This window comes from Dreissena polymorpha, chromosome 8 (genome assembly GCF_020536995.1).
Source record: "Dreissena polymorpha isolate Duluth1 chromosome 8, UMN_Dpol_1.0, whole genome shotgun sequence".
Taxonomy (NCBI): Eukaryota; Metazoa; Mollusca; class Bivalvia; order Myida; family Dreissenidae; genus Dreissena; species Dreissena polymorpha.
The window spans coordinates 101,486,549-101,558,637 of NC_068362.1; the positions used below are offsets into that span (position 1 = coordinate 101,486,549).

General features: G+C 33.9%; 1 protein-coding gene across 1 annotated transcript; it reads left to right on the forward strand.

Annotated features, from left to right (window-relative positions):
- The first annotated feature begins 32,751 nt into the window (after positions 1 to 32,751).
- LOC127840771 (aromatic-L-amino-acid decarboxylase-like) lies at positions 32,752 to 48,374 on the forward strand. Its single transcript, XM_052369184.1, has 12 exons — positions 32,752 to 32,952; positions 33,419 to 33,532; positions 35,597 to 35,716; positions 36,982 to 37,116; positions 37,528 to 37,671; positions 38,415 to 38,481; positions 38,934 to 39,028; positions 39,479 to 39,546; positions 46,288 to 46,378; positions 46,706 to 46,804; positions 47,723 to 47,824; positions 48,168 to 48,374. The coding sequence occupies exons 1-12, from the start codon at positions 32,752 to 32,754 to the stop codon at positions 48,372 to 48,374; spliced, it is 1,443 nt and encodes a 480-aa protein (XP_052225144.1).
- Positions 48,375 to 72,089: the final 23,715 nt, after the last annotated feature.

Sequence of the window (72,089 nt, forward strand, 5' to 3'; positions counted from 1 at the left end):
AATCCGAGATAGCCGATGTATCACGATTGGAAAATAACAAGTAAAATGAAGGTTAAAAATCACCAATATTTTATGCAGAAAATTTTAAGTAGGAAAAGAATGATAGCTATCATAATATACCTGCAATCGAATAAAACTTGGCCTTTGTGTCGCCAAGTAATCTTGGAAATTTTATCCGATGCACGCCCATTCGCGCCAGCAGTTTCACAATGCAATTGACGGATCTGCATATAGAGGGCGCCGAAACTCCATGAACGTCCCCTATCACCACATAGTGGGCTACCGAGGCCAAGAAATAAAGCGTTACTAAAACGCTCAAAAGTGGTGGGAGAGGTGACGAGCGTTTCGTCGGCCTCTCTAAGAAGGGGAACAGCACTTCCACAATGTCCATTAATGTTCTACTACGGAAGCGATACCGCCGAAAAATCTCATCGTCCGACAGGACTTTAAGCGGATTCAACCTATCTTGAAACACTCTCTCTATCCTGACAACTCTTCGCAACTGACGAATACGACGCCGTATCTCCGCCATATTTAAGCCGCAATAACCGACTTAAGCCTGCTAATTACTTGGTTTAAAATAACGTACTTAAGCTAGTAAGTTAATCCCGTAAATTTGTTCGTGAAATCGGATTAATTTAAGCGATCAACTTAAGCTCGTTTTTACCAGCTTAACTTAAATAATTTGACTTAAGAATTTTCGAGAAATCGGGGCCTGAATTGCGTAGCAGTAAAATTTAACAATATTTAAAATGTATAGTTATTTAACAATGTATTATTATGATTAAACTGGCTAATCGAAATAAACACTAGTTCCTGTTAATCCATTTCCGAAAAATGTCTCCTTTTTTGTTAATGTTAAAATATTTTCATTGAAGCAACTGATCAGTATTTTTTAGCTTTAAAATTTGACTTAAATGAATGCTCACTATGCCAAGAGATGACATGGAGGTATCGTAGCTTATGTTTACTGACCCGACACATGTGGTTTATGCAGAGACCCAAGTATAGGTCCCAGGGTTTATGACACCATGTTTTCTTTGTAATTGTCTGGACAGTATCCGATCATAACGAGATCATTGGTTTGTGATAACAAAGGTGCAATTAAACACCGGGATATAAATGCTTCTAAGAAGAGTGTCACAATTAGTGTGAACAATTAAATAAAACAATTACATTAAACAAGAGAATTTATTTAATGTGTAAGAAGGTAAGTTGTTTAGACATATAAAGGTTCAATTCAGTTACCCTATGTCGCGTACATAAAATCGACCTATTGGTTGTTTATTTTCATCCTTATTTGATTCCGTTTATAAAATTTAATTTATTCTGAAAGAATTTCAATTTCTGAGAATTTATTTAACTAAAATGGACGCGAAGCACTGCCAATTAGAGAGATTTTTGTGTAACCACATACCGAGCTCTTAGATTGTTTTCCACTACCGAGTTCGTTGTTAGTAAAAACAAATAATAATAACAACAATATAATTGGATCCAAAGATGTATTTCCTTGCATGCTAATGTTTTATTCAGACATAATTATAAAAATTATATTTGATATTATGCATGATTATCATTTAAAACGATGATAATGTAAACCTTCTCTATATGAGCTTATATGAATTGCACCTCATTTTGCCAACCAGTGAGCGGAGTCTAAACTTTGCAGATGCGTGTGACGTCACGCGTTAACTCGTCTATACACGAGGCCTATCTTAGGGAGGAGTCTGGAGATAGCCGATGTATCACGTATGTTCCTGATGAGTAATAAACCGTTTACAGTAACATGACCAAGGATTTTCATTTGCTGAACAGCTTTGAGCGTAACTAGTTACTTTCGTTGCCTATACAATAGTAAAAGTTGAGATGAAGCAACTTCTGTGCAGCAATAGGAATTATATTTGTAAGTGTTTAACATTTTAATATATTTCTACGTTGGCTTTGTTTTCATTTGTATGATTCCATTAACGTTTAGATGTGGAAAAAAAAACAGTGTCAGTTAAATAAACGGTATCTTACAATAAACATCGCGTTTGATTGATTGCATTGTATGTTACCAGCAAGGCAATTATATTATACATAATGTGAATACTCAGCGAGTTTTGGCTTGTAATGCATCACGTTTAAGACATGAACTGTTTAAGTAATACGTATACTCGTAATCATAACTACAACAATAATTTTACTAAATGCTATATATAAATCTGTTTATTAGCGATCAACTCGCAAAGTGCGTATTGTTGGTTAAAATTTACGTTTTATAACATTGTTTGTATTACCTAGAATTTTACGTATGCTCTTTGCTTTGAGTTGGAAGATAACATTTGATAATTGTAATGTGGTTAGGGTTAGCAGGGGTTTCGCTGCCGATCGCCATTGTCGCAACTTGCGACAAATTTTCATAAGTGGCGAAACAATTTCAGAGTGGGTAATTCCATTAGTGACATTATAATTGTAGTCTGTGCTAATCTTTATAGCAAGAAATCTGTTCTGGTACATTACTGAAGCATATAAAGTCATCAGATTGCGTTCACACAAGCCCTATGATCATTAATTGACATGACGCCGCCTGTCAATCAAGTTCTTATCTTAGAACTGATCTACCAATCAGCGATCGATTAATCGGGCGCGTTAGTTAGCAACAAACTGTCCGCCATTTTCTAGACAAGCTATGTATAGATTCACTTTTACTTTAGCGAGTTTCTTTTGTTTTCCACTTAAAAAAAGTAGATTGAAAATGGTTAAACGGTGTCGATGGGGACTATGTAACTCGGACAATCGATATCCTGAAAGATTAGTTGGTGACATTTAATTTGTATCGTTTCCAAAGCCGAAAAGAGATCTTGAGAAGTGTAAGAGATGTATAAATGCATGCGGTCGTTACCACGAACAACTGAGCGTCAACACTGTCAAAGACAATTATAATATATTTTTATCGGATATACTAGCAGATTTAAATAGTTTATGTTATCGATCTGATTATCACATAATATTTCACGTTTTTAAAAATTAGTTTTATCAGTTACTAGGTCATTAATATACAGACGCGAGGTTCATCTGCATTACTTAAAGAGAAATAAAACCCAGCATGAAGCCGAATTCTTGCTGTGTTTTATTACTCTGATAGTAATGCACTTTATTGCCATTATACATGTTTACATCATTAGAATGTTACACGTGATATATTATATTAATAACGGTATCTACACTAAATTTGACAAGGCGGACAGTCGCTCCTACGATGTTTTGACAGGGCGGACAGTCGCTCCTACGATGTTTTGACAGGGCAGACAGTCGCTCCTATATTATTTTGCCAACCCGTACAATCGCTCCTACATTATTTTGTCAACCCGGACAATCGCTCCTACATTATTTTGACTCCACGGCAAAACATATTAATCGCCGATCAAAGGCTTACACCTATAATTAACCAACAATTAAAATTGCCAAACTGTTTACAGTAAGCCGATTCAACATGAGCCGATCACAATTTGATTTTAATTAATTAATTAATTTACTTATTGACAAACTATGTAACAGTTTTTCGATTCTGTAAATATAAGGTAGTTATAAGGGCACTTCAGACAATGGTTTCTACATTATTTCTATCAGGGACATTCGTCCCTACATTACATTTATTGGAATAAGTGCCATTTTGCGAATGAAATTTAAAACAACGCATTTAATCAATAATCACAATGGTAGTATCAATCGATAATGACCACTTCGACACCTATGATGTACGAACCGTGCATAAAGATTACAGACTGGCGTCACATTAAAGGGGCCTTTTTACAGATTTTGGCATGTTTTGAAGTGTGTTATTTAAACTTAAACAAAGTATGCAATTAAACTATTATATCGCTTTTACAAAACATTGACTGCTCAAGAAGTTTGTACACTGGGGTAAATTTTTTAATAATTTCAGTTGAAGCCATAATGCATTGCACCCTATACTTGTTTACTCATTCGAGAGAATGTTGGAAATAAAAAGACAGTATTAAACTTTTAAATGTTCTCAAAAGGTTAAGGAGTAAACATATTCAGTCAATGATGCTGTATTTAATATTTTCATTCTTAAAAAAATAAACATACAACAAGAGCACTTTATAAAGGGTGCCACACTCGGCTACGAAAGCTTGTCAGATTTTTTTTTTTAGAGGTCACAGTGACCTTGACCTTTGACCTAGTGACCCAAAATGGGTGTGGCATGTAGAACTCATCAAGGTGCATCTACATATGCAGTTTCAAAGTTGTAGGTGGAAGCACTTTGATTTTAGAGCCAATGTTAAGGTTTAGCACGACGCCCGCGGACGGCAGACAACGAGCAGGCTATGATAATACCTCGGGTTTTCTCCGAAAACAGCCTCGCTAATAATTATGTTTTGCTAAGTTTGGATTTTTGTGAACTTAATAATGTATTTCTTTACTTTATTGTAATGCCATGGTGCAATTCATACAATTCTATTTTGTGCTGTCTGCAAGAAATGCACTTGACCGGATAATATGATTACACAGATAAAATAACTTTAAAAACCAATTTGTATCATTTACTTAACACAATAAACTTGGTTTTGAACACTTCCTATCCAATGCTATCAAACTGGAAAAACCAAATGAGCATTCACAACATTTCCAATATTTCTAAAATGGAATAGAGATTGCAGATGTCTCTCAGCTGCTAATTAACAAAAAATTATATATCTAATTTTATGGCTTTCAAATGTATCAACATATGTTGTTTGTCAGACTTAACGATGGTAATTACATTTGACTATTCCTGAAATATCACAATCAGACAAATACATCTTTGTAACATATGTTGTTATTAAACCAGACTGCACAGTTGACTCAGTTAGTATAATTTGTTAAGGCAACATCCTGTGAATATTGATGTATATATGGGTAGGTTTTGCTATTGATGATTGTCAATAATGTAAATGTGGCTCTTCTTTGTCACTACAAAATTAATGTTTTTGCATTGAGTTAAACAGGCAGATCAGAAAGTGCACATGCAAGGACTTGGTGGAGAATTTGATTACTTGTAGATGTTGCAGCCCCCCAATATATTTGTTTACAGAGCACTCTAATCACATTAAAAGAGAGCAAGTGACGCTCTAATACATCTGAGGAACATTGTTCCTTTGCCCATTGCATCTATTATTCAAAACATAACTTGAATCTGCTCAATGTACTTTAAAAAGGGTTGCATTTGTTAATTAAAACACCTAGCTCTAAGACAGTTCGAGCTTATTAAATGTTTGTGCTTTAAATCTACAGTTTATGAAAGTATCTGAATATACAAATGGCAAAGGTTTAACACATTATACTGTTGTGTAAATAACAACAGACATGCATTTTCATAGGAATTAGTTCATTTAACATCATGTGTAATTAAGGTCTGCTCTTTGTGGCATTTTATGTTTTGGTGTAATGTGTTTATTTGTTTTAGTTTTTTTAACAATAACCGTAACGTTAATTTGAGCCTCCCCCGTGGAAAAAACTAACTTAATGTAACTGTGTACAGTACGTGTCGTCCCAGATGCAGTCTGTATCTATTCTTACTGAAAAAAAATTTAAGGCGGAAAGTGTCTACCCTTATAAGCCTTTGCTGACACATTACAACACTTAAGTCACATGCATTAAACTTCATTTTCCCAAAGTAAGGCTCAAAGTAAGCTATTAATAAAGTTTCTTGTTGAGTTTTACAATTTGATACATACCATTTTGTGTTGTTTTGGAAAGCTGTTGGCTTCATTTAAAATCAATTAAATAAAACTTTGAAATATATTGATCAGGTTGAAATGTTTCATAAAACATATAGATTTGCAAAATGATGTTCCCTTGATGACTAAGTAACAGATGTTACAGTTTGTTCATGTGATAGTTTGTAATTATGATTAAAGGGGCATTATCACGTTTTGGTAAATTGACAAAATTTTAAAAAGTTGTTTCAGATTCGAACATTTTCGTTTTCGTTATGATATTTGTGAGGAAACAGTAATACTGAACATTTGCCATGCTCTAAAATTGCCAATATATGCATCTTTTGACTATTAAAAAACCTGAAAGTTATAAAGCATTGCAACGCGAAACGATTGAATAATTTGGAGAGTTCTGTTGTTGTCGTTATATTTTGTGAAACTACAAGGATTGCTTATATAAAGTATAAAAATACCTTCGTCATTGTGAGAGCTCGGATACCCGAGTGGGCTAAATGAGTTATACTTTTACTCCAGGGGTCCGTGGTTCGAATCCAGTTGGGGGTTACCTTTTTTTCTTTTTTTTAAATTTTATTCTCTATTTTTCACTGGAGCTTTTTATTTCCAATTTTTACAATTATTAATATACAGTACTTAATAAAAAACTTCAAAACATGCAAAAATCTGTGAAAAGACCCCTTTAATAGAAATCATATTTGTGTATTGTGAGCAGTTCCTTAATTACCACATCAACAAGTTTTGTTCTGAATCAGATACGTATAACACTTAATTTGTACAACCATATGAAAGTCTTGTCCAAGTGCATGCAAAAACAGCGTATGAGGACTACAATAATATGACATGTGTATGGACTTAAAAAGCAGTCCTTAATTACATGCATGTTAAATGAAACATTGCATACCTTATACATAATTTTTTTTCAAAGTAAGCCTTTATATTGATAAATGTAAACATTACATTTTAAAATCTCCAGTAAAAAATCAAAAATAAAATTTAAAAAAGGAAAAAAAAGTAGTCCGCAGCGGGTATCGAAGTTAAAAACGAATTAGCCAACTGAGCTATCCTGCCAAGGATACATAAGATGCGTATTGTATACCTTATATCTTCGTAGTTTTACCAATATAAACGACAACATTCGCTTTATGATTTTTAGGTTTTTAAATCGTCAAAAGATGCATATAATGGCTATATTAGACCATGGCAAATGTCGGGTAATATTGTTGTCTCACAAATATCATAACTTAACCGAAAATTTGCGAATCTGAAACAACTTTTCTCAATTTTGTCAATTTACCAAACCGTGAAAAGATCCCTTTAAAGTGAATTAAGATTGGTAAACAATTGGCTAGGTCATTGTTTTCACATTTGACCCATTGATTGATATTACACTGAACGATTTCTTAATTGGCATTTCTATGATTATTTTAATAGTGTGTTAAAGTGATACTGAACGATTTTTGTATGTGTTGAATTGTGATATATTGATAAAATGTTATATGTATATGCTACAAGAACACAAAATAGACAAGAACAATTATACATTGAAGACGAAATTCATAACATGCAACATGCTGGCGAATTCGAATGTACAGACATTTTCGATTTCAGAATTAAATATCTGGCTTATTTCGCATTTTTCGACACAAGTTGGAAATTTTAATTAAGTAATAAGTGTTAGCCGTTGATCGGCGTACACTACGTTTTGCCGTGGAGTCAAAATAATGTAGGAGCGACTGTCCGGGTTGACAAAATAATGTAGATGCGACTCTCCGCCCTGTCAAAACATCGTAGGAGCGACTGTCCGCCCTGTCAAAACATCGTCGGAGCGACTGTCCGCCCTGTCAAAACATCGTAGGAGCGACTGTCCGCCCTGTCAAATTTAGCGTAGGAGCGATTGTCCGTAGGAGCGATTGTCCGGATACCCACGTGTGCTTGTAGAATAATAGAGAAGATTGGTACCAACTTTGCGTAACTTAACGAAATCCCCGTTATAAATCGAGTTTTGAGTGTGTCAGAAACAAGTGAGATCGATATGTTTCTATTTTTATAGAATCGAATCGATAAATGCCACATAGTAAGATTTATTATTACTGATATAACCAATAAATGCCGAACTTGGGAGAAGTCGGTACCTGCGCCAGCGTCTGATACAGGAAGCTTTACTGAATTCCCCTTCATACAGCGCTACTTTATATATGACAATGACCAAACGTATTGTGCAGTCTTGCACTTTCAATTATTGTGATTGATAAATGTCCCATAAGCAATGTTTAATATTATTAATATCACTTTTATACGTAATAACATGTGGGATTTTGGTACACTCGGTGTCAGAAAGCGTGTAAAACTTCAACGAAATCCCAGTTTAAAGCGCCATTTCGTGTCAAAAACACGAGTGGAAATGTTTCGTTAATAACATGGGTAAATGCCGTTGAAGAAGTGTTAATTTATTGCTAATACCAACATCACACGTAATTACAGGTTCGATTTCGGTCAGCGCGCAAGCGTTTGCGAGCGTTATTCATGTACCGAAAAACCCGTTATCATTAGCTGATGTTCTCTGTAAACGAATATTTTTTGCATTCGCAGGATAACTGAATGACACAAACCCCTTATACAAGTGTCATATGGTGTCAAAAAGTCCATAAAAATAATCCGGAATATCGAGTTAATCTACATGCAGTATATAGGCAATGAAGCCATTTTGGTGTTAGCTTGTCTAGGTTTGCTACCCGCTGAGCCACGTGATTAAGTGGGCGGAGCGATCATAGATAAGGCGCCATGTCAATTGTTATCAGATCACTAATTGCCCCTTTGTTCCAGATTGAGAGTGACATCCTGTGAGAGATTATCTTTAACCTAACAGCATCTGTTTCACGCTTGGTTAGGCAAACAAACACTCTGTTGAAATAAAAAGGATAATTATTTGTGTGTAATCTTCTGAAGTCTTTTGAATGAATTTGTTGCTAACCATGATTTTTAATTCTAAGAATAAGATCTTTTTAAAATTAAGCATATTTTTACATGCATAAATGTTGTTTCCTTTTAGGTTAGAATATATACTAAATATACAATATACTAAAATATCGTGTCATGTAGGGCTTTACTCTCTAAATAAAACATAGTATTTTACTCGAAGCCATGTTTAACATTTTAGACTGGTGTTCTGGCTTTATATCTCGGAGATATTGAAAGAGGAACAATAGATGTTCACTTCCTAACCACTGACATATGATAAAGTTAGAAACTCAAGTACAAATTTGCATTGAAAACGGTTACATTCCACTACAAAATGGCCATAAAAATTATGGTGCAAAAACAGTCGATTTTGATGTGTGTCGAGCTCCTATTTGGTTTGAACATGACATATCTTTGTAAGTGCCAACATTGCAAAATTAGTGTTGCTGCTGTTTTTCTATAAAATAAAAAAATGCTTCAACTAAGGAATAGGCGCGTTTTCAGTATTATTCTACTAAAGTACTAAGGACTTATATGGCTTGATGGGAGATAAACAATATGTTAAAATCTAGCAAAAAAAATATTGTTTTTTTCGAAACCTTCAATTGGGAATTTTAATGTCCCCTTTTGGGAAAAAACAATTTTTTTTCCATTCGGAACGGGGCCGAATACCGGACCCGATTTTTTAACGGAAAAAACACTGCTTAAGTAATTGATGAATATTTTTTTTAAAGTACGTCCTAATTCCAGCCGTAACCATTTATAAAGAAAATCTCAAAATCCGTATATTAAAAAAGCCTAATGTTAAAACTTAAAAAAAATTGCCCTAGAGCATTGATATTTATTGCAACATAACAAATGGACATCTGCTATGATTGCTTTAATTCGGGCTTTGGAATTATTCAGTTACAAAGCATACTTAAACAATGGATTATATCTCTTTAACCTGACTGAATCTAAGAGCAATAGTTGAATAACAGTAGCACTAAGACAACTTGTCTATATTCATACTGGTCTTTGATTTATCCTTGGTATCTTGGACCCTTTCTGATCAAAACAATTTAAGCAGTGACAAATACGCCTTTATAAATGTTATATTGTTCAATGATAATATATAAAGTTTCAAAGGTTTGAACATAATCAGTAGACATCCGAGGGCGCAAAAAGATTTTAAGCTCCACAAAACCTCTCCTCTTTAAATCAAAAGTTTGTTAATTGAGTGAATGATCTTATCAGAAAATCCAAAATAGTTAAAGGGGCATATGAAAAGTATTTCCCCATGACAATGCATATTCTTTGTTTTCAAAATTTAATTTATCTTAAAAAGATGTTTTATTTTTCGTTTTACATACATGCCTTTGTGGGATTCAAACTTATGCCTACACAAAACCTTCTTACAGGAAATTTTAACTTCACATAAGTCCTCTTATTAATAGTGTTCATGTGTAAGGTGAAACATAATGTACATTTCATTATATATTATTACTACTACCAATTGTCCCATGCATACTAAAAGTCTCCGTGGCGACAATTTTTTATTTAGGTATTCAAATGGTTTAATGAGCGTTTATAAAATGGAGACATATACACAATTATATGTCAAGCAACCATTTAATTCATTCTTGTTTAAAGTTATTTTTTTTCCCAAAATATAATAAGGTATTAACCGTCATTCCGCTCGACGTTTAATTATGTATATTTAAAAGAAAGATCATTATAATTAGAACAATTCAAAAGCCTATTCAAGTGTTTTAAATTTTAATCACCCAAATTGTGATTGTTCATGACTGATCATTTTATAGACAAGTTTGATAACTGTTGTTAATAAATTGTATGGTGGCCGGCATATAAGATCAAACAGAGATAACAAATTGATTGATACTTGATAAGGAGCCATTACATGCTGGTTATTGCTGTCGTGAAACCAAATGCTATTGAATTGGATTATAATGTACTTCATAAATATGAAAAGCTAAAAAATTCATGCCAAAATCACTTAAGGCAAATTATTGATGTTTTATGGATATATTTTTTCAATATCATTTTAACAGATTTATATAATTGGTAGTTCTAAAATGTCTTGCAATTACTTAATTTAAATAGAATGCAAAACTAGATTTAAATTAAATCACCTATTGCAATGTATAAACTCAGATAAATGTACATAGTTTGAATCAAAAGACAATTACTATATACCCACGTGGAATAAGTGTGTATGGGGAGAATCTAAAATCACTACGTCAATGTGTCTGTCCGTTGGTCTGTAGTACTTAACATTTCCTGAAAACATTTCTTTTAACTCATAATATTTTAAATACACGTGTTTCTGTTTAATATCATACACCAGTCACAGCATTTCAGAAAGGGCGATTAAGTGTTGATCCCATGCTTATGTCTATGCAAGCTTGATAGCAAACATAGTGGGTCTGTACACTTCTTTCAAACTTTCGTATAACTGTTCCTATCTGCAAAGCTTTCGACAGCTTTTTTCTGATCCAAGGATCTTGTATCTGACAAAGTGTATGCGTATATCGTTGAATGCACCATTCCTGGCTATGGACTTGGGGTTTCTAAGGTAGGCTTTGTGGAGGTGGTGTTTCTCATCAAATAACTGCTTAATTTCCTCTCATCACACCAGCCCTTGTGTTTCTTACCCCAAGGGTGTATGTGGCTGTAGCATAAATCAGCTTTCTGAGTGATGCCCATTCCAACGCTCTTCAAGAGCATTCACATAGGACAGCTTGCAGTCTTTAACTTATCAATGTTTACGGGTTAAGGGGCCTTCTCTCTTTGTCAACGTTGTTTGGGCTGAATATGTATATTGGGCTTGGTAATGATGAGGAGGTGATCTGTCCAGCATTCGGCAACCGACATGAACTTGGTAACCCGTACACCCTGCCTGTAACTCTTTCTCAAGATAATGTTGTCAATAAGATTCCAGTGCTTTGATCGAGGGTGCTTCCCTCACGTTCGGCAACGGGTGTGGAGGGGATAGTGTTGTGGTCAGAAGCTCATCACATTTCCGGAGAAAAATAAGACCGTTGCTGTTGAAGTGGATCACCATGGTGTCCAAGGACTCCTTCCTAGTCAGTGCTTACTCTTGCGTTGAATTCAATTACAAGTTAAGCTTGTCTCAACTTAGCATTATTTGATTATTTTGGTCACTTGTGATGTTTATCATATACGGAAATGTTATTGATAACAAAATAAAGCGTATTAAGACTTATTAAAGTTACTTCTTTTAATTTAGGAAATTTAAGGAAATTATAGTTATAAAGTAATTACATAGTCAATGACATTATTTAGTTGTAAGTTTTTTTTAAATTATTGTCATTAAAAATTAGGTCAGATTAACCGAATGTTTTAAGGTCACGAAAAAAGTGGCGACAACTTTTTGGGGCCAGTAAAACCCTGACAATTTCAGTGTAAGTGGTTTTTCTTGCTTGCTTTGTTAATTATTCATTTTGCATTGCGATACATTAGTTTAAAGTGCGTTTATTACGCTACCGATATACCATATCGAATCTGAGTGTCTTTAAGCCCGTATTAAATTATGTGTCTGTATAATGTTAGATGATTGTTTTGATATCGTTCAGGAATGAATAATATGTTGAATAGGTATGTTGAGAAAGGAATGTCATAAACTATTGCAATTTTGTTTAATATGCTGATCAAAACAATTACAATCTGGCGCAAAATACGCATGCCATCATAATCCATACGAATGGCTTGTTTATGTTTGTGGATGATATTTTCATCTATACTGTAAATAAAGAATATGTTTGTAAGCCTTTTAATCGCACTATGCATAGTGTCATATTCAATTTATGTTTGTATTTCGGCAATTTTGTTTCTAAAACTGTAATATTAAAGTTAAAGGACCGATCTCTTTATTAAAATATTTTCATTAATAATCCATTAGGGTCTGTAAATCAATTAAGGATTTAGTCTACAATCGGCATAAACTGCACTCTTTCGATAACAATGTTATCCTGTAAACATGTGGAGAAATTTCACTTACGCTGCCTCGTTCGCTAAGTCCTCTGAAGCGCTTAAATTAAAGAGGTTAAAAAGTGCAATATTCAGCACTAAATCCCGCGTCGAGAATATTTCAGTTGATTACCCTGTCGCAAGAAAGTCATGTACAAGGGAACTCTTATTTCCCCTCTGCAAGCCTAATCATTCATTCCCTTAAAGGTCTGAAAAATGTACATCGTTTAACCGCTACAGGCCCCATACAGGCGCTATGGATAACTGTACTCCTTACGACGGTGTCCACTATTTTCCCGCGCGACAAAGCAAAGGCCATCGGGATAGCTTTTATCAAATACATGAGGAGCGAGGTCGCGCGGCCACTCCACCAGACTAACAAAGGGCTGATTTTCAAAATTCAGGACGACTGTCTTCACAAAGGCGAAAAATAATGTTACAACAAAAACAAATACGATTTCAAATTAAAATTAAAATCTCATTAAGCAAAAGTAAATTATTCCTTAAAAACGCGAATATAGGCAAAATAAAGCAAGCATTAAAAGCTTAGAAAAACGTAGAGTCTGTCCATGGTGGTATTAATCTCGGTCATAATAGCAATATTATTACTGTCACATTCAAAACCGAAAACGCGCAAACCAACATCATAGGATTAAACTTTAAGCCTGCGCTGAACGCCTACATAAGGTGCTCGAAATCCGGATGTTCGTAAGCGCCGTTCTAAATACGCCATTTTCGTAATAAGCCAAATCGATAAGAGCGCGAAGTCACGTGACTCGCATAATTCCTGAACGAGGCTTAACGTGAAGCCATTTCTTATAATGCCACGCCACGTCACATATAATTTTCAATATTAGGCGACGTAATGATATTATCAAGATGACATTTTCAGAATAAGTATGAATGTATGCTTTCCATGTGAAGTGTTAATACATTACATTAATGTTTTTTTATATTTAAGAACTTGCTTTTATTCAATTGTTTGCACACATTTTGACACACTTCGAATGAGCATTTTCATCAATGTTTTTCCTGCTCCAATTATAAAACGATCACAACAGTATAGCGCCATCAAACAAATATAACAATAATTGCGAAATTTATTTACTAAGCAAACTCTCAAAGCACTATACAAGCACAGATGAGGATTTCGGTGAACGAGTGCCGTAGGTGTATGACGTACACCATCTTGTGGACGTCCTGCTCTATCTCTAAAACTACCAAGTAAGGCGATGATGACGGTTAGATTTAGGTATATCATGGCCGAAAATCCAGTTACCAATGTCTCGCTTTCAATATTTCTATAAACAAATACACAATTTAACAAAACCTCACCCCATACCGTATTTACCATCTACATAGCAAACCAAAATGACGAAAGGGTACATTCTCTCAAATACGAATACCAATAGGCGATACACCCACCACGGATGCTCGTTACTCTATCTTTATAACACAAACGCTATTTATAACATAGCCAGGGCTCCGCGAAACCCGCCTTTCTCCTTCTCTCACAAACCCTTAGCAATCTCCCTACGACAATAAGGGAAATCACTCAGTCAGCAAACTTCCATACATCACTGGCAGATGCAAAGTGCACACTTGGGTCGCTCCGGTACAATAGTGCAATAATGCAACCCCTTATGCTAGTTTACATTACGCGTGAATATTAATTTAAATTAAAAAATACATATTTAATATGTAAAAACACTCACTACCTAGACGTCTGTGTTGTAATCATTTTTGGTAAGACATTGTAATTCCAAACAGTAGCAACAAGTTTGTTTATTTAATACATAAAGATGATTTTCTGTTTATTGTATAATTAAGTATTTGCTGTTACTTGTTGTTCCATGATAAATGTGTTATACGCTTGTTCACAAACAGCATTTTTTTAAAAAAGGTAATACACTTTTACGTATAAAATATTGTTTTGAACAAAGTGAATACAGTGCTGTAGTATACTCTTTTTTTCATAGATGTAGTAAATGGTTTATTATACATGAGACATTGATTTCACCGTTTTTCAAAAGATAACATCACTTTCTTAGTACATGTACGTAAATAGTCTTTTGATTTAATAAGAGTTTTTTTTGTATTTGTATTGTGTTACTATTCTTATACATGCAAATAAGTAATTGAAGTGAAGCCATTCATTACCATATGAACTAAATATAAGCCTAGAAAGACAATCACTGACATTTCAATAAGCTCTATGTTTGTTTTATGTGCTATTAAAATGTATAAATGAAAACATATGGATGAAAAAACATTTTGTTTGTTTGCGTTCAAAGTGTTACTATACAGACACAAACTACGTTTATGCACTTTAGACTGTTACTTAAGAATTGCTACATTATGGTACGCTGGCCTTCAGTTCAACATAATTATACATCGATAATCAAAATTAATTTGGCATATCACTTTTTTTAGCTCACCTAAGCACAACGTGCTAATGGTGAGCTTTTGTGATCGCTTTTTGTCCGTCGTGCGTCGTGCGCAGTCCATATTTGCTTTGTTAACTCTCTAGAGGCCACATTTATTGCACAATCTTCATGAAATTTGGTCAAACAATTGGTCTCAATTATATCTTGGATGAGTTTGAAAATGGTTACGTTTGATTGAAAAACATGGTTGATAAGGGGCGGGGCATTTTTTACTTATATGGCTATATATGGCTATAGTAAAATCTTGTTTACACTCTTAAGGCCACATTTATTGTCTGATCTTCATGAAACTCGGTCAGAAGATTCATCCTAATAATATTTTGGACGAGTTCGAAAATAATGTCGGTTGGTTGAAAAACATGGCCGCCAGGGGGAGGGGCATTTTTCCTTATATGGCTATATATGGCTTAAGTAAAACCTTGTTAACACACTAGAGGCCACATTTATTGTCTTATCTTCATGAAATTAGGTCAGGCGATTGGTCTCAATGATATCTTGGATGAGTTTTAAAATAATTATGTTTGCTTGAAAAACAAGGCTTCCAAGGTGCGGGGCATTTTTCCTTATATTGCTATAATAAAATATTGTTAACACTCCAGAGGCCACATTTACTGTCCGATCTTCATGAAACTTGGTCAGAAGATTTATCCCGATAATATCTTGGAAGAGTTAAAAAATGATGCCGATTGGTTGACAAACATGGCTGCCAGGTGGTAGGGTATTTTTCCTTATATGGCTATAGTAAGACCTTGTTAACACTCTAGATGCCACATTTATCTTCCGATCTTCATGAAACTTGGTCAGCAGATTTGTCCCAATAATATCTTCTTATCTCAGGTGAGCGACTTTGGGTCTTACAGGCCTTCTTGATTATTATTTTTAATCAGTTTATACTGGAATCAACATTTTTAGCTTGATGTAAATAGACATTTTATGAAACATCCTGTTTCCTAGGTATGACCAGTACTTGGTGTCTTTAGGGTGATCTCAAGAACACTCCCACATAAGGGATCAATACTGATACATACAGTCGCTAAGCGGACATCATATCCAATACGCCGAAGTCACCGAATCAGCTTTGAATTCCAGAGGCTAAACAAGCACACACTAATAAGATATTAGATCTTCAAGCTTGGCAGATATAAAACACCTTTTTTCATCACGAAAAAATAAGATTTAAAAATGTGTATGCATTACTTGTTATTGAAAGTCTTGCTATGTATTTTTCACAATAATTACCATTAATTTATTAGAATACATGGTAATCAAATATCTAAGCCTTTACCCGTTAATTAGGTAACACCTATTATCATATTATGTCTGAAATACAAACCATTAAAAATAGATTTAATTAACAGTTTTAATTTAATTATATGCGATTAAATTGGTTAATCGATACAAAAAAGAATCGAACATTTATAATAAATGCATTCATGTTCAAGTATTGCATAAACAACTTTCTGAACTTAAGAATATAAATATACGTAAAATAAAACAGAATTATCACACTTAACCGTTAGAAATTATTCATGTAATACTTAGATGAAAAAAATCACAGGTGAGTAGATACAAATTATGTATACTAGAATTTAAACATTTAAGCGTTAACTTGATGAAAACTGATTTCCATACGACAAAGGAAAATCAGTTGAGTTTTTTGCAAGGATGCGATGTTTAATTAAAGCGCAGTTCGAACTGTACAGTTCTCCCGGTAAAATTCCCGGACACATACATTCACGGAAACATACCCCGATCACACATGGAACCTCTCGACTTCTCCCTCTCACGATCTCGATTTACGGAATCAAACAAAACAAAGTACGAATTTACATAAGAGAGGACCTTTCATTTAAACAACAAGGAAGCTTCATTTAAATATCCAAAATATTGAAATTTACAGTTTAAGGTTAACGTCGCAATCACTCAGCTCTTAAAGTTCGATACATTATTCGAATCGCAAATATTAATTAGCAGTTTAGTAGATTAGGTGTTGATTGTTGTGGTTAGTGAACACAATTGATAGTTATTTAGGCATAATTGTAGTATTTAGTTGTAATTATATGGTAAATGATATCCGCTACAGAATACTAGTATATCTCAATTTATGTTTGACTGATTATTTTTATGCTCCCCAAAAACGTTCGATGGAACATTTAGTTGCCAGTTTGTCCTTACTTCCTTACTTCCTTCCTTCCGTCACACTTTCCGTCACACTTTTGATCCAGTTTCTCATAGCGCCTTCAATATTTTACCGATCTCTTACATATTTGGCATGTAGGTACCTTGCTTGGACCTCTACCTTTTGATGAGGTTTTAGGTCACTGTGGTCAAGGTCAAGGTCACCGAGGCTAATAATAGATTTTCTCAATGTCATACTTTGGTTAAAGTTTCTCATAGCGCCTTCATAAGGGAAGCATCCGTCGTTTTTAACTATAATTGTTTTACTACTTGTCAATTTTCGATTAACATTATAGTAAACAGGTTAAAATTACATAGTATTAAATGACGTCACTTTCATTGAGAACAAAAATCGTAGAAACTAAATAAAGTCACGTTTATTGATGCTATTGAAAAGCTGACATGCTATAAATGTATTTTTAAATTACGTTTCCTATTCTTTGTAGGCATGATGATGCCACTTATAACAAATTATACAATTTGTTGTTTCATTACATTTATATACATGCTACATTTATTACATTTCTTTTAGAGCGGGTTTTAGCACGTGCATTTTACTGCAATATTTTCTTTATTTATTCGGAATTATTTTCGAAAAGTTAAGCTCCGCCCATAATTATTGCAGAATAACCCACACGTGTTTCTTCCTTGTCTATAGAAAAAAAGTCGCGCGTATTGTTAGAATTAGACAATAACACACGGCACAGCTGTGCCGGACGTCTTTAACCTATAACTTATAACTTATGCCAGGGGTGAGTGAGCTAATATGTTATGCGAATTTAGTAAGCTTTCTTAGTGAGCTGTTAATCTTTTCTCGTACAGATATTCTAGTTTGATATTTATTGCTTGGCCTAAATTACCAGGTACAGGTAACACTGCTTTAGCATTCATGTTGTAAATGTGTCTTGGTCAAAGAGAATTACATTTACGATCGGTTTAATAATCATCTTCTATTATTTAAAATTTTTGCAACCTTGAATTTCTACCATCAGACGGTAAACTACTTGTCTGCATAGATCATAAGGCAACCAGGCTTTGTAAATTTTATACACATGTATAACGAAAACCATGTAAAGATTTAACTTTAAAGTAGTAATTGCATGTTATGTTCACCAGGTTATAAAACAAGTTGGCGATTTACCACGATAATGCATTAAACGCCGGACAGCAACCCGGGCAATTTCTCTGAGATGTTTCTAATGCACGTTTTGTTGCCAGATCACTCACTGGCAGTCGCCCTACTTCCACGTCTATTTCCCGACCGACAGCTCCTACCCGGCAATTGTGGCGGACATCCTCTCGGGATCATTTGGCGGCGTAGGATTCACCTGGGTATGTTATGTCATAGGAATATGCATTTAAACGTCAATTGTATGTAAATGTACATTTAGTAAATGGTCGACGCTAGGATGTCGCCATTGTGATTTGCGTTTCGACTGAAATCGTTGTCTTTATAGTGGTACGATTTGTTATATGTTTTAAAAACAATACCAACAGCGATCAATTGTCTCGTTGGATAGACAATTGTGTACTAAAATAACCTCCTTGACGAGAACTTGTTTAACTTAAAAATTAATAAAAAATATGATATTTCCAGTATTCTTCGGTATTAGTGAATGATTGGGTTACTGAAATAAATAATACAAACGTAGTTGAGGGATTGTTTCCTTATTTACGGAAAGATTTTTATGTTATGATCATGACATATTATAGGGCAAGCTTAACTATCATCATTTTTCAGATAATGCTTTAGTAATTTTAAGTCTTATCTAACAAATAGACAACAATACATGAACGTTATACATTTCCATTAAGCAAAAAGGGTTTCTTAAATGTATACCCAAAAATATAAGTTTGACTCTGTGTTATTTATTTCTATGTTAATGAAATCAGTCGAACTATCCGAAATTATATGTAGACTTTTATTCATATCATTTATCACTATTTGTTTGGAGATGACAAGTATGCAATTGTAAATAAACTCCAAGGAAATATTTTAAGTATTACGAAACGGTGTTCTGCAAATAGTATGCCTGTAAACCCTTAACAAACTATATACATGCTAAAAGATATTAAGAAGTGAAACTCCAGCTGCTGGAGCAGTATTGAATTTTCATTAAAAACAATCAGTTGGTCCTTTATTTAAGGCAAGTGCCCGATTGCCCAAACAGTACAAAACAGCACAATACAGCACAATACAAACCAACATAAACACAAAATATGAATGAAGCACATCAATAAACTTAAATATATTAATGATCTGTGTGCAATTATTAGTGTTTACAAAAAGTGAATATAACATCACACAATAATTAGGACTTCTGTAGATCAGCATTTGTCTCTGCATACACAACTAACACATGCTTGCAAGGCTATAAATTTCAAACTATCTCTTTATACACACATTCATTGTTTTCTTATTTGTGATATTAACTATTTCACTATACTTTATAAATAATGGAATCCTTTCATAAGAGTTGCCATAAAGGGCACTTAAGCAGGAACACACACACACTTGACAAAAAAAAATAGATTTGGTAAAATAATGCTGCATAAAACTACAACTTCAAGGAATGAGGTATTTAGTCATATGATATGATTAACTTTTGAAAGGCGAGTAAAATAAATTACATTGTAGTTCATATTGAGCATATAAAATATTGAATGACATTAACCATGAATATATGAAAGAAATCATAACTCTCTTGAATAATGGACAGTGCAATATGTGATCTTCGACGACGAATTAGGATGCGCATGTCAAACCTATGACGATGATGCATGTCAAATTTCCTCAGATTCTGATATTTATAGTGTCTGAGATCCCGCGCGAGAACGAAAAGTGGCAATAACTCCGTGATAAATAGTTGGATAAGAACGTACTGACAATAATGCGCATGTTCACTTTATAAGGATTCTGCATATCAAATCAAGTGTCATCAAATTCGTTTATTAGTGCCTGAAAGCTCGCAGGTAAACTAAATGTAAGACGAACGGAATGACAGACGGATGGAATGACCGACGGACATGGAGTAGGAATGAAACGATTATCGGCAAAATTCCTTGCCGATCCACGCAAACTCGAATCGATCAAAAGTTGAATTCGGACGGACAGACAAAGCGTCGACAACATTCTCCCCCTTTTGGAGAACATAAAACAAGATATTGCAATCCAAAGAACAACTTGCCTAATACAATTCGCTCTGCAAAATCTATTCATTCGTTCATTAGTACAGTATGTTAATCAAGTGCAATGTAATTAGTTGTTTTTGTTATTTGTTTTGTTGTAAGAGTACCATAATTAATTTGTTTAAATTCCAACTGTCGGTTTAGTATACAATTTATACCGACCTGACTTTTTATGCGAGGATTGGTTTGAAATGACAGTCAATTTTAAGTTTCTTCGCTAATAATTCCTTAATTTTGTATGATTTTTTTGTTTATGTGAATAGATGCTTATTGTTTATGAAATAAATTTCATATCAAACTAATATAACAGTAGATAGTTATAACTTTAGTATTGTTTGTGTACCTATTGTAAATTATTTATGCAAATAATGTATCGAAGGCCTCGAGCCCCGCGTGCACAGAACTAGAGGTCGTGGTTCTAGACTGGCTGGCAAAGATGCTGGAACTACCCGAGAGCTTCCTTGCGTCTCCAGGTGGAACTGGAGGTGGCGTCATACAGGTAAGTTGTGTTACGTTCATGTCGTCATACTGTGCGCAAGTTACGTCAATTAGTATGAATGTATGCTTTCCATGTGAAGTGTAAATACATTACATTAATGTTTTTTTGTTTTTTATTTATTTAAGAACTTGCTTTTATTCAATTGTTTGCGCACATTTTGACACCCTTCGAATGAGTATTTTCATCAATGTTTTTCCTGCTCCAATTATAAAACGATCACAACAGTATAGCGCTACAAACAAATATACCAATAATTGCGAGATATATTTACTAAGCAAACTCTCAAAGTACTATACAAGCAAAGATCAGGATTTTGGTGAACGAGTGCCGTAGGTGTATGACGTACACCGTCTTGTGGACGTCCTGCTCTATCTCTAAAACTACCAAGTAAGGCAATGATGACGGTTAGATTTAGATGTATCAAGGCCGAAATTCCAGTTACCAATATCAGGCTTTCAACATATTTCTATAAACAAATACACAATTTAACAAAACCTCACCCCATACCATATTTGCCATCTACATAGCAAACCAAAATGACGAAAGGGTACATTCTTTCAAATACGAATATCAATAGGCGATACACCCACCACGGATGCTCTTTACTATATCTTTATAACAGAAACGCTATTTATAACATAGCCAGGGCTCCGCGAAACCCTCCTTTCTCCTTCTCTCACAAAACCGTAGCAATCTCCCTACGACAATAAGGGAAATCACTCAGTCAGTAAACTTCCATACATCACTGGAAGATGCAAAGTGCACACTTGGGTCGCTCCGGTACAATAGTGCAATAATGCAACCCCTTATGATAGTTTACATTACGCGTGAATAATAATTTAAATTAAAAAAACACATATTTAATATGTAAAAACACTCACTACCTAGACGTCTGTGTTGTAATCATTTTTGGTAAGACATTGTAATTCCAAACAGTAGCAACAAGTTTGTTTATTTAATGCATAAAGATAATTTTCTGTTTATTGCGTAATTAATTATTTGGCTGTTACTTGTTGTTCCATGATAAATGTGTTATACGCCTGTTCAAAAACAGCATTTTTTAAAAAAGGTAATACACTTTTACGTATAAAATATTATTTTAAACAAAGTGAATACAGTGCTGTATTATACTCTTTTTTCATACATGTAGTAAATGGTGTATTATACATAAGACATTGATTTCACCGTTTTTCAAAAGATAACATCACTTTTTTAGTACATGTACGTAAATATTATTTTCATTTAATAAGATTTTTTTTGTATTTGTATTGTGTTACTATTCTTATACATGCAAATAAGTAATTGAAGTGAAGCCATTCATTACCATATGAACTAAATATAAGCCTAGAAAGACAATCACTGACATTTCAATAAGCTCATATGATACATCTATGTTTGTTGTATGTGTTATTAAAATGTATAAATGAAAACATATGGATGAAAAAGCATTTTGTTTGTTTGCGTTCAAAGTGTTACTATACAGACACAAACTACGTTTATGCACTTTAGACTGTTACTTAAGAATTGCTACATTATGGTACGCTGGCCTTCAGTTCAACATAATTATACATTGATAATCAAAATTAATTTGGCATATCACTTTTTTTAGCTCACCTAAGCACAACGTTATGATCGCTTTTTGTCCGTCGTGCGTCGTGCGCCGTCAATATTTGCTTTGTTAACTCTCTAGAGGCCACATTTATTGCACAATCTTCATGAAATTAGGTCAAAAGATTGGTCTCAATTATATCTTGGATGAGTTTGAAAATGGTTACGTTTGATTGAAAAACATGGTTGATAAGGGGCGGGGCATTTTTTACTTATATGGCTATATATGGCTATAGTAAAATCTTGTTTACACCCTTTAGGCTACATTTATTGTCTGATCTTCATAAAACTCGGTCATAAGATTCATCCTAATAATATTTTGGACGAGTTCGAAAATAAATGTCGGTTGGTTGAAAAACATGGCCGCCAGATATGGCTATATATGGCTTTAGTAAAACCTTGTTAACACTCTAGAGGCCACATTTATTGTCTAATCTTCATGAAATTAGGTCATAAGATTGGTCTCAACGATATCTTGGATGAGTTGCGATTATATGCGATTAAATTGGTTAATCGATACAAAAAAAATCGAACATTTATAATAAATGCATTCATTTTTAAGTATTGCATAAACAACTTTCTGAACTTAAGAATACAAATATACGTAAAATAAAACAAAATTTTCACACTAAACAGTTAGAAATTATTTAAGTAATACTTAAATGAAAAAAAATCACAGGTGGGTAGATACAAATTATGTATACTAGAATTGGAACATTTAAGCGTTAACTTGATGAAAACTGATTTCCATACGACAAAGGAAAATCAGTTGAGTTCGTATGCGCATTTGCAAGGATGCGATGTGTAATTAAAGCGCAGTTCGAACTGTACAGTTCTCCTTGTAAAATTTCCGGACACATACATTCACGGAAACATACCCCGATCACACATGGAACCTCTCGACGTATAACTAACTCTCACGACCTCGAGGTACGGAATCAAACATAACAAAGTACGAATTTATAAAAGAGAGGAGCTGTCATTAAAACAACAAGGAATATTCATTTAAATATCCAAAATATTGAAATTTACAGTTTAAGATTAACGTCGCAATCACTCAGCTCTTAAAGTTCGATACATAATTCGAATCGCAAATATTAATTAGCAGTTTAGTAGATTAGGTGTTGATTATTGTGGTTAGTGAACACAATTGATAGTTATTTAGGCATAATTGTAGTATTTAGTTGTAATTATATGGTAAATGATATCCGCTACAGAATACTAGTATATCTCAATTTATGTTTGACTGATTATTTTTATGCTCCCCAAAAATGTTCGATTGAACATTTAGTTGCCAGTTTGTCCTTCCTTCCTTACTTCCTTCCTTCCGTCACACTTTCCGTCACACTTTTGATCCAGTTTCTCATAGCGCCTTCAATATTTTACCGATCTCTTACATATTTGGCATGTAGGTACCTTGCATGAACCTCTACCTTTTGATGAGGTTTTAGGTCACTGTGGTCAAGGTCAAGGTCACCGAGGCTAATAATAGATTTTCTCAATGTCACACTTTGGTTAAAGTTTCTCATAGAGCCTTCATAAGGGAAGCATCCATCGTTTTCAACTATAATTGTTTTACTACTTGTCAATTTTCGATTAACATTATAGTAAACAGGTTAAAATTACATAGTAGTTAACGACGTCACTTTCATTGAGAACAAAACTCGTAGAAACTACATAACGTCACGTTTAGTGATGCTACTGAAAAGCTGACATGCTATACATGTTTTTTTAAATTACGTTTCCTATTCTTTGTAGGCGTGGTTATTCCATTTATAACAAATTATACAATTTGTTGTTTCATTACATTTATATACATGCTACATTTATTACATTTCTTTGAGAGCGGGTTTTAGCACGTGCATTTTACTGCAATATTTTCTTTATTTATTTGGAATTATTTTCGAAAAGTTAAGGTCCGCCCATAATAATTGCAGAATAACCCCCACTTGTTTCTTCTTTGTCCATAGAAAAAAAGTCGCGTGTAGTGTTAGAATTAGACAATAACACACGGCACAGCTGGGCCGGACGTCTATAATCGGCCCGCTCCCGTCATAACGGCCCTAGGGCCTTTGGCCCGAGGTTAATTATGCGGCTAAGGCCGATTTTAGACGCCCGGCCCAGCTCTTCCGTGTTATCGTTTATATCACAAATCATACTATTTCGGTCCTGCAATAAAATTTGTACAGAACCAGCTTTCCGTACTTTTATTTTCATTCAATTGATTACGCAATTTATGACGTATCTCATGTGACGTAATTTCAAATACGAAATTAACTAGACTCTCTGGATTATAGAACAATGCCGACGTGGAGGTTTTTATTTAAAAGTTAAATATTGTTTAAGCATCGAACGATTCTTAAGCTTATTTCGGAAATTGTGTTTGTCATGCATAATTGGGAACTTTGATAGAAATAAAATTATTGTAATCGCTTTGACATTTGGTGACAGTGTTAAGCATTCGATACAATCGTTTAAAAAAGTGATTTAAAAATCAATATAGATAAACGGATGGAATAACAGAAAATGAAATTACAAATCTGTGTTATTTTATTATTATTCGAACCAGATTTATTTTGGCAACGAGGTAAGTGTGTCTTTAACTATAAATTTTGCTGTTGACGAATCTTGTTAAAGCACACATAGAGGCGTCAATTTAATGTACAGAGGAGTTTCAGTTTCAATCGATATTTGTATTGTGTGCTACGTGTCATTATAAATATGTTCGATTCTAACGTTGAGTTGTGGCTTAATTTTATTGATCAACGTCGGCTAAAACTGAATGTGGAAGCCATTTTGTTCAGTAAACGCCGCGCGATCCGATTCTTTTCTGATTTGAAAAATCGGCCCGGCTAAGCGGGCCGAAATAATTTACATTGGCCGCTAGATACGAATAACAGACCGCTCTTGTTACTTTTTATAGTAACGATATGTGATATAACAAACTAACATGATTTTACGGAAACGCATATTTGCACAATGTTATAAGTCCATCATTATGAATATACTTCTCACTTTTGTATCCTGTGTATATAATAATTACTTAATAATAACAAAAACGCATATACACAAAATAATAATAATAAGTATTATTCATATTATTTATAATTATATTAATTTTTAATTATTTATAATAATAATTTAAAATAATTACGAACAAAGTATTGGTGTAATGTTTTAGACATTTCTGTACGAGTGGAAACGCATTGAGCCCTAGATTTGATCAACATTTATTTTTCAATCCGATTGAAGTATAATGTGTATCTCGTGGCAAACGGCGTACACAGGTCCAAACAGTATGTTATAAATACACTGCCGTAGCAGTCGAACAGTATCATTTCGTTAAACATTTTCAACTTTAATCGCCAGCTTAAATATTGAATTGCCAATGACGATTTTGGTGATCGGAAACGGAAACATATAATATCCTGACTTTGTAAAAAAATAAGAAAAAATACTTTTTGAAATTATACATATTAAAAAAGGTTTAAATTGTTGTAGTTTTTGAAATATGTGTTTTTAAGTTCACGTATATTCAAACCAGATGAACATGTTCGTAAATAAAAATTATGCCACGGGAGATAAACATAACATCATATGTTTCCCCACATGGCTTATTATGACTGTATAATACATACCTTACTATATATAGTAGCAAATTTTACAGTTTTTTCATGCCATTATCACCATTGCAGTGTCATTATAAATAATGTGCCCTCACGCGAGGTCCGATTATTTATAATCAGCCTTCAGAATGTGTACGCGTGACGTTCAACTGGAAAAAAATAGCGTCCACATTCAGTCTTACCCACAAATCAACGAATTTATCAATCATAATTAGATTATTTAATGACAGGTAGCACGCAATTTGGATAATACAAATATCGATTGAAACTGAAAATATGCTTCACATTAGATTGCTTCCTCTATTTGGGCTTTAACAGGATTCACCAAACAGCAAAATTTAAAAGTAAAAGACACACTTACGTCTATGACAACTTTAATCCGATGCTTATAATAATAAAATAACAACGATGTGCTATTCGTTTTCTGTTATTCTATACGTTTATCTATATTTATTTTGAATCACACTTTTTTAAAAGATTGTAGCGAATGCTAACCACTGTCACCAAAAGCACGATTTACAAAATCGAATGACGTCGGAGCGATTACAATTATTTTATCAAAGCTTCCAAATATGCACAATCCGAAATACGTTTATGTTTTCGTTTGATACTTCAATAAATATTTCATATAAACCTTTCACGTCCGAATAGCTAAAACTGGTGTTTTTCGTCACAGATTGTAAGTCACAGAAATACTTCATAAATTGCGTAATCAATTGAATGAAAACAAAAGTACGGAAAGCTGGTTCTGTAACAAATTTGAAAGAAAGAACAAAACAAAGATAAACAAAACAAAGTAAGATATATATATTACAGACGTTAATACAAGGCTGAGCCGGGCCGGGCAGTGATAATCGGCCCCAGGTCGCAAACGACCCTCGGACCGTTATGCTTCCTGCGTGCCGATTATCACTGCCCGGCCCGGCTCAGCCGTGTATTATCCTCTAAATTATTTTGCCATCGAAATATATGGTATTTTAATATTTGATTTTCACACAGTTTTCTTTCGACACATTCGTTTCACGCTCATGCCGCGTCATGTAAAAATGGGTCTTATAATGCCTCGACTAGCGTCGCTTAAGCCAAGTATGTGCAATTGCGCAGAATGGCCAGGAGCTGCGCTGTCCGTTATAAAACACGCAAGGTTTCGTGATCTCATTAGTTATATTCTGAACAGACTGAGAGCTGGCTATAGGTACGCTGGCCGCATACGTATAATACGCATTTTTGCATGACGCGGGTCTTTAAAAATCTCATTGTTTCTTATAAATGGGACATCTAAGCACACTACTTTTCGATAGAAAATTTTAGTCAAACTGTGTAATTTATAGCAAACTGTCAAATTTCGGAAGCCTCTTCAGTCTTTCAAGAATGATTTCCATAACCACTGACCGAGTACGGCAATCATTTGTGGTTAGATAATGAAACGATTTCCGTCTTATCATGACCCTATACTACTTTGTGAGTTTTTGTTTCCTCATCGTGAACACAAAACTGTGTAAACAACATTTATTGTTAGTCAACAATGTCTTCACCGTACGATTAAGTGTCAGAATACTGAGTCAAAATGCGACGTGTGGTATCGATGCAAAAAGCTTCTTTTAATATTAAATTAAGTATAATTTAAACATAATTACATGAAACACAAAAATATCGAAAATTATCAAATCATTTTTGTGGTTTGAATTTCACAGGAAATTATTAATTGAACCAGGAACATTTGGTTGGTAAAGACCTGAAGGCCATGAATACACTATTGTTTAAATGCAACGACTTCGACATAAAACCAAAAAAAGTGTGTAAGTTGTTTGACTCTTATGTGGGTTCTATATTGAGTTATGCTTCAGAACTATGGGGTTTCGCATTGAATACATACATTATTTTTTTGTTAACGATTGATACAGTGAGGTTTAAATACATGTAATGTTGCTGTTTATGGAGAATTTGGTAGATATCCATTGTATGTGAAAAGGTTCGTTAAAATTATGAAATATTGGGTTAAGCATGAAAATAGCATATAGTTAATTGTCTACAAACAAGCTTTAAAAGATTGTTATACAGGTTATTTAAATTGGGCCTCGAATGGCAAGAATATCTTTATTAATTTTTGGATTGGGTTATCTATTTGGAAATCCAAATGTTGTGCATATTAATTGTTTTTCTAGCGAGTTTAAATGTAGATTAGATGTATTACTTTATACAAGAGTGATATGGATATAGAGAATATTATGTGAGTTTTTGATAAAGATCAAGTTTATCATGCGAGGCCTAGAACCATGTTAGCGCGAGGCTTGCCGAGTGTTACCATGATTCGGGCAGAGCATGATCAACTTGATCTTAATCCAAAACTCACATAATATTCTATTTATCCTATTATTTCCTCACTTTTTTCCATTAATAAAGATAAACTATCGCACTTCGTGACGATTTTATCTTTCCGTAGTTGACAAAAACATATTCTCCAATTTCGAAAAAAAATCTGATCTTTAAAAATAGCGATAGTATAAAGCTAAAGTTTATACGATCATTGTTATACTATCGATTCTCATCTGGCAGGGTAATAAGATAAAATGGTATTTGTCGTCTTAATCAAAGTCATTTCAACATAATCAATAACGTTCATTTCCTTGAATGGTATTCTGCGCGTATCTGCAAGTTTGGATTCTCAAAGGGTATGAAGACACTCTAAATCTTACAAAGAATAAGCACACGTCTAGGAAGTAAGTCTCAATATATTCATATTCCCAAAAGGATATATTTATAATATCGCTATTTTTAGATCAGATTTGGGGTTTTCTAAAAATTGAGATTCTGTTTTTGTCAACTACGGAAAAACAAAATCGTTAAAAAATGCGATATTTGATGATTATTAATTGAAAAAAGGGAGGAAATAATAGGATAAATAGAATATTATGTGAGTTTTGGATAAAGATCAAGTTTATCATGCTCGGCCCGAACAATGTTAGCGCTCGGAAAGCCTCGCGCTTCCTCGGTTCTAAGCCTCGCATAATATTTTCTTTATACAAAACTTATACAGAACTTATATTCATTTTTATCATATTACTAGATGACAATCGATAGTATAACAATGATCGTATAAACTTGAGCTATATACTATCGCTAATTTTAGATCAAAGTCTTGTCCGATTGCTATTTATAGACGGAGCTACTTTTTTGACCTCATTCATCACGTTAATTAGAAATTTATATTTTCAACGATCTTATCAAGCCTCGCGCTACAATGATTCTAACCTCGCATGATAAACTTGACCTCTATCCAAAACTTACATAATATTCTTAATGTATATGTATATGCCGCTGCTACACTGATCCGTATATTTTATATGAACCCATCCGTGTATAAATTCCAAAAGTTAGTAGTTTCATGTGGCAAACCGTTATTTCTAATGTATCTAATTGTATCATATTTCCAGATGAAAATCGATAGTATAACAACGATTGTATAATTTTTAGCTTTATACTATCGCTATTTTTAGATCAGATTTGGGTTTTTCCAAAAATTGGAGAATATGTTTTTGTCAACTACGGAAAATTTTAATCGTATAAAATGCATTATTTTATAATTATTAATGGAAAAAGGGAGGCAATGATAATATAAATAGAATATTATGTGAGTTTCGGATAAAGATCAAGTTTATCATGCTCGGCTCGAACCATGGTACTAGCACTCGTCTAGCCTCGCGCTAACATGGTTCTAAGCCTCGCATGATAAACTTGATCTGTATCGAAAAAACTCACATAACATGCTATATTTATCAAAGAAGCTGTTATAAGAAATGCGATTCTTAATAATATAGTTCAAACAATTTTAAAACCGCCTCTGTAGAACCTACGTGTTCTTACCACCCAGTGTGTTTGTGTGTATATGTATCCTAAATGACTATTTGATTTATTTAAAGTTGTGTTGTTTTACCTATTCACATGACAGAAAATAATGTGTATGTTTATGTATGGATACGATTTACTTTTGTACAATTCTAAAAAAACTGTCTGTCTGTCTGTGTGTCTGTTTGTTTGTCTGTCTGTCTGTCTTTCTGTCCGTCTGTCTATCAGTCCGTCCGTCCGTATGTATGTATGTATGTATGTATGTGTGTGCGTGTGTGTGCGTGTATGTGCGGGTGTGTGCGGGTGTGTGTGCGTGCGTGCGTGCGTGCATGCATGCATGCATGTATGTATGTACACATTTGTATGTGCCTATCAAGAAGCATGTCTTAGTACTACAAATATAAATAACTTCAAAGAGGGTCATTGTATGAGTTTGAATTGGTTAAAGCATATGAAGTTAGCATGATCGTTGAATGGTCAATTAACTTGTTGATATACTGATTAGGTTAGAACCTCAGGCAACCTAGCTACGACAAGAACAGCTATTGGACTGTGATTAAAAAACATAAATAAGATACATCGCAGCAGCATTGTAACTATCATCATTAACAGCAGCACCACCATATATTTCACCACGACTATTTGCAAAATCCTAATATTGGACATACTTTGTTTTTGTAAGTCTTAATGAATACACATCTAAAAGCAATTTTGATCGATGTTTTTATTAAAAGCAAGACCGCGACAACAACAGTTTAAATATGTTAACTTGTTGCAATTACTATTACGGTATATTTAAGTATGTTTATAGAGCAGCAACGTTTTGTTTACATAATAAAAGATGTAAATTAAAAAGTTATAAAACATGAATCAAACAATCAATTATTTTTTTAATGTTGCAATATCAATAATATCTATAAAATCCTGTTCGGTAAATTCTGTTCAATCATGAAGTAGAGTCCTTCTTATGAAGACCCCATTTCTATTGAAATTGTTTTGACCAATGTTGAAACATAAGATCAGTTAATTTCAAAATACTCTCTTTGTCACTATATTATAGTATGGTTATTGATATTGCAAAATTAATAAAGGTTACGCAAGTTCAGCATCTTTATCAATACATTTTATTGAAACGTTCCTTTCTTAGAACAAAGGCATTTTTTGAAATATACAGAACAAAGAGCACGTTAAAAATACTTTGAAATATTATGAATATATATATGGTATTATGAATGCTTGAGAGCATGCTGGTTTGACTATGAACAAACATATGTAAACACTTGAAGCTCCGTAGCATGCTTCTTTTTTGTGAAATGCACGGACAACATGAATAAGGTGTTATCATGCACCAAAGCTATATCAAATTCGCAACACATTTTATGTTGTTTCCCTGATCATTAACGCATAACTGGGTTTTACTTGGTTGAAATTGCATTTGTTTTGGCACTTAAAAATAGAAAGCACATGAATTATCATGTTCAGAAGAGCTTAATAAATTACTCAATTTATAAAGAACTCTGAACACAATAATTTACTTTCAGAATTGTTATATTTAATTGGAAAAAACAACAACGACTTGGAAATGCCATTAGCTATGCAACTGTTAAAATAAGTAGGAAATGTGATACAAAAAGCTTGTTTGCGAAAATAATAATTTCGGGTTTAAGTTAACAATGCTTTTAGAGTTTTTATGCCCCCCACCACTATAGTGGGGACATATTGTTTTTGCCCGGTCTGTTGGTCTTTTTGTTTGTTTGCCCAAACTTTAACATTTTGCCATAACATTTGCAATATTGAAGATAGCAACTTCATATTTGGCATGCATGTGAATCTCATGGAGCAGCACATTTTGAGTGGTGAAAGGTCAAGGTCAAGGTCATCCTTCAAGGTCAATGGTTAAAAAAAAATCAAAGCGGCGCAGAAGGGGACTAAGTGTTTCTGACAAACACATTAATTGTTTTTATATGGTTTCTTAAGACTTTACCAACTCCAAAATAAGTCCTGATATGTCAAATTATAACGCATGCATCAAAATAATATATGTATTCCTGTTATGTGCTCAAAAGGCTAATCAATATACACGAAGATTTGACATACCATTTTCGCGCAACTTACACCTCCGGAAGTGGGATAATGCTTCCGTGGTATATATACAGCATCAAAATGGCTGATGAGAAACATTGACTCGACGGACCCTCATATGAGTTGGTCCTAATGAAATTAAAAAAAATAAGATCACAATCAAAAAGGTAAGGTGGCCTATGTAAGAATCTGCCGGTCGTTCATTACTGCAGGCTGGTTTTTTACTTCTATCACCCTTATTATGCTTCTTCAGATTACAATAAATTAAATTGTAGTGATTCGATGAGTCGCACAAGTGTCTGATACGAAATAAATAGAAGGTCAATGTGACGATTCAATTTTAGGAAAACGTTTGTTATGTAAAATCCATAGAAGGTCAATGTCACAATGCAATGCCGGGGTAAATATATGTAATATTGATGTTTAAGCATTTTTAGCCCCTTTTTTCACCCGATGGACATTTTTAAATTAATGCTAGTATGAAATCAGTACATAGTTCTTTGTCATAGCTCAAAACATGAATGAACGTGGATTGTGGGTTATTTAGCGTCATCAGTGACAGTTCTTGGTTAATTGAATAACTTAATTTCATCGCAGAACACGGCATGGATGCAGAGGAATTTTGCCGCCATGGAAAGGAGATGATAGACTATGTAGCCGACTATCTGGAGAACATTCGCGAGCGACGCGTGTTCCCGACAGTGGAGCCAGGGTACCTCCGGAAACTTATACCAGAAGAGGCGCCCGAGGAAGGCGAATCGTTTGAAGACATCTTCAAAGATGTGGAACGCGTAATTATGCCAGGGGTGAGTGAGCTAATATGTTATGCGAATTTAGTAAGCTTTCTTAGTGAGGTGTAAATCTTTTCTCGTACAGATATTCTAGTTTGATATTTACTGCTTGGCCTAAATTACCAGGTACAGGTAACACTGCTATAGCATTCATGTTTTAAATGTGTCTTGGTCAAAGAGAAATACCTGAACTAACGGTATAATAATCATGTTCTATTCTTTTCAATTTTTGCAACCTTGAATTACTACCATCAGACGGTAAACTACTTGTCTGCATAGATCATAAGGCAACCAGGCTTTGTAAATTTTATATACATGTATTACGAAAAATCATGTAAAGCTTAAACTTTAAAGTAGTAATTGCATGTTATGTACACCATCTTATAAAACATGTTGGCGATTTACCACGATAATGCATTAAACGCAGAACAGCAACCCGGGCAATTTTCTGAGATGTTACTAATGCACGTTTTGTTGCCAGATTACTCACTGGCAGTCGCCCAACTTCCACGCCTATTTCCCGACCGGCAGCTCCTACCCGGCAATTGTGGCGGACATCCTCTCGGGATCATTTGGCGGCGTAGGATTCTCCTGGGTATGTTTTGTCATAGGAATATGCAATTAAGCATCAATTGTATGCAAATGTACATATTATAAATGGTCGACGCTAGGATGTCGCCATTGTGATTTGCGTTTCGACTGAAATCGTTGTCTTTATAGTGGTACGATTTGTTATATGTTTTAAAAACAATACCAACAGCGATCAATTGTCTCGTTGGGCAGACAATTTTGTACTAAAATAACCTCCTTGACGAGAACTTGTTAAACTTAAAAATTAATAAATTATATAATATTTCCAGTATTCTTCGGTATTAGTGAATGATTGGGTTACTGCAATAAATAATACAAACGTAGTTGAGGCATTGTTTCTTTATTTACGGAAAGATTTTTATGTTATGATCATGACATATTATAGGGCAAGCTTAACTATCATCATTTTTCAGATAATGCTTTAGTAATTTTAAGTCTTATCTAACAAATAGACAACAATACATGAACGTTATACATTTCCATTAAGCAAAAAGGGTTTCTTAAATGTATACCCAAGAATATAAGTTTGACTCTGTGTTATTTATTTCTATGTTAATGAAATCAGTCGAACTATACAAAATTATATGTAGACTTTTATTCATATCATTTATCACTATTTGTTTGGAGATGACAAGTATGCAATTGTAAATAAACTCCATGGAAATATTTTAAGTATTACGAAACGGTTTTCTGCAAATAGTATGCCTGTAAACCCTTAACAAACTATATGCATGCTAAAAGGCACATCAATAAACTTAAATATATTAATGATCTTTGTGCAAGTATTAGTGTTTAAAAAAGTGAATATAACATCACACAATAATTAGGACTTATGTAGATCAGCATTTGTCTCTGCATACACAACTAACACATGCTTGCAAGGCTATAAATTTCAAACTATCTCTTTATACACACATTCATTGTTTTCTTATTTGTGATATTAACTGTTTCACTATACTTTATAAATAATGTAATCCTTTCATAAGAGTTGCCATAAAGGGCACTTAAGCAGGAACACACACACACTTGACAAAAAAAAATAGATTTGGTAAAATAATGCTGCATAAAACTACAACTTCAAGGAATGAGGTATTTAGTCATATGATATGATTAACTTTTGAAAGGCGAGTAAAATAAATTACATTGTAGTTCATATTGAGCATATCAAATCTTGAATGACATTAACCCTGAATATATGAAAGAAATAACTTTCTTGAATAATGGACAATGCAATATGTGATCTTCGACGAATTAGGATGCGCATGTCAAACCTATGACGATGATGCATGTAAAATTTCCTCTGATTCTGATATTTTTATTGTCTGAGATTCCGCGCGAGAACGAAAAGTGGCAATAATTTCGTGATAAATAGTTGGATCAGAACGTACTGACAAGAATGCGCATGTTCACTATATAGGGATTCTGCATATCAAGTGTCATCAAATTCGTTCATTAGTGCCTGAAAGCTCACATATAAACTAAATGTAATACGAACGGAATGACAGACGGATGGAAGGACCGACGGACATGGAGTAGGAATGAAACGATTATCGGGGAAATTCTTTGCCGATCAACGCAAACTCGAATCGATCAAAAGTAGAATTCGGACGGACAGTGAAAGCGTCGACAACATTCTCCCCCTTTTGGAGAACATACAACAAGATATTGCAATCAAAAGAACAACTTGCCTCATACAATTCGCTCTGCAAAGTCTATTCATTCGTTCATTAGTACAGTATGTTAATCAAGTGCAATGTAATTCGTTGTTTTTGCTATTTGTTTTGTTGTTAGTGTACCATAATTAATTTGTTTCAATTCCAACTGTCGGTTTAGTATACAATTTATACCGACCTGATTTTGTATGCGAGTTTTGGTTTGAAATGACAGTCAATTTTAAGTTTCTTCGCTAATAATTCCTTAATTTTGTATGAACAAAAATTGTTATGTGAATAGATGCTTATTGTTTATGAAAGAAATTTCATATCAAACTAATATAACAATAGATAGTTATATCTTAGTATTGTTTGTGTACGTATTGTAATTTATTTATGCAAATAATGTATCGAAGGCCTCGAGCCCCGCGTGCACAGAACTAGAGGTCGTGGTTCTAGACTGGCTGGCAAAGATGCTGGAACTACCCGAGAGCTTCCTTGCGTCTTCAGGTGGAACTGGAGGTGGCGTCATTCAGGTAAGTTGTGTAACGTTCATGCCGCCATACTGTGCACAAGTTACGTCATTATATCATAGGTTGTGGTGTAACACGGGTCAGGCAAATGGATTGACCCAACAGAAAGCTTACTCTCGTTTTACGTTGAAACACGGAGCGTTGTTAAGTGAATGTTAAACAAGTGACAATAATCATTTAGATCTATAAACACTCAAATTCAACGAATGCTTCGTAAAATAAAGTTCACCAATAAAAAAAAATCAGTTTTCCTTATAGCAACAGCCAAAATTTCCCACCACAATATCCGAACATTTACAAGCGAACGCGAGATTGGCTTCGGGCAGCGTCGGAAGCATGACGTAATTCTCACGAATAATCGTTATATTATTAATAAGCGGAGCTCAAGCGAGAACGTCCTGCTCTAAGCGATTTAGTTTGAAAACAAAAGAAAAGAAAGCGTGCAAAAATGAAAGTGTATGTGGGGCAATACATAACTAAATGGAACTGCGTCAATGATTGAATGGCGTTTTCCCATGATTTCGAAGTTGCCCGTAGTCTATTATAATTGCGCACGGACCTTAGAGAAAGCACATGCCCGTGCGCTCCAAATCATGCAAATTAACGCCAACCGAATGAATCCGATCCTGTCAGTGACTCAAGATCATCCGTCAAACGAAACAAGATGACATCTTGATGGTCTTCTTAATGTAATTAACCTTCGTATGACACGTTTTGTTGTTGGACGTTTTAATATAGCATGATAGTATTGGGCAGTGTTTATGAGTCTTTAAATGACATCATATATATATATATATAGGCTGTGATGCTAGACTTACTGGACATGACTCTATAGATGAAACGTTTTTTAGGAAATGGTATCATTCGTAAAGTGATATTAGATAAATATCGAAGAACGTCAAACAGAAATACATGACACCATGTAAGTGATGACCATGAGATGAACGACTTCAAGCATGGACGTGGTTAATACGCGTACATCTACAAACATATGTATTCTTAACTGTATATTATTCATTGGCGTTATATAGATGTAATGAGTGAAAAACGGGCGAAGTGTACACAGTTGTCTCCGAAGTTGTTTACCAAAGATTATAACTCATTTAATACAATGTGTTATTATTGTTTAAATAAATAAATGTCGCAGAAGAAAAACGAAATGTTTATAACGGCCATAACATTTCTAATACTTTATTAGCCCAAATTAAGTAAAGGTTGAAGTTTTTACCGACCTATTTATGTATTTTGGAAGTTGGTATTTTCTCCAGGGAACTGCATCTGAGGCAACGTTGGTGGCGCTTCTTTCTGCGCGTGCGCGAGAAATCCTACGTTACAAACAGACGAACGGGCACTCAGACGACGGCGTCATCATGTCCAAATTTGTCGCATATTGCTCTGACCAGGTACTTATTTTAATGAGAATATTTTAAATGTTTGTTCGCCAAATACACATCAACGCTTTGAACTTAGGTAGCTCTCTGTGGTATTACTTTACTATACGTAATTACCGATACAAGGATAAATGTACAAAATTACGAATTGCTCCTGCCCATCTCAAGCTGTTGTTGCTTACACATGATCTAAGTACTCTATGATACCTATCATACGCCAATGCTTAGTTATTATGTTACCGTATCTGTTTTGTAACCGGATAAACGTTGTTGAAAATATAACAATTTAATTATGAATGGTATGCGGATTTATGATGGAAAACATGACGTACGCCTCTCCGGCGCCGTTTCATCGGCACACCTTAATGTATTTTTACATGTATACTGATAATGATCCCATGCCCTGTTTATTGTCTACTCCAGTCACACAGCTCCGTGGAAAAGGCAGGGCTTATCGCGTGCATCAGGATGAGGAAGCTCCCTACTGACGCGGACTGCTCCCTTAGGGGACAGACCCTTCGGGACGCTATCAACGAGGACCGGGCACATGGGCTCATACCTATATACGTAAGAGGGTTCTTTCAGGATCGATGTGCTTATATTAATGTTTGCATGTACAATATATGTCCAAATATTTTTTTTACAGATTTACGTGAGAACAAATTCAACTTAAACAGAAAAAGACATTATCATGACGAAATAAAAAAAATTATACGGAATATATATGTGCCCATGTTTATTTTTTTCGCGTTCGAACGGAGAATCAAAACATGTATATACTTTTGTGATTGTTTTCGATTAAAAAAAGATTTTTTTATACGTTTGTTCAAATTTAATAAAACCTTTATTTATTCCATTGTATTCATGGCACTTATCGAATAGCAGATGGCACCAATGAACATAGTTTAAAGTAACAAACATTACCTATTTAGGCAAGTATGTTGTGTATTCCATAGCATTTCCTTTATAAAACATTTGTAAAATAAGGTAGACTAGTGTAAGTGTTTTTTCACCATTAAATGCACGTGTAATACATAAAACTACAAGATTGCTTTTTTACAAATTAACTATTTACATTTCGATTGGGATCTTTGCAATCTTTGAAAAGTCTCCTTTGGTAACGCTCTTGTTGACGATAGTGACAATTATGAATATTTCGGTACATAATAGTACAACAAAATATGAAAGTCAGCCTATCCATGCTTTCGAATTGTGTCTAAAAATGAACGTGTTGTATTCGGCCTTTGTAATCTTTTTTGTAATCTGTTTTTTAATGCACGTATATGTTTAGTACAAATATGTTATCGCAGGTCTGTGCTACTCTCGGGACTACCCCATCGTGCGCATTCGACTGTGTAAAAGAACTTGGCGTTGTCTGTACGTATACGATAAACTTTCTTACTAACGCCTAAGTTTATACCTGTTCGCGACCTTATAAACTTTATATTGCTTGTTAACCATAATGAAGTAAGAAACATCGTTATCCACTTCCATTATTTGTTCCGCTTCTTAAGCGTTTATTTTACACTGGCAAAAAATATTATTTTGCATTTTCGTTTCTAAAAAACATTCACCTTAAAGATTGCAAACGTTTTATTCTTACATCAATGCGATTGCAAGCCTATTTGCATCTAGCGTCATAACACATAATACATAATAAGAATCTAAAATCCTTATTAGAATGTTGAATCTCTTAAACTCCACTGTCTCCTTATTTTACCTTCTGAAAGCAAAAAAATATTAAATTAATGAATACAACTTGTTCTCTAATAGGAGGTTTGCATGTTTTTTTTACATAAGAAGAACAATATGTTAATTGTTAATACCAGGTCAAGAGGAGAGCATATGGATGCACATCGACGCTGCCTATGCAGGAAGCGCTTTTATATGTCCAGAGTTCCGCCCCTTGTTGGAAGGAGTCGAGGTGCAGTTTGGTTTCCAAACTTCTCGCAGTTATCACCTCACTAGCGGTAACAAGCGATTGAATGAAAATGCTCGGAACCATTCCAACCTCTACCGGGAGGTTGTTTTGTTCCTTTCAACCTCATACATTTCACAATAGTATACCTCATACCTCCCGCAGCGGGTTTTCTCACTTGTTTACAACTGCCATTTTCAGCCCAAAAATCTTCGCGATCTGCAGGATTAAATTCAAACAACACGTTTATTCCATTATTTTCCCTGATATGGATATAATTACGTTTTATTTTCTTCAAATTGCAAAAAAATGAAAATTAATAAATATATGTAATTTAAAAAACATGAACACTTACGCATACGTTTTGAGAAGAGCCAACTTAGACGAATAATTCCTTTTTTTTTAATTCACATTTACATTGATTATTAAAGTGATAGTTGAATGTTTCTTTTCCAGTTTGCTGAGTCGTTTAATTTCAACGCACACAAGTGGCTAAAAGTGAATTTCGACTGTTCTGTCATGTGGTAAGTACAGTCATTATCGTAGTAAACGTTGTCGTGGACGATAATTACTTTAGTTAAATAGTATCTGTTGTTCAATTAAAAAAATTCACATTTTAAATAATGAAGTAAGGTTTTTGTTTGATTTCGATTAATACCGATAACCCAATAAGTCTTATCCCTAGCCGAGTTGTACTTCACTTTTCATGACCGCTAACCTCAAAGACTGAAATCAGCAAGGGTCTAATATCCCATGGCCCCTTAAAGTTTTGATGGTCATATTGAGTTTTAGATAAAACGTATATGAGTTCTGAAAGCGAAGTATTGAATAAACCATGATGTAAGTTGTTGTTTCTTACTTACACAAGTGATACCATACGTCTATGTTGTGGACTCAATGACAACACTCGTGTATATATACTCCACTTTGGCTGGTAGTATTATACCTAATTGAAGATGGAAATAGAGGTAAAGGTCATTGTGCCTTTTTTCCAATAACAATGCCTATAGCGCGCCTTTTGTACAAGGTGCATTTTACTCTGTGTTTTGTCATTCATATTTTGGCAAATAATGTGAACATTAAAAGATATGGATAAATACAATTAAACGATATCATGTTGAAAAAGAAGAGAGATATATAATATAATAATTTTTCATAGTTTTATCTTCCATGCAGCCATCAATTAATAATGATCAGTTCAATTCCACTATGCATACATTCAATTACCTTAAAAATTATCATTCTTACGTCAACGCAAGCACGATAAATCGAGTAGTTACAATTTCTCCGCTGTGTGATCGTTGCCAATCGGAGTCGGTATGTTTAAAAGCTCATGCAGTTTACTATCGAAGGGAATGACCACCAATAATATTCATTATGTTCATTGTTACAATTATAGTTTAAACATACATGTCAAATAATATTGTTATGTTTAAATTTTCAACTATGTAAATTGTTAAGGTTGAGCCATCACAAAAGTTGATCTTGTGCATTGTCTAATTAAAACTGTTCAACGAAATAATGTACAAAATGTAAAATATACATTTACTTGTATTTTGAAATCGCATAATCAACGCACAAAACATTGTCACAACGTAAACACTTCTTTACAAGGGTGAATGCGAAAGTATACGGATTGGCAACAGTAACTTTAACGAACTTTCAATTTTCACGGTGGGCATGTAAACACATCTAGATTGGTCAACGTGTATCTTTACATCTTGCAATAGTACAAGTTAACAGTTTCACTGTTGTTAAGTGTGTAATCCAGGATGTCGGTCGTACGCAAGTAACTGGTGTGGCCTAGCCTAAGTGAGAAAAAAAGTAACTCTTGTTTAAAATGGCCGTTAACGGAGGAATGTTTTCGTCGGAATTTTATAAAGGTTTGTAGGTTTATCATGCTTATTCGACATTTTCCTGCATATGTTTTACATTCTGAATTTTGTTCTTTTAAGAGATAAAGGTATCTTGTACATACTTTAATTGATATCTTGAAAAATAAACAGAAAACAATCAAAGTAAATATTGACTAAAATGTAATCACAAATTTTGACAATTCAACAAATCGTACAATATTTCATGTTTATTACTTGGTGCAGTGCAAACAAGATCTTGCAGTCCCCTTTCATGACTGGGGCTGTTGAGTATTTTCGTCTAGTATTTTCAGATATTCATATTTCATTTGAAGTTTATGGCATGTACTAGTACAGTTTAAAATGTGTTTGTTGGTATAGTAAACCTCAATGTCAAGAAATTTTGATGATGATAGTTTGTTAAGTGTCAATTAGTACTTTAATATGTGTATAGCAAGGTTTGAACCAGAGTTCAAATGCATCTAATAAATATCAGTAATAACATAGACACAAAACCATAAATATACACTTATATTAACACATACTCTTTTTATTGATTATGCAAACATAAATATAAAATTGTTTATTCATATAGTTCGTAAGACAAAAAGCTTCCCGTTAACACCACGGGATTCAGCAGAGTCCCTGGTGGCACTGCAGTTGTAATATTAAACTTGTTGTTAAACTTGTTGCATAACAACACCTTCCGTGTCGTTCGAAGGTATTCATGTACTCCTCACACAGCTTCGATCCTTAGATGTGTGATGTCTCCACCTTAAAAATTAACATTTTCGAAAATTGAAAAATGAAATTTCAGACCTTGTTTATTTGAACGAATATTATTTGACATGTATGTATAATCTATAATTGCAATATGGAGCATATCAGCTGAATACACGACAGGTGCAACATTTCTCGTGATAAATATTATTGGAGGTCTTTCCCTTCCATAAACCTCTGGGCCTTGTTGTTTCAGATAAAACAGGGTAATGAAACAGGGTAATGATTTAAACATTTGGTAGAAGATCAACACGCAATGTTAATGTTAACCCTGCCCTTAAACGCATTCTCGTTGCTGATTGGACGCTGAACAGCACAGTTTGGTGACTGGAAAGTTACCTGAGAACTTCTAGTGGTGCATCCGTGTCAGCATACATGGCTGTGTAATGTGATTTTATTATTCAATACTCTGATATATCAGTGGACGATCTATTACCCCATTTCGACTGTATATCGATTAATCGGAGTTAACTAAGTGAATGACCAGATCTACTGATGTGAACGTCCCGTGTATTAAAAAACAGTATACATGCGGATTATCGGAAGTCCAAGTGACCTCCACCATTTGTAAAACGGACGTACGACTGCCGTTTTGGGGCGTTATTTACGCCCGGATGTCCATTAACACGGTAGTTTTCTCACTCTTGGTTTGTCCTGAGAATGAGCCACACAAGTTATCGTTTGGGAAATGAGTTGTCAAGATGATGCTCATCAGTCTGTCATAATCCAGTATACCTGTAAAAAGCGAACTTGCAACTAATAAGCAAGGACAGGTAGTTATCACTCATGCATCTATAGGGATACGAAATTAAAATGATATGCATTTAGACTTATTTAGTACTACACATGAATCATTTTCCACATTTTTCTAGCAACATTAAGTTATATAATGCTGAAAAACTAAAAAATCAAACGTCATGATGTAATGGACATGGTGTCCACCTAGCCGCAGGGAGGTCACGGGTTCAATCCCCACACATTATTTAAAATTCTTCCAAACACACACAGTACTGGTATTATGCCCATGAAACGGACTGAAGAGCATTTTAAATAAGTAGTAGGTACTTTAAATGCAATCGAGCTTAAATAAATAGGTTTGAACTTAATACTAAAACCCTGATAAATACATTTTATATTGAATCAATCGAATGTGGACAATCATTAAAAATAATGAATACAATATACAAATTCTACTTTAAAATAAATAATCATGATCATGTAAGAATAACTGAATAATGATTATGATGAATTCTATGTACACTACCTAAATGATAATACTAAAGCACAAAATGTTAATTTATGAAAATAATTTTTAATTTAACAATATCATGGTATTTAGAAATAGATACATCCAATAATTATATAGACACATACATTAATTATATAAGTAATCAGCCCAGAGATTATTGTGTTTAATTTGTTTATACATGACCTGTCATCATAGGTTTTTTAGCCAGTTCTACAATCGGCAATGATAGTCTGTTTTGCATAAATATTCCATCGTCTATGATCGTGAACAATAACCTGATTAAATAATGTTGGAAAAGTCAATCATTTGCATAAAAGGTCAAAATGCAAAACTTATAAACGTAGACAGTGCTTTTTATATCAAAGTTACGGTAGAACGTTTGGCGCTAGTTAAACGCGAGTCGTACATAGCCTTATAACAATAGACAGATAACCTTTTGGGTAGTTAAGTAGCATTTAGGTCATAATATACTACATAGTTTTTCTATATAATTCAATGTAAAAGCGACAACTTTAAGCGGAAACAAATGCAACATTTTGCACATAGAGACCCCCATAACCATACCTTTTCTTAACGGTTATTCTAAGCGGAATCGATTTATGCAATAAAAAAGGTTTGTCATGTTCAATCCAAGAAAGAACTTGACACGAATCAAAATCGACTGTTTTTGCAACTTTTGTTTTCGGCAATTTCTTAGTGGAATGTAACCTTTTTCAGTGCAATGTTTTACTATAGTCTTGAAGTGTATCATATTTCAGAGATTCAGTAGTAAACACCTATTTTTGCCCTACCATTATCTCCGAAATATAAAACCCGAACAATAGCTTAAATGGTAAAACATGCCTTCCTGTCAACTATGATATTTTTTTAGAGAGTACAGCCCTACATGAAACGATTATTTAGTACACTGTAACCTATAAGACAACGTTTACTGTTAACATCGCGAAACATTAGCATTTCTCGATACTTATTAACCTATTTTGTATGTGCATGCCACATTTCAGACCGAAATTTCACGTAGAAATGCTTGAAAATGCATTTTATTATAACGCCTGGTAAGCCATCTGGTTTCGCGGTCGGAGCTTTGATTTATAAAGGGCATTCAGGAGTAAAAAAAATAATCCTTTATAATTAAAATCGGTCTTAATACTGGAATATTGTTACAGGCTATGAAGAAAAAGAAGTAAACAACTATTAAAACGTGTTCATGAGTTCTTTCATCACAAATTGTTGCGATTTGAGATGCTCAAGACGAGTTTTTGTACGAGTTTTTTCTTATTTTCCTCTGAAAACGCATGTTTCATAAAAAACTCGCAACGCTCCTTAAGTTCATGAAACAAACGCATTTATGCCGTGAAACTTGCCCAAACGCGTAAAACCCCGCCCCAAAAATGGTGTTTTCTGTATTAAAATACAGCTCCTTTGTGACTGGACCTGGTTTGCGTTTATGTCATAATATATTAAATAGTTTCCCCATATAATTCAATGTAAAAGCGACAACTTTAAGCGAAAACAAATGCAACATTTTGCATATGGAGACCCCCATAACCATACCTTTTCTTAAAGGCCATTCTAAGCGGAATCGAATTTTGCAATAAAAAAGATATGTCATGTTCAATCCGAGAAAGAACTTGACACGAATCGACTGTTTTTGCAACTTTTTTTTTCGACCGTTTCTTAGTGGAATGTAACATTTTTCAGTGCAATGTTTTACTATAGTCTTCAAGTCTATCATTTTCCAGGGATTCAGTAGTGAACACCTATTCATGTCCTACCATTATCTCCGAAAGATAAAACCCGAACAATAGTTTAAAGGGTAAAACATGCCTTCCTATCAAATGTGATATATTTTTTAGAGAGTACAGCCCTACATGAAACAATTATTAAGTATACTGTAAACTAATACAAGCCAAGATGGCGAACATGAGACACGAGGCCTATCTTACGAAGGATTTCGGAGATAGTCGATGAATCACGATTGTCTGGTCTGTGTTCAATAAATAATAGGGGTAGACTGCCATGTCAAACCTGAATTAATGTTTAAACATAAAACGGTAGAGAAAAAATCTTAATTAATAATTGCAAGGTGCATTGTTCCACATGTGATTAGCGTGTGGCTATGATATTAATTAGTAAAAACATCATTTTGAATGATAAATGATCATATTATAACGAAAAATCAACTTTTTTGAAAAACAAAATTTCACTATCGCATATATATATAACAAGGTTTTGAACTCGAAATCATCCAAAAACAGGGTGCATCGCTTTGAACAGCCATTACTTCATCAATTTTGCAGCGATTTTCACGATCTCGGTCTTATTCAACGCATAAATGAATTTCTGAATGTCCTTTCTGGAAATGTACATGTCTTGCAATATTTTTACAAATACTGGGTCAACTTTAAAGAAATAACACGATACACTACTCGCTTGACCCACTTGACATCGATCAGACAGGATTTCAGATTGAAATCTTCACGGAGTAAATAGCATTTTCCCTGCAAAGTTCACGGACCTCGATACCATAATTCAATAAAACGTATGAAAAAACATTCTTACCGTGCTTGCCGTTGCATTATGCATCAAAATTAACCGTCAAGCGCCGTTTGAAACCTTTGTTTACATACATTTCAACTGACTGACATTTTAAACACACGAGTGATTTCATTGGTCCAATGCGAAGGTGTGTCTTTACACCTGGAGAGTTAATTAATGAATCCTGTCTGATCGCTGTTAAGTAGGTCATACGAATTGTGTATCGTTTTATTTCTTAAAATTTGACCAAGCATGTGTAGAAATATAACAAGATATATACATTTCCAGAAAGGACATTCATTTCTTTATTTAAAAAGACCGGGTTCATGAACATCGCTGATCAATTGATGAAGAAATGGCTGTTCACAGCGATGCACCCTGTTTTCGGATGAGTTCGAGTTGAATACCTTGTTATATATATATATATTTGATAGTGAATTATTTTTTCAGAAAAGTTATAATATGATTATTTATCATTCAAAATGATGTTTTCACTAATTAATATCATAGCCACACGCTAACCACCTGTGCATTGTTCATTTACATTTTTTTGTTACCAACTACGTAACACAGTAAATTGTTTACAGCGAGAAGGTGGTTGAGCTCCTATAGTATGATCCGATGCGCCTCACAACCATCTGTTTAAAAAGACAAATGGGGAGAATATATGGTATTGGGCATTGAGTGTTGAATGTTATGGGCATGTTACTTACCCTTGAACGTGCGGATTGACTGCTTTTGAAGACAAATGAAGCGCATCGCCAATTTGTCGAAATTGATATACTTTTATTTTCAAATAATCTGTAACATGTCTTTTAGTGAGAAGCGTTTCATCCTTCTTACAGGGTTCGGAACAGTAACCTGATTACGGGACCCTTCAACGTTGAATCTCTCTACCTAAAACATCAACACCAGGGGGCGATGCCAGACTACCGGGTATGCTAACGGGTTACAACGTCCATAAGTCAGAACAAACACAAACAAAAGAAAAGGATAACGTGTAAAGGACTTAAAAAAAATCTTTACTCACATAATGAACACCTCTGAACGTGTCTTCATCGATCAATAATCAATAAACATCCGACTTTTACCATCGTCAAAATCAATATCAATTATGTAATTCAAACTTTCTAAATTAAGTTTAACAATAATGTATTTTTTCCTGTCTCGTAGCTATACAATATTTAATATACATGTACATACATTTGTAAACATCGTATGCCAAGTATTTAAAGTTTGTACTGTATATTGTTTTATTTTTAGCACTGGCAAATACCTATGGGTCGAAGATTTAGGTCATTGAAGTTGTGGTTCGTACTGCGCACATACGGACGGAAAGAACTTCAAAACTACATTCGCAAGGTAGTGTTTGCTGGTTATGATATTTTGTCAAAAAGTTTTCTTCACTAGTATTTTAATTTATTTTTACCGACTAAAAATATATTACTATTAAAAAATGTTGTGTTATTTATGCATGTAAGCGTTGTTACACCAAATACTAGTATGCAGTATATGTAAGTGAGAAAACGCATGTAGTCAACGCCCAATCGTATTGCGAACTTTTTTGCGGCAACACTCAACGCATATAACCATCGTACGCTGCTAACCGTCACTGCGACGACGTTCATGGACTATATAAATACTTATTTATCGTTTTTTCGACATAAGTTTGAGTTTCATACTAAAGTAGGGATCTACAATAAGTTTTAAGGACAGCCATAAACAAGTCAGTTATAAAAAACTATCAATCGGAATAATAGTGATGATTTGATACTATGGTAACACATATTTTTACAATACATATATATATTAAAAAAATAAGAAAGCTGACGGACGAAAAGACAAACAGATAAACACAGACTAAGATAATTTCAACTCTTCAATATATGTATGGCAATCAATCGAATGTATATTTGCAAATAGTGTGCTCACGTTTATGCGTTGACGTACATATGCACGGGTATCTCATGTCGCTCGCGCTGAACACTGTTTTACAAATTTTGCAAATTTCTCGTTTACACGTATGTAGGGTTACATTTTGAACAAAAAAATCCACACACGCATAAAAAACATGATATCTCACATTATAAAATATACTCTTTATAAAAAGCAGTTGTATACGAGGACAACAAAAATATACAAGTTTCATGGAAATGAATAACTGAATCCGACCACATACTTCACAATAAGGTAGATAACAACATAATACTGTATAATGGCGAAAATAGTTCTTATGTTCTACACTTCTGAATAATGAGATTCTGTTTGGAAATGATGCAGGACGTTTCACTGGCACACCTGTTCGAGGGGATGGTGGTGGCAGACGGCAAATTTGAGATCGTGCAGAAGGTCGTCCTGGGACTTGTAAGCTTTCGGCTGAAGGTGCGTGCGCTTCTCTGGTGAATAGTCAATCAATCAGCAGAGTTGTCGATTGTAGAACTCCCCACACACGTCTATCGTGGGGCTCGATAAAAATAATCTTGACTGAAAGATAAATTGCATTTAACGCATATAACAGTTTATTTACATTTATTTCTAATGAAATACATTTATGTATGTTTTATTTTAATATTTTAATATTTGTCTCGTGCAAAGTTTGTATGACAATACATTAAACGCATTCCGTTTGTTTTTTTTCCAGTTCATGTAAATAGACGCTTTCAAAGCTTAGTCGCGTTGACGCGTATTTAGGCCCCGACATGTATTTTTTAAATCCTCATTTCAGAACGCTTCTAACGCAACCAATGAACGTCTGTTGAAAGCAATCAACGCGGACGGGCGCATAAACATGGTGCCGGCCGAGATCCGGGGCGTCTACTTCTTGCGTTTTGTCGTCTGCGCGTCGCGCACGACTGATAGTGACGTCATGTTCGCGTGGGACGTCATCCGGGAACTCACGGAGAGCATACTTAAGGATTCCGATAACAAATGATAATACGGACAACAGCCCGACGGTCAGCGGTGGGCGTTGACCGCTAATACGTACAAGATGTGATCAAACCTGTAGACAAATCGATGCAACTTGATTTTTTTACCAATTTTGTTCCACGCGTTTTATTTTCGTGATAAAATATACACAAACTTCAAGACAAATATACACAGAACATTATTTAGTAGCATAGTGTACTCAATATTTTTGCTTTGTTTCTCCGTTCATTAATACTATTTTGGATCCATTTTGATTTTCTTTTTGTCTCAGCGTCGTGGTCTCCAGACATGACGTCATTTATAAACTGGTGCACAACAGGTCGTGATTACTTTTTTCAAACTCAATATACCTATAGACCATCCACTATTTTACGATATATACCGGTTAGTTTCGAATGTATTTGTTTCGATTTTTCAATATAATATCGCTATTGATATCCACCCAAATCAATAAACACCTGTTTGAAAACTTTGATTTGTTCAAACCATGTCCCTCCCCTCCCACGCACACGCGATGGTTTCGAGCACTTTAATTTAATGCGAGATAAAACCTGCAATGATTTCCCGCGATTTCTTCGAAGATCGAAGAGCCTTTTAACCTGTTTACTTATGGATATCTAATTTAAGCACGTAATGATGTGAAGTTATCATGCCCGAGTGGTTAAGGCGATAGACCAGAAATCTTTTGGGATCTTCCCGCGCAGGTTCGAATCCTGCCGACAACGCATACTTTTTGCGACGCGTTTTATTTCTTTTCTAACGTAATTTGATTTAATAAAGCATATAAGCTATGTTTATTGTTAAATAGTAGTCCCGTTTTCCAGCAATAACACAAAAATTGCAATAACTACCTGTATAAACCATGCTTAACATCGAAGTAAATTTTTTTTATATTTTCACTAGCGCCATGCGCTCGCGAAAATATTGCAATTTTCTCACTTCTCATTGAAATAAATGTTTCATATTCACTCAAAACAAACAAATATTCTCTATATTTCTAACATAATGAAACTTCTTTATAATATATGTTATTAATAGAAGCTTTTGTCATAGTAGATAGTACATATATATTGGCTTAAACTGTGAAAATGTTGGTATCTCAGCGTCTGTCGATAGAGCCTCTTCAGTTACAGTTAATAGAATCAGATATGCTTGTATGCTAAACATAATTACTTTGGATATTTTAATAATACTGCTTTCATTCATACTCATTAGTTTAACATGAAATATGTTGCAATTTTTATGCACATTCTTCAATTTTTAAAATCAAAACAACGTTATGGCTAAATTGGGTGATTAACTGCTGAAAATACGAATCATGCATGTTGCATTTTTATTTTTATTTCAAGAAGTAAACGGTAAATCTGTCTATTTCTCGGTATGTTTGCTGTATATAGTGTATCTATAAAAACTAAGTTCAAAATATTATTTATTGATACTATTTTGAATTGTATGATACTTTGTTTTTAACCAACCCAAGTTCCACTTGGCTGAAACCACTTACATTTCATGGCGCTCTTCCATAGGTAACAAGTTATAAGAAATAAATGTCTGTAAAAGAATACTCATTTCATATTGTTTAAACTTAAAACACCTTTATTGCATATGTACACAACAACTGCATGCCCATATTTGGAAATCTGGATGAATTATGGAACTTACATATACCCCAGGGGTGCAAATAAACTGGACAAAAGTCAAGCGTGGGGGTGGTTTTGAAAAAATCATTATATTTTTGTTTAAAGCATGGAACGCCTACCTAAAAATGTGCATGTAGTTCAGTGAAATGATGCTGATTAAGAAAATAATACATTAGATTATATTTGGAAAGGTGCCCATTACAGGTGCGCTACCTTAATCCGTTAGCAAGCGGTTAATTGTATAGTAATAAAACAAAATCGATATAAAACTAAAGCCAAAAAATATATATTGCATTTGGTAACATAACCGTTTGCCTTTAAAAAAGAGAAACTTCTTTCGTCATCAACAACCAAGCAATATTTAGCCGATTTTAAGAAAAATTGATCCATTTTATAACCATTTTGGTGATACGTGTATTGTATATGATACAATAAATTTCGTATCAACATGTTTAATGCCAAAATCTTTAAGAAAGAAATAACTTCTACAGTGCCTATAAACGAGTCTGAATATGGGTCACTTGCAAACAATATAGTTTGTATGACACAATGTTAACGACATCAGTCAGATTGTTATCTTTAAAATATATATTCCAAGTTTGACTCTGGGTCAGATGAGTCATAACACTTGGTCACGAGGTCAAATTACAAAAAGTTTTTGTTGAACACGGTCAGAATGTTTATCTTGACAATATGAAGGCCACGTTTTAAACGTGTCAAATGTGATAAAAAAAGTCACATACTCAAGTCTGAACAGCAATTAGTGTGCTCTGCCTCATGTGAGTACCATAACGACCTTACTGCTGTATTTATGTGTTTGGTTGTAATTAATTGTGTTGCAAAAATGAGGATTTGTCTTCGATGGTTAATAAGTTTGAAAATGTTTACTCTTTTAGCACCATTTCTTACACACAAACAGACTTGAATATTTGCGTTCTTAAAAAGGCATTAATACATTAAACAGTACACAGCACCTTACATTAAATTGTTTTATTTTTACCAGGTATAAATAAGCAGACAAACAGTTTAATCTGAGTTCAGTAAAAGTAAATTAATAGAATAACATCTCTCCGTTTGATACACTTATATTTTAATTGATAGAACTACAAATAAAGAGCTTCGTGTCGGCTTTTGAAATGCAGCCTTCACGCACATAGAGCATTACACCCGATACAGATCGGCGCTTCATGCACGTGTTTGCTTGCTATATAAGAACAGTGGGTGTGGATTTATACGGACCATCCTTTGGATTAAGACCCTCTGTCTGAGGTGGAAGTGGAAGGAGCGCCAAGGTCAACGATTAAGAGTATGTTGGGCAATGTGTCAACAACAATGAGTCAATACGTATGATAGTTGTGTTCAAATTCCAGTTTATTACGTATTAAGTCGTATTTTGAACTGAACATTAGTAAATGAACGAATCATAGAAGACAAAGTGGACTTTTTGCATCCCAATTGTACAAAAACTCAATTTAACATTGAGCTTTTGTAAAAAAAAAAGGTTGCTACGTTGATACCCGCGAAAATGACTTAATTGGCTATTTAAAAAAAACGCACAGACGATTCATTATTCCTACAGAACACTTACGATTTGAATTACTGAACGAAAAACGGGTTGCCATGTTAAAGGCGGGTTGCTATGTGGTTGCCCGATACAATTTGATTGGTTCCGACACCAAGATTGTTTCACTTAAACACACAACCGTATAAATGCGAAAGAAGGATAGATTTTGATGACTATAGTCACGAGATTAGTATTTTACATGTATAATTTATGAATTTGATTGCAACTTAAACAGCCTAAGAATATCGAGTGTTGTTCTTACGGTATACCGATATGCAAACATGTAGGAAATATAACACGTGAACAAATGAAATATATTTTCGAAATTGGGTGTGTTTTTCGGTAAGAAGCATCTTCCCTTAAGCTCAGTTAGTAGAGTAGTGTTATGGTGGTCGTGTGTTTGAGTCCAGCATCGTATATATCTTCAATAAAAAAGAGAGAACAAGGCTTTGCAGACAACTCGTCCCAAAGTCAACTCGCACCGATTTTTGTTAACTCACACCGGGGTCAAATCGCCCTCACTCGAACTACTCAATTGGTAAGTGTCATTTTTTGTCACAATTGCTTTATTTGTCGTTTGGTAAAAGAATTTTAAGAAATGGGAGTACATGTATTCCAATCATTGGTCATTAGTCCATATAAACTGACCCACAAAGCCTTTGATATGTGTTGCTGAGACCGCTCTGCAACCCTTTGGGTTATGAAGCTGAAAGCTGAATTATTGCTACACTACGTGATTCATCACCGACTTTATTTCACAGCAAGGATGATTTTCTTGTTAAATATGCTTATCAAAGTAAAGCTGATAAATTAAAATATCAATTTACTTTAATTGAATCATGCTAGACAATTAATCAACATACGCTGTATGTAACATCTTTCACACAATTTTCCGTGTTGAACATGGTTAATATTACCACTTCGAGAGAACGAGAGTGGACTGTAATCTTAAGGACACTCATCGGGTACAGCCGGAAACAATGCGAACAGCTTCAGTTTGAATTTTGTCTATCTCATTTTTTATACATTGTACAATTATCCCATAGAACATCTGCATATTCTAGAATACGTCGTATAAACGCAAAGTAAGTTATTTCAAGAGAATTTCGATCAAGGCGAAAACGAAGCTTTTTTTAAATGTTGACACGTGACCAGTCCTTTAATTTAATACACTCAATGAGTCGATGTCAACGTCCATCATTTGACAGAATAACGCCTAAAGGTGTGTGACTATTCACTGACGGATTCGGAGTATCGTAAACATGGATAGGAATATCAAAGGGGTGTCCCTCTTACGCGATACAACAAGAGATTCTGACTTCAATGGATTAGATTTAACCAACCATAGATCGGCCCATTTTTAAATGTTGTCTATATCGCGTTCAACTCTAGAGATTTTACAAGCCAAATGTTGACCCCGCACGACACACAACGCATGACGCACAAAAGGCGATCACAAAAGTTCAATTTAGAAAAATTAATATTCTTGTTAATAGAATTTGTTAAATTCCTCAATATATATCTATATGTATATTTTTTTTTTGCATTCTGCTATTTATATCTGAAATTTTACCAGATGCTTTGTGTGAAGATACTTCATACATCAAATTAGACATAACACTCTTGTTAGACATAATGTAGGTTCTGCTTAAAAAATAGCTCATAATTAACCGGCAACGTCAAATTATATCGACTAAGTTGCCATGCAAACACAATGTTTAATGTTGAAACACAAAGTCTGATCTGATTTCAATCATGTTTTATTTCATTTGGTCAGTATATCGGAAGTGTACGCTTGTTATCTGTTTAATGTTAGGGTTTTGAATGTCTTACCAGTCATTGTGTTTGTAATATATTGTCTTATTTTTAGATTTGTGACACGGTACAAAATAATAATACATATTCTTGTTCTGCATGCCGGTCAAAACGTTCTATGGTGAACACGTTCCCATTGTGGTCAACTCGTACATGCTTTTGGCAATCTCGTACCTACCCGAAATTAACTTGTTCCCGATTTACAGAATTAGGTGTACGATGGCCAGCTTATAAGTCAAAATCATAGATATAATTGTTATATACAGGTGTTATATACAGTATACGTTACTTAATTACCTAGCATGATACAATTTAAGTTAATTGGTATTTTACATAATCGGTTTAATTGTAATATTAACCATGTTCAACACGGAAAATTGTGTGAAAGATGTTACATACAGCGTATGTTGATTAATTGTCAAGCATGATTCAATTAAAGTAAATTGATATTTTAATTTATCAGTTTTAATTTTATAAGCATATTTAACAAGAAAATCATCCTTGCTGCAGTGAAATAAAGTCGGTGATGAATCATGTAGTGTAGCAATAATTCAGCACTCAGCTTCATAACCCAAAGGGTTGCAGAGCGGTCTCAGCAACACATATCAAAGGCTTTGTGGGTCAGTTTATATGGACTAATGACCAATGATTGGAATACATGTACTCCCATTTCTTAAAATTCTTTTACCAAACGACAAATAAAGCAATTGTGACCAAACATTACACTTACCAATTGAGTAGTTCGAGTGAGGGCGATTTGACCCCGGTGTGAGTTAACAAACATCGGTGCGAGTTGACTTTGGGACGAGTTGTCTGCAAAGCCTTGTTCTCTCTTTTTTATTGAAGATATATACGATGCTGGACTCAAACACACGACCACCATAACACTACTCTACTAACTGAGCTTAAGAGAACATGCTTCTTACCGAAAAACACACCCAATTTCGAAAATATATTTCATTTGTTCACGTGTTATATTTCCTACATGTTTGCATATCGGTATACCGTAAAAACAACACTCGATATTCTTAGGCTGTTTAAGTTGCAATCGAATTCATAAATTATACATGTAAAATACTAATCTCGTGACTATAGTCATCAAAATCTATCCTTCTTTCGCATTTATACGGTTGTGTGTTTAAGTGAAACAATCTTGGTGTCGGAACCAATCAAATTGTATCGGGCAACCACATAGCAACCCGCCTTTAACATGGCAACCCGTTTTTCGTTCAGTAATTCAAATCGTAAGTGTTCTGTAGGAATAATGAATCGTCTGTGCGTTTTTTTAAATAGCCAATCAAGTCATTTTCGCGGGTATCAACGTAGCAACCTTTTTTTTTTACAAAAGCTCAATGTTAAATTGAGTTTTTGTACAATTGGGATGCAAAAAGTCCACTTTGTCTACTATGATTCGTTCATTTACTAATGTTCATTTCAAAATACGACTTAATACGTAATAAACTGGAATTTGAACACAACTATCATACGTATTGACTCATTGTTGTTGCCCAACATACTCTTAATCGTTGACCTTGGCGCTCCTTCCACTTCCACCTCAGACATAGGGTCTTAATCCAAAGGATGGTCCGTATAAATCCACACCCACTGTTCTTATATAGCAAGCAAACACGTGCATGAAGCGCCGATTTGTATCGGGTGTAATGCTTTATGTGCGTGAAGGCTGCATTTCAAAAGCCGACACGAAGCTCTTTATTTGTAGTTCTATCAATTAAAATATAAGTGTATCAAACGGAGAGATGTTATTCTATTAATTTACTTTTACTGAACTCAGATTAAACTGTTTTTCTGCTTATTTATACCTGGTAAAAATAAAACAATTTAATGTAAGGTGCTGTGTACTGTTTAATGTATTAATGCCTTTTAAGAGCGCAAATATTCAAGTCTGTTTGTATGTAAGAAATGGTGCTAAAAGAGTAAACATTTTCAAACTTATTAACCATCGAAGACGAATCCTCATTTTTGCCACACAATTAATTACAACCAAACACATAAATACAGCAATAAGGTCGTTATGGCACTCACATGAGGCAGAGCACACCAATTGCTGTTCAGACTTGAGTATGTGACTTTTTTATCACATTTGACACGTTTAAAACATGGCCTTCATATTGTCAAGATAAACATTCTGACCGTGTTCAACAAAAACTTTTTGTAATTTGACCTCGTGACCAAGTGTTCAGACTCATCTGACCCAGAGTCAAACTTGGAATATATATTTTAAAGATAACAATCTGACTGATGTCGTTAACATTGTGTCATACAAACTATATTGTTTGCAAGTGACCCATATTCAGACTCGTTTATAGGCACTGTAGAAGTTATTTCTATCTTAACGATTTTGGCATAAAACATGTTGATACGAAATTTATTGTATCATATACAATACACGTATCACCAAAATGGTTATAAAATGGATCACTTTTTCTTAAAATCGGCTCAATATTGCTTGGTTGTTGATGACGAAAGAAGTTTCTCTTTTTTAAAGGCAAACGGTTATGTTACCAAATGCAATATATATTTTTTGGCTTTACTTTTATATCGATTTTGTTTTATTATTATACAATTAACCGCTTGCTAACGGATTAAGGTAGCGCACCTGTAATGGGCACCTTTCCAAATATAATCTAATGTATTATTTTATTAATCAGCATCATTTCACTGAACAACATGCACATTTTTAAGTAGGCTTCATGCTTTAAACAAAAATATAATGATTTTTTCAAAACCACTCCCCACGCTCGACTTTTGTCCAGTTTATTTGCACCCCTGGGGTATATGTAAGTTCCATAATTCATCCAGATTTCCAAATATGGGCATGCAGTTGTTGTGTACAGATGCAATAAAGGTGTTTAAAGTTTAAACAAGATGAAATAAGTATTCTTTTACAGACATTTATTTCTTATAACTTGTTACCTATGGAAGAGCGCCATGAAATGTAAGTCGTTTCAGCCAAGTGGAACTTTGGTTGGTTAAAAACAAAGTGTCATACAATTCAAAATAGTATCAATAAGTAATATTTTAAACTTAGTTTTTATAGATACACTATATACAGCAAAAATACCAAGAAATAGACAGATTTACCGTTTACTTCTTGAAATAAAAATAAAAATGCAACATGCATGGTTCGTATTTTCAGCAGTAAATCACCCAATTTAGCCATAACGTTGTTTTGATTTAAAAAATTGAAGAATGTGCATAAAAATTGCAACATATGTCATGTTAAACTAATGAGTATGAATGAAAGCAGTATTATTAAGATATCCAAAGTAATTATGTTTAGCATACAAGCATATCTGATTCTATTAACTGTAACTGAAGAGGCTCTATCGACAGACGCTGAGGTACCAACATTTTCACAATTCAAGCCAATATACATGTACTATCTACTATGACAAAAGCTTCTATTAATAACATTTATCATAAAGAAGTTTCATTATCTTAGATAACTAGAGAATACTTGTTTGTTTTAAGTGAATATGAAACATTTATTTCAATGAGAAGTGAGAAAATTGCAATATTTTCGCGAGCGCATGGCGTTAGTGAAAATATGAAAATTTTGTACTTCGATGTTAAGCTTGGTTTATACAGGTAGTTATTGCAATTTTTGTGTTATTGCTGGAAAACCGGACTACTAATCTGATGGAAAGATTATCATCTCCATACAGTAATGTGCGGAGTGATATATTCGTGTATTGTTCTATAGTTCTTACTAAACTTATCTTATAGCTGCATTTAATGGACATACCAGTAATAAGTGAGTAGTGTCCTCTATTTTTGCGCATTGACAAATTACTTTGTAACGAAATTAACTTGGAAACTATTGGCACAAGAAGGTCCAAACACAAACTCATTTTTTTCTATAAAATGGCCAACTGTCTTAGTCCTGGATATTTGTCCTCGCTGTCTCCACACTCAGTTGGCGAGCGATCTTACGTAATTCATCCCACTTAGATGGTGCTCGGACTTTGGACTTCTCTGTAATGACATTCCTTCTTGCCCTCAACAATTGGTGCTTGAAATTTACTTCCAGACGAAGCAAAGCTTGTTGATTACATATCTGATTTTAAAAAGGCCCTGGATCTTAACAAACCTCGTAGTAATCATTTGCTATATTATGGTAAGCGAAGACAACAAGTGCTGCACACACGTCTAAGAACAAACTGTAGTTCTCTTAATAAACACTTATTTAATAAAAATCTTGTCCCATCGCCAATTTGTCAATGCGCAAAAATAGAGGACACTACTCACTTTTTACTGGTATGTCCATTATATGCAGCTATAAGATAAGTTTAGTAAGAACTATAGATCAATACACGGATATATCACTCCGCACATTACTGTATGGAGATGATAATCTTTCCATCAGAGATAATTTGGCAACGTGTGATGCAGTCCATAGTTTCATTGAAGGCTCGGGAAGGTTCAGGGTGGTTCTCTATGTTTCAACATTTTTCTTACAAACGCTGTCTTTGATTATAATTACACCAGCAATACATTTTTTCTAAATAGATTCTTTCAATATCTTTAAACAGCTTTGATTCCAATCATACTCACAAACTTGTTTAAAATCGAATGATTATTCAAATGTTTTGTGTTTACAATGTAAATACCGTCACTATGTTTGTAAATATACTACAGAGGAAAGGAACCCTATTAGCCCAGCTATCGTTCCAATCCTATAAACTTTAGATGCTTGTAACTTATGCTGTAAACCCATTCTTGGATAAATATGTTTAAACAAACTCTCTAAACGTCACATTTATTGCCCGATCTTCACGAAACTTTGTCAGAGGATTTGCCCCTATGATATCTAGGACGAGTACGAAAATGGTTCAAGTTTCTTGAAAAATATGGCCTCCAGGGGGCAGGACATGTTTCATTTAATACATTTATAGTTCACTCGTCATGAAACCTGGTAAGAACATTTGTTTAAAGGATATCTTGGGCTGCACAGAACTGTTCCTTTGTTTGTCAGGTGAGCGACTTTTTAGGCCCTCTTGTGTTTTTTTTACCAGCCTAAGAGAAAGGGATATGCAAAATAGTGCAGCACCTTACTATTTAAAAATGGTGCCATAACTCCTTCAAACAGCGAGTGTAAACAGTTTTTATTTTTTATTTATATATTTTGTGTGTACAAAGATGTTATATATTACAAACTTAATTGGATACCGTCACTTACCTAGAAAATGGATGAAAACTGTGACCTCTACTGTCTACACAAACAAATTGTTGACGGTTTTTCTATTATTTGACCTAGTGACCTAGTTGTTGACCTCAGATGACCCAAATACAATTCCAACCCAGATTTCATCAAGATATACATTCTGACCAAATTTCATAAAGATTGGATGAAAACTGCGACCTCTATTGTCTACACAAGTTTTTTCTATTATTTGACCTAGTTTTTGACCCAGTGACCTAGATTTTGACCCCAGATGACCCAAATACAATCCCAACCCAGATTTTATCAAGATAAACATTCTGACCAAATGTCATAAAGATTGGATGAAAGCTGTGACCTCAACTGTCTACACAAGGTTTTTCTACTATTTGACCTAGTTTTTGACTTAGTGACCTAGTTTTTGACCCCAGATGACACAAATACAATCCCAACCCAGATTTCATCAAGATAAACATTCTGACCAAATTTCAAATAAGGATATTATTTTATGTTTGAAATTATTATTGCGTATTAGCCATCGATATGCAAAATGAACTTGAATGCACATAAGCACAGATTTATTTAATTTTTAACTTAAGTTAAATATTTAACCAGTTTGCACGTATTAAACTAAAGAACTTAAGTGCTGCATTGGCCTTGCAAGTCGGTGTACGTTCGACATCTGGTTCTTTTTGTTCTATATAATTCCATTGAAACTGACCATGAATCGCCTTATTACAGCTGGTAAATTATTGTGCATTACTATATGACGTTTGTCGGGGATAGGTGTTCTAAAAAATGTATATGTTGCCGATAATACATTAACCCTATTGTTACACGGGTATTAACGAGTACGATAATGTTTTCTGGATTCCTTTTGAGGATCTTAACATTGCTATGACCAATGAATCCTGAAACAGAATAAAAGTGATAGAATAGCTGCATCTGCTTGAGTTAAATATACTACTATGGGCTACGCATTACGCGCTATCCGAGATCGGGTACGATAATTATTTATCGATGTCATGATGCTTTGATGGATGCATTTGTAAGACAGTCAAAACATTGATCAATACTAATGTGAAACGAAATAACACATCACAAGTTCATACGACAATATCAGTAAGTAAAACTCCATCTGCTAGAGCAGTATTGCATTGTATTATATTCAATGTGTTGGTCCTTTGTTGAAGGCAATTGACCAATTGCCATAAACAGTACGAAACAGCACAATTCGACAACATACACACACAGAAAAATTAAACTAGGGTCTCTGCCTTGAAACGGTAAATGCAAAACAGTTGGGGTTTAAACTGGTTTCAGAGCGCTCATCCTCACACTTTGACCAGCAATATTAATTATACAAATACGTGTTAATAAAATTTATCCTCATAGCATTGCAGCTCAAATTAAACAATAATAAAGTGAATTAACACGCATTCAATTTAATAACCGTTTAAGTAATCAAGTGTAGGAAGGGAACCAGAGCAACAGAGTTACAACTTTTTGCGGAACGATTAAATGAAAATACGAACAAGTGTAAACTATATCCTTTCTTGTTACAAAAAGCTTTTAGAATATAGCATCATATAGTTAATAGTTCTGATCATCATCGTCCAAACACAGGAAGAAGCAGCAATAATGGGTGTTAAAGATCCATATTACACAGCTTGTTTGTTTATGTGACTGCTAAAACATAAATCCAACAAAAACTCCCGTACGATAAAAACATATTAATATAGTTTAACGATAAAAACCCGATGACCTATGCATGTACCAACAACATTGGAATTGGAGCGGATGACGTAATTTAGAAGCGATGACACGATGATGTCACCAGAAACAAAATTTAATATAATTAAAGGAGCAGTACTTAAACATAGAAAAAACATTAGTAAAGAAGCAGTACTGTAAAATCGAATTACCAATAGAACCAACTGTGTTTATTGAATATTTTAGAATCAAACATATAAAATGGCCATTACATTAATAATAATTTAACATGTTAAGTAAAAAAAGATATAGTAAATCGAAAACCAACAAGCATGTGTTTTTTCAGTACCTTAGCATCATATTCTTTTGATAAAAAACGGCCACCGGAAAAACTTTGCGAAACCGAAATTTCGCAAACTTAAGTACCCTTTTTCTTGAAGGTTTGCTTATTTGTGATAACGTATAAGATAAAAGTCTAACTTGTGATTAATAATTGGTTATTTTTGCTTGTTAAATGCGTTTTCTTCACAATGAACTTTATTTGCAAAGTTGGGGTTCCCATGGGATTTTTGTAATATCCCATGGGATTTTTCATTATCCCATGGGAATTTTGGTTTCTCCCATGGGATTTTTCTCCAGCTTTTTTTATGGGAGAAAAAATCCCATGGGATTTTCAAAAACATAAAACACGTTCGTTTGTGCTTAGGTATCGATTTTAAGCATTGTTAAAGCATTTGTGCTTATTTTCGTTCAATTTACTTTGATAGAAAAAAAATCCCATTTTTTTATGGGAAAAAAAATCCCATGGGATTTTTTTCTGATTTTTAGAGATTTATTCATGTAACCTTCAGAAACACTACCTTTTAACAAATGATGAGCATTTCTCGCGATTTCAACGCGTTATATCGTGTTTTAAAATAATAAAAAAATCCCATGGGATTTTTTTGTCCCATGGGATTTTTTTGTCCCATGGGATTTTTTTTCCCATGGGAATTTTTTTCCAATGGGATTTTTTTTAAGGTATAAGTTTCTAAAAGCTATATAATAATAATAATTATAGTAATAATAATAATAATAATAATAATAATAATAATAATAATAATAATAATCGTGCTCAATATGATGAATTTGTACTTTTAAGCGACTAACATTTTTATTCGAGCCGATCGTCGAGTCCGAATGGTGAGTATAAGAGCAATTTACCAGTACAAATAAATCTCACTTGTGAAGAGAACGCTACCGTACTATAAAATAATCTTGATAATAAGTCATATCATTTCTCGACAGAAAATGAAAACAGTATCCATATTGATGTCAGCAATGTCCCCTGCTATGATAAATATTGACAAAATGAAAAACCTTGACAATAATTCCGTGTCGAATACGCATTAGATTATAGCAATCAAATTCATATAAGCATTGATAAGATAATTTGCGAAAATGGGTCTTATGTCAAATACGGCAAGCGTAGCTCCATTCCATAATGTCCGGTATTAGGTCACGTCAAGTTTCGTGGTCGAATTATAGCATAATAATCATTTTCACATTACGCGAATCATATGAGTTTCCCTACATATATTGTGTTAAAATTTATGTTACACTAATGTGCGATGATGAAAAGGGGATTTCGGTAATTCTACATTCGCCCGCCTAGTACCGAAATCCCCATATTTACGCCTTAAAGGGTCAATAGGTCATCGGTATGAATGGTTTTTGACTTCACATGAATGTTAAGGTGCAAAAAAATGATATTAATTTTAATTATTAAGCACTCTTGACAGCATTAAGTTGCCTCTCAGTGGGAATTTCGGTAATTCTACACTAGAACTTAAACGCGCGCCGGTACCGAAATCCTGCTGTACAAACCTTCAAGTGTCAACAAAATTATTATAGTGTTTTTTTTCATTAGCAACCAGTGACATGTATTATCTCCCATTCGGTTACTTCTTTTGGAAAATAATTAGCGGGGATTTCGGTACTGCTACATTCGTACGCCCAGAGCCGAAATCACCCATGTTTACGCCAATCTCCCATATTACGCCTTAAAGGGTCTATATGTCATTATGTTTGGGTTTTGGCTTTGCATTAATGTTGATTTGTACACAATCATATTAGTGTTAATCATTTAAACACTCTTATCAGAATATTTTTTCCATTATTAAATAGTTTATTAATGTGAAAAATGTGTAAACGAATGTAAAAAAGGTAAAATGTACATTTAAAACATTGGTTACACAAAAGTATATGTAAATATAACATGACATAGTAATAATAAGTCTTCAGAAAGTATTTTCCAAACAAATCTGATGAAACAAATGATATCGTACTACCTTATTTACAATATGCTATACACTTTTGCAATTTAGTTATCAATGTTTAATCAAAGCATAAATCAGGATAATATGTTGCCTCTTAGCGGGGATTTCGGTAATTCTTAACAAGCACATAAACCCGCGCCGGTACCGAAATCCCCGCTGTACAAACCTTCAAGTGTAAAAAAATACTGATTTAGGTTTAAATAAAGGGAACAATAGTATTTTTGGCCACCAAAAAGCACTTCCGCGTCAACAAAACGATTGAAATTATGTCAGAAACCCAGCTTTTCATTGTATATATTGCAATACACCATCGGCCGCCGAGAGCGGAATACTGCGCTTGGCCGCTAAACAATGTGGATTGCATCAAATTAAATGTCAATTTTCGATTTTATTACAAAAATAAACACTGCCTTTTTATAAATATGTCAAGCACGTACACTTAACAAAAAAATCGATATATCTTTATGTAATGTAGAAAAGTAAAGCGCTTTATATATAACAATGTTTTATAATGTTTCTCTGGTTGAGAAAAAAAAACTAAACAAAACCATGTAGAACATATATGTTTTCATAATTAAAAAAAAATATTTAATGATGCACGTGATGTTTTATAATTGATATAAGTTCACGTGTCATTGAACGAGTTAAGGGAGAGATGCGAATTAAATTACACATAATTAAAAAATGATACTATACTGTCAGCTTGATTTATAAATTGTGTTCCATCGCGCCAATATATTCATTGTTCCATGAAATTGTGTATAAAAGCAAAACGATTGAAATTATGTCAGAAATCCTGCTTTTCACATGAAATGATCTTTAACACTTTATTTAGTCCAATCAGGTAATTAATAATAATAGGGGAAGTCTATACTGTGTATTAGAAACTTGTTGTGGTGATCCCTATCTTATCCGCTCAATACACATCCACCTGGCTACTGTACAAAAAAAATTAGATTTACTTCCAAAATAACTGATTTCATTAATTGCTAACTTGTTGTCTACATTTTAAATTAACAACGATAATGGATCAACATCACCGTTGCACAATTATTAAGTTCACAGTAATCTGTACTTTAAATAGATAGCCTAATTAAAGACGGTGCTAATAAAGAACAAAGCGTGAATGTGGATATTAAGAAATTAGATCCTTTTTTGCATGACACTGGCAGTATATCATTTTATCTTATATAAATAAGCCACATTTAAGACATGGATACAATTAAAATAAGACACATTTGCATCTTTCATTTCTTGAAAAAAAAATAAGCACGCAGTCACATATAAATAAGATATATTGAAGACACAGAAAAAAATAAATAAAACACATTTGCATCTTTCACTAAATTTTCTTAAAAAAACATGTGAAACTGAAGAAAAACATTTATTACTGACACATTATTCTAAAAGTCGACTGACAACTTAAGTTCAAAGAGGGATTTACAATTAAATAAGATCCATTTTCGCATGATGCTGGTTGTAGAGCAAGCAATACATTTCTTACTGACACATTATTCTAAAAGTCGACAGGCAACATAAATTCAAAGAGGGAACCACAATTAAATAAGATCAATTTTCGCATGATACTGGTTGTATAGCAAGTAGTCACATATTAATTACAGCTTGCATTAGTTGCAATAATTTTGTTAAGTGCGCGTGCTTCTAAACGTTGCGTTAAGCGAGAATGTTGTCATTTTGTTAGTTTTATATTTTGGTATTATGTATGATTATTGCTTGTTTTGAATTTGAAATAAACGTTTTCTGGCAAATAAGCATCGTCTTAATTTTAATACAAATAATGAACATTTGACATACAAAATGTCCAATAACATACCGGCAATAACATTATATATATGTTAATTTCTGTGCATGTTTATACCGAAATTATAGCCGACATCGGCAGTTAGGGAAATTTAGTGACACACTTTAACACATCAAACATGCATGATAGTTCTTTTTTCATATGATATTCCCCTGGTTGCTTACCGGTGTATTGGTGCAGTTGATAACCCCGCCGGGACTACAGTAGGGTGCTAATACACACGTGTATCGTGTTCAATACAATCGTCTTAATTTTAATACAAATAATGAACATTTGACATACAAAATGTCCAATAACATATCGGCATTAACATTATATATATGTTAATTTCTTTGCATGTTTATACCGAAATTATAGCCGACATCGGCAGTCAGGGAAATTTTGTGACACACTTTAACAAATCAAACATGCATGATAGTTCTTTTTTCATATGATATTCCCCTGGTTGCTTACCGGTGTATTGGTGCAGTTGATAACCCCGCCGGGACTACAGTAGGGTGCTAATACACACGTGTATCGTGTTCAATACCCGATCCATGCTACAACGTGTAAGAACGGGAATTTCGGTAATTCTAACTTTTTAAGCTTGCGCACCTCTAATGGGCACATATCCAAATATAATTTAATTAATTATTTTCCTAATCAGCATCATTTCACTAAACTACATGCAAATTTGTAGGTAGCTTTCCATGCTTAAAAAAAAATAAACCGATTTTTTCAAAACCACCCTCACGCTCGGCTTTTGTCCAGTTTATTTTCACCCCTGGGGTATATAAAAGTTCCATAATTCATTCAAATTTCCAAATATGGGCATGCAGTTGGTGTGTACAGATGCAGTAAAGGTGTTTAAAGTTTAAACAAGATGAAATAAGTATTCTTTTACAGACATTTATTTTTTACAAATTTTAATCTATGGAATAGCGCCATGAAATGTAAGTGATTTCAGCCAAGTAAAAATTGGGTCGGTTAAAAACAAAGTGTCATAAAATTCAAAATAGTATCATTTAAGTTATATTTTAAATTAAGTTTTTATAGAAACACTATATACAGCAAAAATACCAAAAAATAGACAGATTTACCGTTTACTTTTTGAAATAAAAATAAAAATGCAACATGCATCATTCGTATTTTCAGCAGTAAATTAATCAATTTAGCCATAACGTTGTTTTAATTTTAAAATTGAAGGATGTGCATACAATTTTCAACATATTTAACAATAAACATAGCTTATGTGCTATATTAAATCAAATTACGTTAGAAAAGAAATAAAACGCGTCGCAAAAAGTATTCGATGTCGGCAGGAATCGAACCTGCGCGGGAAAATCCCAAAAGATTTCAATTTCATCGCCTTACCCACTCGGCCACGACAACTTTACATCTGTGTAACCTTAAATTAGATATATATAAGTAAACAGGTAAAAAGGCTCGCTCGATCTTTGAAGAAATCGCGAAATCGTATTTTTCAGATGATAATTCGATCAAAGTCAATATTTATAGTGAAAATAATGTAATCTAAATGAATAAGTTAAACATATATCAAAATTCGAAGTTTGAAAAAAATAAAATGCATCTCTCGGAAATAAGCGATCATTGAAGATCGGCAATGGCTTATGTATGAAGTGAAAGGACAGTTGAAAGTTTCCATTTTGCACGTTAATGATTCTGATAATATGGTGACAAAGGCAGCAGTCCTATGCAGTATTGTGTTTGACCGGAGAGTAGCGTGATCTGTGTCGGTGTTGGGCGCTCTGAGGGCGCAATCCGGCTACATAGGTACATAGAAACCTCTTGTGGCTATAGTCCATGGATCGGGTTCGGCAGACAGGGAACATGTAAATTTTTATATGTATGTTTTATATCTTAATTACCTAAACGTATATTTATCCTGGTTACTTATTTACTGAGGTATGAGTTAGTCGCAATGATTGTAGATACGTTGTACTATATTTAGTAAGTATTTGGAGGACGAGTGGCACGGGCACGCGCTTTATTATCACTTATGCAAGGAACGCGTTTTGTTTATATACGTATTTTTGATATTCCGATAGGCTTAAGGGAGGTAACTTATTCAAGTAAAACGCGATATTTTTTGCAATGCCTTTTTATAACTCTTGTTTAATTAATTACATACGAATATACAGCTAAATTTAAGATGATTTTTACCAGAAAAAAATTTCGGAGAAAGATATATTGAGATTTTGATATTCCATAGAATGCGAGTCTCCATAAATATTTTCTATTGCAGGGGAGGTAATTTAAATTTTTTAAAGTCTCCGAATTGGTCTTTGTTGTATCTATTTACGTTTATTTTCAAGCTTATGGCGATTAAAAAATTAATTATTATTAGTATATGCTCACATGGATATTGGTACGGATATATCGTGTTCATATAACTGTTACTACATCCATTTCATTCATCATTCAGGTCGGGCTACACAAATCTCGTGAAGAGGCCAGTAGGACCTGTAAACAAACTCTCATACACACACTCTTCACTCATTGTGGCGCTCTCGCATGTCTGAGGCGATATATAAGATCGATGTCATGTATAATACTGTATTCGCTGGTATTTTCGGTTGATCTGTTTGATTGCTTAGGACGCAATGAATATAGTGTATTTATATTTAATCGAAGTGAGCTCATTGTTGTTTCTGGTGGTATTCAATTTCTGGTAATAGTTTCGCGATTAAAGACGTCGGTTTTCGGTTAGGTGTGGAATGTTCTTATTTGTTAATGTGCCAAGTGCTTAAAGGAGGTTTATCGCACTTTATTAGTCGGCGTTTTAAGAAAATGGGTAATAAATGCAAATCAGTAGGTGCTTAGAAGACTTAAGTACGGCAAGAACCACAACTCACTCTGCTAGGAACGATTACCACTGCCTGTCTGCAGCAGACGACAAATGATTCTGCTCTAGCAGTGAATGTATATACCAGCTTGTAAACGCCATTGGCCAGTCTAGTGTTTATCATTAAAATATGCACATATTGGCTGCTTTCATGGAAAACGAGGCTTAATGCACGTCAAATAAGATTAGCCTGTGCACAATGATAAGCATATGCAATGCGAACAAGCTAATCAAGGACGACAACAGCGAACAACTAAAGTGCCTTCAGCGCTTTGATTTATAATATACATTATGTCCTATGTTATATGGCGTATAGCTACTAATATATGTGTGTATAAAATATGTTAACCGTCTTTATTTTTTAAATAAATGAAATCATACTGAAACTCTACGAATTGAGGATTTACATGTTTTTATGAGCTGTCAAAGATTATTACAAACAACAATTATTATCTTTTTTAATGCAGACACTTTAAAAGACTGTGGGTGCGGACCCAGGATCCTGCGATAAATCAAACGGAAAGGTACTTTAGGTACTTAAGCTACGTTGAAGAAACTCGGACATTGTTGACGCCCTGTCTTCAATAAATACTGTTTTTGAGTGAGGTTAAACTTACAAATGTATTTGTTAGCCAATTGACGTGTATCGTGGTATTTTGAAATTATTTTTAAAATAACTGGGCTAAGCATTGGTTTCGGTAGAAAAGTACTGCAACAATTTCGCTAGATTTGAACACATTTTAACACTCCGCATTATGATATTTTGATTCAATTTTTCATATTTATACCAAGTGAGTTTTCATTTGACCGCCTTGCGGATACAGATCCATTAGCATGTGCTTGTGTATTATAATAACAATTAATGAGTTAATTTACTACTTACAGTATCGTTATTTCCATCAACATCATCGTTATCAACGTTATCATGATCATCATCATCAACATAATCATCATCTCATCATTATCATCATCATCATCATTATCATCATCATCATCATCATCATCATCATCATCATCATCATCATCATCATCATCATCATCATCATCATCATCATCATCATCATCATCGTCATCATCATCGTCATCATCATCATCATCATCATCATCATCGTCGTCGTTGTCGTCGTCGTCGTCGTCGTCGTCGTCGCCCTCGTCCTCGTCCTGCTCCTCCGTCTCCACCGCAACATCAGCAGCAACATCGTCATCAGCAACAGCAGCAGCATTATCGTCACTATCACCAACAACATCGTTATGGTCGTCATCGTCGTGATCATCATCATCAGTGTCATCATCATCATCATCATCGTCATTGTTATCTTCGTTTTTCTCCTCCTCGTCGTCGTCATCGTCATCATCGTCGTCATCGTCATTCTCATTATGAACAATTTCAACAACCGTAAAACCTATCGCTCAGCTCATTTTTGCAGTGAATTCGGATGTTATATCAAATCTTTTTGATTAATAGAGTTTGCTGCTTAATGTATTAATAACTAAATAATAATGTTGATAATATTGAAAATAAATGGTTTCAATTTTATTTATCCGTTTAAGATGCAGTATTTGACCAAGTCAATTTGTCGCTAAAAGTAGTCATTACACATTCAATCCAAAAAGCGTTACGAGTTGCTATTGAAACTATAATCGCATTCCGATAAAAATGGTGTCTGTATTAGGGCCTGTTTAATTTCTACGCTTAATTGCAATTCATAAAAATATTTTTAAGGGTACCGGTATATCTAGACACACTCTGTTATCCAAACAATCCTTGTGATCATAAACAAATAAACAATGAAATATAAATAAAATTAGATGATAAAAAATGGTATCTTCCTTTTTGCTGTTGCTAGTTATCAACAGAGTAGCAAAACTTTTAAATATAAATTATATTCAATTCATAGCACGCTTAAAGATTTGAAGTTTATATAAATCTATAAGCACAAACATATTTATGTTTGTTAATACAAAGCTGTAGCAGTTTTCTGATTGCGCTTGAAAAGATGTGATTGTTGTTGTTGCATTAATAGTATCATTAGTTTGTATTTCCAGATTAGGTTTTCCACCATACATTTTGTTTTTAATCAGATGTCTTATAATTGGCATTGCAATATTTCAATAACGAGTAATCAACACAATTGACTTTATGTATTTTTAATTGTTTATCCATATTATCATTAACACTTGAGGGAAAAATAAGCTGTGTCATTTTTTATTTTTTATTTTACATATGGTTCAGACAACTCTGCTTTTACTATATGCCGTAATAATTATAAGTTTCCGTTCACTTAAAGATATTGTTTTTCGTGTTGGAAAATTTAAATACGAAAAATATTTAGAGACAAGTGTGTTATGTTTGTTGGTCAATTATTTAATTGAAGTAGAAATAATACATCAGTGTACATAATTTTATTGTGTTGTTCCCTTCGTTCTTTACTTTAAAAATGCAACTTAACAGCTTTGCAATCAACTGAAATAATATATAAAAAGTAAAAACAATAAACGTTTGGCTTTCTTAATACGATATCATTTCAAACGCTGTTGGAAGGAACCATTGCTTATTAGAGGTTTACAAGGTAATTTACCCAAGTACGCAAATGTAATGGTCGATTGCCCTTAGGCATGATTCTGTTTTATTACTTTAATCCGGTTGTAAAAATGCATGACCGAAGGGTCATCAGATAAGCAAAAACAGGGTCAAAATCTGATAAAATAGCGCTGTTTTACTGACTGTACGAAAATCCGAAAATTTAGAATCATGAAAACATAAATATTTTGGCTTAAAAAGGAAATGTAAGAAAATTTAGAATGTAAGAGAAAATACGGTGGTTTTATGGTGTTTAAATCGATTAGAAATAGCAAAACCTAAAGACATTATCTCAAGTGTGATTTTCAAAAGATTTTATATGAATGTACACACACGGTAAAACTAGTCTATTAAAATGAAATACCTTCATTGGTTCTCATGTTTTTAATATTTATTAAACATAGGTATTTGTGAACACTTGTTGTTATATAATATTGAAATGTACACGCATACTGAACATAAAATCATTAGCATAACGGCTAATTTGGTTTTTACTAAGATTGCAATAGTGTTTATTTTATTATTATGAATCTTATGAGGATAATTTTGAAAGTATGACACAGAGTATCTGAAGAAGATATATACATAATCACATATGTTGTTGTTGTTGTGGTTATTGTTTCAATATTTTTTATGAGTATCATACATTCAATGACGAATAGCTATTAATTTGTCATACAAACACCATAATTATTATTGGATTGCGGAGATTAAACAAATCGATTCCCTAGTAACTGATATAACTGATACATTTTTTGAGCGACAATTTGAAACTAAATCTAGTATTATTTAAATTTGATTATTTTAATTGCAGACTTTTTTATTAACCCCAATTATTGTGTACGCAACGTTTCTTTTATTTAAATCGCTGAGTACGAAGCATCAAGCTATTTTTTAATTAATTGACAGTGATCTTTAATGTATGTCATAATATAAATTGAAATCAATCTTAATTAAAGCTTGAGCGGTTGGTTTGTAATAAGTTTTGTAAATGTTGCTGTAGGATATGTATGCACAATAAATACTAACGCTCTGTCATATTGTGATGGTGATATGATTATATATTGCACAATGAATATGTGATGATGTTCTTGTGATAATATTGAGGCTATAATTAGTTTTTGAATTAAGCTAGCTAATTTCAAATAAGATACAAACACATCCCAATCCTAAAATTATCAGTAAGTTATAGTATTGTTTGCCTCTAGGCGCATAATTAATTGAAGGCCTAGTTTATCTGTTAATCCTCGCCCCATGTGGTGTCCCAGTGGGTACACTGATATTAATACACGATGTATTGGTCCACAATTAAATCTCTTATAAAAACATGTCTCTCAGGTGACTGAAAAATGGCTGTGTAGATACAACAAATACTACTATAACGGAGACTAAGATAACACATGTTACAATTAATTTGTCTTCCTTGCGTTCTTCTTATACGACAAACACTTCTAAAACAAAAAAGCAAAAAGCCGCTACTGCTACTGCTTCGGCTACTCTTACTGCTACTGCTACTGCTGCCGCTGCCGCTGCCACTGCCACTGCCGCTGCCACTGCCGCTGCCACTGCCGCGGCCACTGCCACTGCCGCTGCCACTGCCGCTGCCAGTGCTGCTGCTGCTGCTGCTACTGATAGTGCTACTGCTACTGCTACTGCCACTGCTACTGCCACTGCCGCTGCCACTGCCGCTGCTGCTGTTGCTTCTGAAAGTGCTACTGCTACTGCTGCTGCTGCTGCTTCTGCTGCTGTTGCTGCTGCTACTGTTACTGCTACTGATACGGCTACTGATACTGCTACTTCTACTGCTAGTGCTACTGCTACTGCTACTGCTACTGCTACTGATTCTGCTACTGCTACTGCTACTGCTGCTGCTGCTACTGCTGCTGCTGCTGCTACTGCTACTATTGATAATAATTCTCCTTCTACTTCTCTTTCTAATATTGCTAGCGATGCTTCATAATTTATTTTTAAATGTATCATTTTGTTAAAACAGGAAAGAACTGTTATATATATTTTCTTAAAGGGATCTTTTCACGCTTTGGTAAATTGACAAAATTGAAAAAAGTTGTTTCAGATTCGTAAGTTTTCGTTTTAGTTATGATATTTGTGAGGAAACAGTAATACTGAACATTAACCATGCTCTAATATAGCCATTATATGCATCTTTTGACGATTTTAAAACCTAAAAATTATAAAGCGTTGCAACGCGAAACGATTGAATAATTTGGAGAGTTCTGTT

What these genes read in the sequence shown, in the direction of transcription:
- LOC127840771 (XM_052369184.1), top strand. Translation starts at nt 32,752, where the DNA reads ATGGATGCAGAGGAATTTTGCCGCCATGGAAAGGAGATGATAGACTAT. An exon ending in GCGGCGTAGGATTCTCCTGG is followed by an intron (nt 33,533 to 35,596) that starts GTATGTTTTGTC and finishes AATGTATCGAAG; the next exon opens with GCCTCGAGCCCCGCGTGCAC. An exon ending in CCTTGTTGGAAGGAGTCGAG is followed by an intron (nt 39,029 to 39,478) that starts GTGCAGTTTGGT and finishes TTTCTTTTCCAG; the next exon opens with TTTGCTGAGTCGTTTAATTT.